Consider the following 72,089-nt stretch of genomic DNA (forward strand, 5'->3'; position numbering starts at 1 on the left):
AAAACGTTGGGGCATGGTGTCCATATTAGGACAGCCTAAGACTGAGGCTGTCCTAATATGGACACTGTATTGATCAATAAAATATTGGTGTAAAGCTATTGAAGCCCACTTTTGAGAAAATTGCCCTTGAATTTTGTGGTACACCTACTGGAGAGCTCTTCTTTGTCTACACCCATGCAGCATCGTTCACACCCTCTTAAGCCTTAGCTCCACCCATGTCTTTAAGGATTCACGTAAGGTCATGTGCTAAACAATGAGTACAGTAATGTACAACCAAAGATTTCAAGACTAAAGGCTGGTTTATACTACGTCTATCGACATGTCTGTATGCAGTTGTCGCAGTGACATCATGAACATTCTGTTGTCATCCGACATCAAACTTGTTGTTGTCGTTATGAAAAAGTATAAACACAAAAACGACAGGCTGCATGACATTAGCAACCTGGTGGTTAAAAATAGCATGACTGGTCTATTTTAACACCAATAAAACAATCTGTTTAAAAATGTATTTAGTATATGTCAATCTAGCAAACTAGGCAACCAAAAGCCACTTTCTAAGCAATGTTTTTGTTTGTTTATAGCTTGTTAGCAAGCTAGCTAACATTAAGTTAGCTGGTTAGCCAGTTCAAATAATGACCATATCATATAGCTGACAAAGTCTTAACTTTAGCTAATTTGTATTCGTTTTTACAGGAAAATAAACTCACAACAAAATCATTATTTACAAGTTAATGGCGAGCTAATTACAGAAAATAGCTTATGGTTGTGAGTGTGGCAAAATAATTGTAGAACTTGGACACTCTCGTTGGCCTAACGTTACATCCTAATCTGACTTTGGTGCAGGTCATGTTGTTCTTCACATTACCGTCTCTGGTAAACACACACCACATCAAATCAAATCAACGTTTTTTGTCACATGCACAGGATACAGAAGGTGTAAACAGTACAGTGAAATGGTTACTTGCATTGTGGAGTCTTTTGTTTAGACATGTAGCTAGCTAGCTAAACAATGAACCATAATCCCAACTCATAATGTAGCTATCCTGCATGAATCTACAGGTAGCTAAAGCTAACAAACTAGCTAGGTTCTAGATAGCTAACATTAGGCTATAACTAGCAATGCAAATGGCTCTGAGATACGAATAATATTACTACACAGATCATACACGTAACATGTAGCTAACCGTACGCTTTAACTTGCAACGAAAATTACTTTCTGATAAATTTAGAAAGGTATAACATCTGAAAACGTAGCTAGCTAGACTCGATTACCAGTATACATGGATGGACGCTTCTCCCTCTCTGTCACGGATGCCATGGTTGCCCTTAGTTTGAAACTGTAATGCGGAGACAGGTGTTTTATACAACAGCCTTCTGTGTTCTCTTTTTGACTGAATTTTCTCCTCCTCCTTAGTTCCACCGGGCATTCCACTGATTTCAAAACGTGGTCCTCCAGAAAGTGGAGAGCCTTAGCAACAGTTTTACGGTTCTTTGTGATATCTTTGAAAATGGCTGCTTTAGAAGGGATTACCTACACATACTAAGCAGCTCATGTTAAAGACAGAAGCTGACCAAACTGAACTCATCTCTCGACATGTCCAGCCCATCCATTATCTCAGCCAACCATGGCTAGCGGGAAGGTTCCTGACTTTTTCTGTGGCTAAACCAACTAGGTTTGTAATTTAACAATTTTATTCGTATTTACAGATGGCACACAAGTTTGTTATTAAGGCACATGAGAGTTCACATATTCCAGAAGGAATTTCTGCCAGAAAGCGCATTTTGATACACATTTAAAAGGTCCTGTTATGTAGTGACACGCGACATATGTCCTAATTTCCTGAAACGAGTCACACATGACCTAATGTGACATACTGTATATGACAGGTGTGACAGGTATGACAAATGCCTCATTAACCATGCAATTTACCCTCCAGCAAACCTGTCAATGTCAATAACACTGTGATAGAGCTGCAATACAACAATACACTATGACAATAGGTCAAAACCAAAACAACCAAAATGTAATAATGAGAGAAAGCTATGAAAGCAGATTTCAGGCTGACTCGGATGAGTGCTGACAGTTGAAGTAGGAAGCTTTAGATTAATTGTATGTTCTGTGGTCTCATGGGGTTTGTTTGCGATGTAGTGATGTTCTGATGTTGGGCTCCCTAGGGAGACATGGTGAGTCAGGTTGCCTGTCTAAACTCATTCTCTATCACAGGGACACACTCTAGGGACAGCATGACTGATCCTGTGTGTGTGTGAGTGTGAGTGTGAGTGTGAGTGTGTGAGAGAGAGAGAGAGAGAGAGAGAGAGAGAGAGAGAGAGAGAGAGAGAGAGAGAGAGAGAGAGAGAGAGTGATGAATCAGCTCTGTATATATCATATAGAGTATGTATAGTACATTACATGTTCACAAAACACTGGTACGTTGCTTATGCTTACATTTTACAGACTGCATGGCCAGGCACGACTCCAACACCATCATTAAGTTTGCAGACGACACAAGAGTGGTAGGCCTGATCAAAGACAACAACGAGACAGCCTATAGGGAGGAGGTCAGAGACCTGGCCGGGTGGTGCCAGAATAACAACCTATCCCTCAACATAACTAAGACTAAGGAGATGATTATGGACTACAGGAAAAGGAGGACTAAGCACGCATCCATTCTCATCGATGGGGCTGTAGTGGAGCAGGTTGAGAGCTTCAAGTTCCTTGGTGTCCACATCAACAACAAACTAGAATGGTCCAAACACACCAAGACAGTCGTGAAGAGGGCACGACAAAGCCTATTCCCCCTCAGGAAACTAAAAAGATTTGGCATGGGTCATAAAATCCTCAAAAGGTTATACAGCTGCAACATTGAGAGCATCCTGACTGGTTGCATCACTGCCTGGTACAGCAATTGCTCGGCCTCTGACCGCAAGCCACTACAAAGGGTAGTGCGTACGGCCCAGTACATTACTGGGCTAAGCTGCCTGCCATTCAGGACCTCTACACCAGGCGGTGTCAGAGAAAGGCCCTATAAATTGTCAAAGACCCCAGCCACCCCAGTCATAGACTGTTCTCTCTACTACCGCATGGCAAGCGGAAACCGGAGTGCCAAGTCTAGGACAAAAAGGCTTTTCAACAGTTTTTACCCCCAAGCCATAAGACTCCTGAACAGGTAATCAAATGGTTACCCAGACTATTTGCATTGTGTGCCCCCCCAACCCCTCTTTTTACGCTGCTACTACTCTCTGTTTATCATATATGCATAGTCACTTTAACTATACATTCATGTACATACTACCTCAATTGGGCCGACCAACCAGTGCTCCTGCACATTGGCTAACCGGGCTATCTGCATTGTGTCCCACCACCCGCCACCCGCCAACCTCTCTTTTACGCTACTGCTTCTCTCTGTTCATCATATATGCATAGTCACTGTAACCATATCTACATACTACCTCAATCAGCCTGACTAATCGGTGTCTGTATGTAGCCTAGCTACTTTTATAGCCTCACTACTGTATATAGCCTGTATTTTTACTGTTGTTTTATTTCTTTACCTACCTATTGTTCACCTAACACCTTTTTTGCACTATTGCTTAGAGCCTGCAAGTAAGCATTTCACTGTAAGGTCTACACCTGTTGTATTCGGCGCACGTGACAAATAAACTTTGATTTGATTTGTCTGGTTAGACTGTAAACTCTCCTTCCAGACTGACATTAAGCATCTCCAATCCAAAATGAAATCTAGAATCTGTTGTATTCGGCGCACGTGACAAATAAACTTTGATTTGATTTGTCTGGTTAGACTGTAAACTCTCCTTCCAGACTGACATTAAGCATCTCCAATCCAAAATGAAATCTAGAATCTGTTGTATTCGGCGCACGTGACAAATAAACTTTGATTTGATTTGTCTGGTTAGACTGTAAACTCTCCTTCCAGACTGACATTAAGCATCTCCAATCCAAAATGAAATCTAGAATCTGTTGTATTCGGCACACGTGTTAAATAAGCTTTGATTTGATTATATTTGATTTTCTGAAGTATGCTTTCATACAAGAACATACTTTTAAGGGCCTATAAGGGCCTATAGCTTTTAAAGTGTTTTGCAAGCGTTTGCACTTTGTTGTGCTGTGTGTCTGTGTATGAATGAATGTGAGTGAAGTACTATACACTCCCTGTCAATCTGTATCTATCTCTCAGTACATCTCTCTGTTCTCCACATAACCACAGAGGTTAAACTGCAACTAATAATCTCCACATACAGCTCCTCCTCTCCCTCCTGTCCTCCTCCCTCTCATTTTACTGCTTTGCTCTCAGTTCATTCCATCTTCATTCTCCATTCCTTCCTGATGAGTCTGTGGTGGAATCCATTTTGTATGTTACAAGAGAACACGCAATCGACCAAGAACGCAAACGGGTGTACAGTAATACAGACTAAAACAGGCTAACAGAGGCCATATGAGTAATCAGTAGTATTTCAGAATGCCCTTTGTACGCAGCAGAGATCAGAGTGAAGATAGGCCCTGTGACTATGTTGACAGCAGAGGAGAGAAAGCCTAGAATGTTCTCATGTGCTGCTCTCCTTAATTTTCGCTCTTTCTCACGCTTTTAGAGAAAGCACTCAGCCAGCAAATTGTCTCTCAAGAAATGCTTATCTTAGAGAGAGAAGAGGGGTACAGAGAGAGAAAGAGATAGAGTGGGGGAGAAGGATTTAGAAAAGAGGAGGAGGGAAGAAGGCTATAGCAGTGGAGAGTGAGATTAGGGGAGACTGATAAAAAAGGAGAGGGAGAGAAAGGGTACAGCAAGATAGAGGGAAAGAGAACCATGAAAGAGAGGGTGAAAGAAACGGAGCTTGTTAGATAGAGAGAAAGATGTGGAGAGACAGATGATTGGCAGAAACACTAAGGGGTCGCTGGAGGATAGAGGTAGCGAAGAGACAAACACAAAAAGAGAAGTGAGAGACTCGTATCACTGATGTGTCAGAAGTAGAAACGTCAGTCAACGTGATGTGACACTAGTGACACAAAAGAGCTCAGAACAACACCACCTCTCAGAAAAGTCTCTCTGTGTGTGTGTGTGTGTGTGTGTGTGTGTGTGTGTGTGTGTGTGTGTGTGTGTGTGTGTGTGTGTGTGTGTGTGTGTGTGTGTGTGTGTGTGTGTGTGTGTGTGTGTGTGTGTGTGTGTGTGTGTGTGTGTGTGTGTGTGTGTGTGTGTGTGTGTGCATGTGTGACTGGTCTGTCAGGTTTCCATATGATCTCCACGTCCTTTGCCATCATGCTCAGGGATGTCTGCTCGCTCAGAAAGAGGTGTGTGTGTTTGTACATGTGTCTGTGTGTGAATATGCGTTGGAGTGTGTGCGTTAGTATTCATGAGGCTATACGCAGATGTTTTAGACTGTGTATATTAGTGTTTCCCACACTTGGTCCTCTGGACCTCTATGGGTGCACGTTTTGGTTTTTGCTAGCACTACACAGCTGATTCAAATCATCAACTCATCATCAAGCTTTGCTTATTTGAATCAGCTGTGTAGTGCTAGGGCAAAAACCAAAACGTGCACCCATAGAGGTCCAGAGGACCAAGTGTGGGAAACGCTGGTGTATATGATTGCGCATATTGTGTGTGTGTGTGTGTGTGTGTGTGCCCAGGGCAGAAGGCAGTCACAGACGGGTAAGAGTCTGCCCCCAGACACTATAGCCTTACATAAACACCAGGTCTGACGCACACACACCCCTGACTCATTTCTGACCTTCTCTCTAATCCTCTACCATCTCTCTCTGTCTCTCTCTATCTGTCTCTCTGTCTCTCTCTCTGTCTCACTCTCTGTCTCTCTGTCTGTCTCTCTGTCTGTCTCTCTGTCTGTCTCTGTGTACCTCTTGTGTTTTCTATCCTCAGTGTTCGTCTTCCTCCTCCCATTCCTTGTCTCCTTCCCTCTTGTATTTTCTCCATGTGTGTGTGTGTGTGTGTGTGTGTGTGTGTGTGTGTGTGTGTGTGTGTGTGTGTGTGTGTGTGTGTGTGTGTGTGTGTGTGTGATGTATAATGATGTCCGTTGGGTACAATTTGTTAAAGCCTGCACGTTCTAATACTAAGTCTATACTGTGTGTTTAGAAGTGTGTGTGGATAATAGGGTTTCATATTGTCATCAGAAGAAATATAAAGATTGTTCTACTCTGCATCATTTCATCATTTTCATGACAGAGAGAAAATAGGTGTAAGAGTGTGTAATGTCTCTCTCTCTTTCTGTGTATTTGTGTGGGTGTGCTGTCTCTCTCTCTCTTTCTGTGTATTTGTGTGGGTGTGCTGTCTCTCTCTCTTTCTGTGTGTGTGTTTTACGAGTGATACAGTAAACATGTATCAAGGCCACCGTTTGTGTTTACCCTTCTCTCCATCTCGTGCGTGTGCTTGCATATGTGGGTGGGTATGTGTGTGTGTGTGTGGGGGCATGTGTGTGTGGGTGGGTATGTGTGTGTATCTGGGTGGGTGGGTGGGTATGTGTGTGTGTGTATGTGCGTGGGTGGGTATGTATGTGTGTGTGTGGGTGGGTATGTGTGTGGATAGGTAGGTATGTGTGTAAATGTGGGTGGGTATATGTGTGGATGGGTGGGTATGTGTGTGTGTGTGGGTGGGTATGTGTGTGTGTGTGGGTGGGTATGTGTGTGTATCTGGGTGGGTGGGTGGGTATGTGTGTGTGTGTATGTGCGTGGGTGGGTATGTATGTGTGTGTGTGGGTGGGTATGTGCGTGGGTGGGTATGTATGTGTGTGTGTGGGTGGGTATGTGTGTGGATAGGTAGGTATGTGTGTAAATGTGGGTGGGTATATGTGTGGATGGGTGGGTATGTGTGTGTGTGTGGGTGGGTGGGTATGTGTGTGTGTGTGGGTGGGTATGTGTGTGGATGGGTGGGTGTGGATGGGTGGGTGGGTATGTGTGTGTGTGTGGATGGGTGGGTATGTGTTTGTGGGTGGGTGGGTGTGTGTGTGTGTGTGTGTGTGTGTGTGTGTGTGTGTGTGTGTGTGTGTGTGTGTGTGTGTGTGTGTGTGTGTGTGTGTGTGTGTGTGTGTGTGTATGGATGGGTGGGTTTGTTTGTGGATGGATGGGTGGGTAGGTAGGTAGGTAGGTAGGTAGGTGTGTGGATGGGTAGGTAGGTAGGTATGTATGTGGATGGGTAGGTAGGAAGGTATGTAGGTAGGTATGTGTGTGGATGGTAGGTAGGTAGGTAGGTAGGTAGGTAGGTAGGTAGGTAGGTAGGTAGGTAGAGTGTGGATGGGTAGGTAGGTAGGTATGTGTGTGGATGGGTAGGTAGGAAGGTATGTAGGTAGGTATGTGTGTGGATGGTAGGTAGGTAGGTAGGTAGGTAGGTAGGTAGGTAGAGTGTGGATGGGTAGGTAGGTAGGTATGTGTGTGGATGGGTAGGTAGGTGGGTAGGTGTGTGGATGGGTAGGTAGGTAGGTATGTGTGTGGATGGGTAGGTAGGTAGGTAGGTAGGTAGGCAGGTAGGTATGTGTGTGGATGGGTAGGTAGGTAGGTATGTGTGTGGATGGATGGGTAGGTAGGTAGGTAGGTAGGTAGGTATATGTGTGGATGGGTAGGTAGGTAGGTAGGTAGGTGTGTGGATGGGTAGGTAGGTAGGTATGTGTGTGGATGGGTAGGTAGGTATGTATGTGTGTGGATGGGTAGGTAGGTAGGTATGTGTGTGGATGGGTGGGTATGTGTGTGTGTGTGTGGGTGGGTATGTGTGTGGATGGGTGGGTGTGGATGGGTGGGTGGGTATGTGTGTGTGTGTGTGGGGGCATGTGTGTGTGGGTGGGTATGTGTGTGTATCTGGGTGGGTGGGTGGGTATGTGTGTGTGTGTATGTGCGTGGGTGGGTATGTATGTGTGTGTGTGGGTGGGTATGTGTGTGGATAGGTAGGTATGTGTGTAAATGTGGGTGGGTATATGTGTGGATGGGTGGGTATGTGTGTGTGTGTGGGTGGGTATGTGTGTGTGGGTGGGTATGGGTGTGGATGGGTGGGTGGGTATGTGTGTGTGTGTGGATGGGTGGGTATGTGTTTGTGGGTGGGTGGGTGGGTATGTGTGTGTGTGTGTGTGTGTGTGTGTGTGTGTGTGTGTGTGTGTGTGTGTGTGTGTGTGTGTGTGTGTGTGTGTATGGATGGGTGGGTTTGTTTGTGGATGGATGGGTGGGTGGGTAGGTAGGTAGGTAGGTAGGTAGGTAGGTGTGTATGTGGATGGGTAGGTAGGAAGGTATGTAGGTAGGTATGTGTGTGGATGGTAGGTAGGTAGGTAGAGTGTGGATGGGTAGGTAGGTGGGTAGGTGTGTGGATGGGTAGGTAGGTGGGTAGGTGTGTGGATGGGTAGGTAGGTAGGTAGGTAGGCAGGTAGGTAGGTATGTGTGTGGATGGGTAGGTAGGTAGGTATATGTGTGGATGGGTAGGTAGGTAGGTAGGTGTGTGGATGGGTAGGTAGGTAGGTATGTGTGTGGATGGGTGGGTATGTGTGTGTGTGTGTGGGTGGGTGGGTATGTGTTTGTGGGTGGGTGGGTGGGTATGTGTGTGGATGGGTGGGTATGTGTTTGTGGGTGGGTGGGTGGGTATGTGTGTGGATGGGTGGGTATGTGTTTGTGGGTGGGTATGTGTGTGCATGGGTGGGTATGTGTGTGGATGGGTAGGTAGGTAGGTATGTGTATGGATGGGTAGTTATGTGTGTGGATGGATGGGTGGGTATGTGGGTGGGTGGGTAGGTAGGTAGGTATGTGTGTGGATGGGTAGTTATGTGTGTGGATGGATGGGTGGGTATGTGGGTGGGTGTGTAGGTAGGTAGATAGATAGATAGATAGATAGATAGATAGATAGATAGATAGATAGATAGGTGTTTGGATGGGTAGGTAGGTATGTATGTGGATGGGTAGGTAGGTAGGTATGTGTGTGTATGGGTAGGTATGTGTGTGGATGGATAGGTAGGTTGGTATGTGTGTGGATGGGTAGGTATGTGTGTGGATGGGTAGGTATGTGTGTGGATGGGTAGGTATGTGTGTGGATGAGTAGGTATGTGTGTGGATGGGTAGGTATGTGTGTGGATGGGTAGGTATGTGTGTGGATGGGTAGGTATGTGTGTGGATGGGTAGGTATGTGTGTGGATGGGTAGGTTTGTATGTGGATGGGTAGGTTTGTATGTGGATGGGTAGGTATGTGTGTGGATGGATAGGTAGGTTGGTATGTGTGTGGATGGGTAGGTATGTGTGTGGATGGGTAGGTATGTGTGTGGATGGGTAGGTATGTGTGTGGATGGGTAGGTATGTGTGTGGATGGGTAGGTATGTGTGTGGATGGGTAGGTATGTGTGTGGATGAGTAGGTATGTGTGTGGATGGGTAGGTATGTGTGTGGATGGGTAGGTATGTGTGTGGATGGGTAGGTTTGTGTGTGGATGGGTAGGTATGTGTGTGGATGAGTAGGTATGTGTGTGGATGGGTAGGTATGTGTGTGGATGAGTAGGTATGTGTGTGGATGGGTAGGCATGTGTGTGGATGGGTAGGTATGTGTGTGGATGGGTAGGTAGGTAGGTAGGTAGGTAGGTATGTGTGTGGATGGGTAGGTAGGTAGGTATGTGTGTGGATGGGTAGGTAGGTAGGTATGTGTGTGTATGGGTAGGTAGGTAGATATGTGTGTAGATGGGTAGGTATGTGTGTGGATGGATAGGTAGGTTGGTATGTGTGTGGATGGGTAGGTATGTGTGTGGATGGGTAGGTAGGTGTGTGGATGGATAGGTAGGTAGGTATGTGTGTGGATGGGTAGGTATGTGTGTGGATGGGTAGGTAGGTATGTATGTGGATGGGTAGGTAGGTAGGTATGTGTGTGTATGGGTAGGTATGTGTGTGGATGGGTAGGTATGTGTGTGGATGGGTAGGTATGTGTGTGGATGGGTAGGTTTGTGTGTGGATGGGTAGGTATGTGTGTGGATGAGTAGGTATGTGTGTGGATGGGTAGGTATGTGTGTGGATGAGTAGGTATGTGTGTGGATGGGTAGGCATGTGTGTGGATGGGTAGGTATGTGTGTGGATGGGTAGGTAGGTAGGTAGGTAGGTAGGTATGTGTGTGGATGGGTAGGTAGGTAGGTATGTGTGTGGATGGGTAGGTAGGTAGGTATGTGTGTGTATGGGTAGGTAGGTAGATATGTGTGTAGATGGGTAGGTATGTGTGTGGATGGATAGGTAGCTTGGTATGTGTGTGGATGGGTAGGTATGTGTGTGGATGGGTAGGTAGGTGTGTGGATGGATAGGTAGGTAGGTATGTGTGTGGATGGGTAGGTATGTGTGTGGATGGGTAGGTATGTGTGTGGATGGGTAGGTATGTGTGTGGATGGGTAGGTATGTGTGTGGATGGGTAGGTATGTGTGTGGATGGGTAGGTATGTGTGTGGATGGGTAGGTATGTGTGTGGATGGGTAGGTTTGTGTGTGGATGGGTAGGTATGTGTGTGGATGAGTAGGTATGTGTGTGGATGGGTAGATATGTGTGTGGATGAGTAGGTATGTGTGTGGATGGGTAGGTATGTGTGTGGATGGGTAGGTATGTGTGTGGATGGGTAGGTAGGTAGGTATGTGTGTGGATGGGTAGGTAGGTAGGTATATGTGTGGATGGGTAGGTAGGTAGGTAGGTAGATATGTGTGTGGATAGGTAGGTAGGTAGGTAGGTAGGTAGGTAGGTAGGTATGTGTGTGGATGGGTAGGTAGGTAGGTGTGTGGATCGGTAGGTAGATATGTGTGTGGATGGTGGGTATGTGTGTGGATGGATGGGTAGATAGATAGATAGGTATGTGTGTGGATAGGTAGGTAGGTATGTGTGTGGATGGGTAGGTAGGTAGGTAGGTAGGTATGTGTGTGGATCGGTAGGTAGGTAGGTAGGTATGTGTGTGGATGGGTAGTTTGGTAGGTATGTGTGTGGATGGGTAGGTAGGTAGGTAGGTAGGTATGTGTGTGGATGGGTAGGTAGGTAGGTAGGTAGGTAGGTAGGTAGGTAGGTGTGTGGATCGGTAGGTAGATATGTGTGTGGATGGTGGGTATGTGTGTGGATGGGTAGGTAAGTAGGTAGGTAGGTAGGTAGGTAGGTATGTGTGTGTGTGGATATGTAGGTAGGTAGGTAGGTAGTTATGTGTGTGGATGGGTAGGTAGGTAGGTAGGTAGGTAGGTAGGTGTGTGTGTGTGTGGATAGGTAGGTAGGTATGTAGGTAAGTGTGTGGATGGGTAGGTAGGTAGGTGGATTGGTGGGCAGGTAGGTAGGTAGGTAGGTACGTAGGTAGGCAGGTAGGTATGTGTGTGGATAGGTAGGTAGGTATGTAGGTAGGTATGTGGATGGATAGGTAGGTTTGTGTGGATGGATGGGTAGGTAGGTAGGTAGATAGGTAGGTAGGTAGATATGTGGATAGTTAGGTAGGAATGTATGTAGGTAGGTAGGTAGGTATGTGGATGGGTAGGTGGGTTTGTGTGGATGGATGGGTAGGTAGGTAGGTAGGTATGTATGTGTATGTGTGGATAGGTAGGTAGGAAGGTATGTGTGTGGATGGGTAGGTAGGTAGGTAGGTATGTGTGTGGATGGGTAGGTAGGTAGGTAGGTATGTGTGTGGATGGGTAGGTAGGTAGGTATGTGTGTGTGTGGATAGGTAGGTAGGTAGGTAGGTAGGTGTGTGGATGGGTAGGTAGGTATGTAGGTATGTAGGTAGGTGTGTGGATAGGTAGGTAGGTGTGTGGATGGGTAGGTAGGTATGTAGGTATGTAGGTAGGTGTGTGGATAGGTAGGTAGGTGTGTGGATGGGTAGGTAGGTATGTAGGTATGTAGGTAGGTGTGTGGATAGGTAGGTAGGTATGTAGGTATGTAGGTATGTAGGTATGTAGGTAGGTGTGTGGATAGGTAGGTAGGTGTGTAGGTATGTAGGTAGGTGTGTGGATGGGTAGGTAGGTATGTAGGTATGTAGGTAGGTGTGTGGATGGGTAGGTAGGTATGTAGGTATGTAGGTAGGTGTGTGGATAGGTAGGTAGGTGTGTAGGTATGTAGGTAGGTGTGTGGATGGGTAGGTAGGTATGTAGGTATGTAGGTAGGTGTGTGGTGGGTAGGTAGGTGTGTAGGTATGTAGGTAGGTGTGTGGATGGGTAGGTAGGTATGTAGGTATGTAGGTAGGTGTGTGGATGGGTAGGTAGGTATGTAGGTATGTAGGTAGGTGTGTGGATAGGTAGGTAGGTGTGTGGATGGGTAGGTAGGTATGTAGGTATGTAGGTAGGTGTGTGGATAGGTATGTAGGTATGTAGGTATGTGTGTGGATAGGTAGGTAGGTATGTAGGTATGTAGGTAGGTGTGTGGATAGGTAGGTAGGTGTGTGGATGGGTAGGTAGGTATGTAGGTATGTAGGTAGGTGTGTGTGTTGCAGCGTATACTTCTCTGCTCTCAAAGTGCACCTTGAACGGTGTTAAATAAACATGTTGATGTTCTGCGTGCTGATCATTTCCATCTCCACTTTTCTTCCCCATTACGCATTCATCTCTTCTCCTCCTATCTCTCTCCCTCCCATTCATCTCTTCTCCTCCTATCTCTCGCTCACCCCCATTCATCTCTTCTCCTCCTATCTCTCTCTCCATCCCATTCATCTATTATCTTCATATCTCTCTCTCCCCCCATTCATCTCTTCTCCTCCTATCTCTCTCTCCCTCCCATGCATCTCTTCTCCTCCTATCTCTCTCCCTCCCATCCATCTCTTCTCCTCCTATCTCTCTCTCCCCCCCATTCATCTCTTCTCCTCCTATCTCTCTCTCCCTCCCATTCATCTCTTCTCCTCCTATCTCTCTCTATCTATCTCTCTCTCTCCTCCTCCTATCTCTCTCTCCCATTCATCTCTTCTCTCTTCCTCCTACCTTCTCACTGTCTCTCTCCTAACTTCTCTCTCTATCTCTCTCTTCTACTCCCTCTCTCTCTCCCTCCCATTCATCTCTTCTCTCTTCCTCCCACCTTCTCTCTGTATCTCTCCCTCACTATCTCCTCTTTCCATTCCCTCCTTCCCTCTTTGTGAATGGTTGTTAATTAAGGAGTTGACGGTACAGCAGCTCCTCTTCTCCTGGCCTTGCAGCACTGAGACGTATGAAATATTCAGCCAGCCACTCTGAGAGGTTATTCAACACTGAAACATTTATAGCTCCTCCGGGTACACCCTCAGGATCAGAGGTGGGATGTATATACGCTGAGTATACTAAACATTAGGAACATCTTCCTAATATTGAGTTGCAGCCCCCCCTTCTGCCCTCAGAACAGCCTCAATTCGTCGAGGCATGGACTCTACAAGGTTTTGATGGCCCTTGTTAACTCCAATGCTTCCCACAGTTGTGTCAAGTTGGCTGGATGTCCGTTGGGTGGTGGACCATTCTTGATATACACAGGAAACTGTTGAGAGTGAAAAATCCAGCAGCGTTGCAGTTCTTGACACAAACCGGTGCGCCTGGCCTGTTCAAAAGCCCTGTTCAAAAGCACTTAAATCTTTTGTCTTGCCCATTCACCCTCTGAAAGCTACCTGTCTCCTCCCCTTCATCAACACTGATTAAAGTGGATTTAAATAGTGACATCAATTACAGATCATAGCTTTCACCTGGATTCACCTGGTCAGTCTGTCATGTTCTTAATGTTCTGTATACTCAGTGTGTGTGTGTGTGTGTGTGTGTGTGTGTGTGTGTGTGTGTGTGTGTGTGTGTGTGTGTGTGTGTGTGTGTGTTGTGTGTGTGTGTCAGAAGGGGTTAACATGTAGGTAGGAGGGTGTGATCGGGGGTTACAGATGTGATTGTATAGTCCTCCTGGGTCAGCTGTAGATTAAAGAGGGGGCTGGTGGGCTGTAGATTAAAGAGGGGGCTGGTGGGTAGTAGATTAAAGAGGGGGCTGGTGGGCTGTAGATTAAAGAGGGGGCTGGTGGGCTGTAGATTAAAGAGGGGGCTGGTGGGCTGTAGATTAAAGAGAGGGCTGGTGGGCTGTAGATTAAAGAGGGGGCTGGTGGGCTGTAGATTAAAGAGGGGGCTGGTGGGCTGTAGATTAAAGAGGGGGCTGGTGGGTAGTAGATTAAAGAGGGGGCTGGTGGGTAGTAGATTAAAGAGGGGGCTGGTGGGCTATAGATTAAAGAGGGGGCTGGTGGGTAGTAGATTAAAGAGGGGGCTGGTGGGCTGTAGATTAAAGAGGGGGCTGGTGGGCTGTAGATTAAAGAGGGGGCTGGTGGGCTGTAGATTAAAGAGGGGGCTGGTGGGCTGTAGATTAAAGAGGGGGCTGGTGGGCTGTAGATTAAAGAGGGGGCTGGTGGGCTCTAGATTAAAGAGGGGGCTGGTGGGCTGTAGATTAAAGAGGGGGCTGGTGGGTAGTAGGTTGAAGGAGGGGGCTGGTGGCCAGTTGGTTAAAGAGGGGGCTGGTGGGTAGTAGGTGAGGGAGGTGATGGGTTGCTTTATTGTGCTAAATAAATGGAAACTGAAGTGTCATTTTGTCGACCCACTGCCTATCAGTGTGGAAAGAAGTTCTCTCTTCTTCCCAAAAAATGTAATAACGTGACCAACGGAACTGTTGCCGGTTGCTGATGACCTTTACAATATCATTCTTTTTTTTTATTTTATTTTTTTTTATTCTTTTTTTTTTGGGAGGGGGCTGGATCAGCTTAATATTGCGGAAAGAATGTTGCTTCCAATGTAATTGTCTGCATCATTTCCAATTCCCCATATTTTTTGGGGTAAATATATATATCCATTCACGTATGCATACATATACACATATATACATACATACACATACCTACATAGACATACATACTTTTTTTAAAGAGTATACCTTTATTATTATTCCCCGCAAACCCTACCACCGATCCCCCAATTGGAGTAAACTGATAAACATTTCTGTTTTTACCTTCAATTTATACATCTTATACACATTTTACAGACGCAGTCTACTTTATAATAGTTCTCTCTTGTTTGTTCTTAGTCCTTCCTCTATTTCTGTTGTCCATCCAGTTTGATTTCCACTTGTAACTGTGCTATTTCACAATAGCTCCGCACCTATACACATTTCACAGATCCCGTATGCCCTACATTGTTTATCTTGTTATTAGTCCCACCCTTCAGCTCCACTCAACCTTTCCCATCTATCTTCCAACATCATCCATTTCGGATTTTTATTTGCCATATATTTTTCAACTGTGCTGTGATGCTTCACAAAAGATTTGAATCTTCCTATTCTCATAGCTTCCACGGATTGTAAATTAAAAATAAACATTTTTGCTAAAATAATTATTATATTATTGATTGATTGACTATGGCTTTTCAAATCCCCCAGTATTGCTATCTGTAGCGTTAGTTCTACGCAAATGTTGCAATTCTTCAACCATTCCTGGACCTGTGACCAAAAACGAGCTACATGCGGACAATACCAAAATAAATGGTCTAATGACTCTGCCTCCTCACAGCAGAATCTACAGAGCTGGGAAGATTGTATCCCCCATATATATAACATTCTATTAGTTGCAAGAATTTTGTACAATAATTTAAATAGNGGGGGGGTGGATCAGCTTAATATTGCGGAAAGAATGTTGCTTCCAATGTAATTGTCTGCATCATTTCCAATCCCCCATATTTTTTGGGGTAAATATATATATCCATTCACGTATGCATACATATACACATATATACATACACATACCTACATAGACATACATACTTTTTTTAAAGAGTATACCTTTATTATTATTCCCCGCAAACCCTACCACCGATCCCCCAATTGGAGTAAACTGATAAACATTTCTGTTTTTACCTTCAATTTATACATCTTATACACATTTTACAGACACAGTCTACTTTATAATAGTTCTCTCTTGTTTGTTCTTAGTCCTTCCTCTATTTCTGTTGTCCATCCAGTTTGATTTCCACTTGTAACTGTGCTATTTCACAATAGCTCCGCACCTATACACATTTCACAGATCCCGTATGCCCTACATTGTTTATCTTGTTATTAGTCCCACCCTTCAGCTCCACTCAACCTTTCCCATCTATCTTCCAACATCATCCATTTCGGATTTTTATTTGCCATATATTTTTCAACTGTGCTGTGATGCTTCACAAAAGATTTGAATCTTCCTATTCTCATAGCTTCCACGGATTGTAAATTAAAAATAAACATTTTTGCTAAAATAATTATTATATTATTGATTGATTGACTATGGCTTTTCAAATCCCCCAGTATTGCTATCTGTAGCGTTAGTTCTACGCAAATGTTGCAATTCTTCAACCATTCCTGGACCTGTGACCAAAAACGAGCTACATGCGGACAATACCAAAATAAATGGTCTAATGACTCTGCCTCCTCACAGCAGAATCTACAGAGCTGGGAAGATTGTATCCCCCATATATATAACATTCTATTAGTTGCAAGAATTTTGTACAATAATTTAAATTGAAAAATTCGAAGTTTTGAATCCGGCGTTGTTTTGCGTATCAATTCATAAACCATGTGCCATGGAATGGGTACATCGAAAATCTCTTCCCAACTATTTTGCAATTTATATGGCACAGCTGTAAGTTTTTTGGTCCTTAAATGAAATTGGTATATGTTTTTATTTATCACACTTTTCTTTAACCATTTATGTTCTTTAATATAAGGCCGACATACAAGTTCCTTACTTTTATCCCCTTCCACCTGCCTCTTCCATTTTTGTGGTAATGCTGCAATTAATTGGTTGTAATTTTGGGTAGAGCAGACATTTCCATATGTCTGTGTTAGCTGCATGTGTGACATTACTCCACCAGTCCTATTTATGATATCATTCACAAAAATTATACCTTTTTTAAACATTTCTTCGATAAATACAGTTTTTTTTATCAATTACTATATTTGAATTTAACCACAAGATTTGTTGTACTATTTGTTCCGTCCTTTCAGGTGGATTAAACTGAAATTGCAACCAACTTTCTAAGGCTTGTTTAAAAAATAAAGATATTTTGGAGATTATTTCCTTTTCAAGCAACCGAAAGTGAGCAGGTGTAATCTGAATAAAGGGAAAAAGGCCCTTCTTGAACATAGGATGAGACATTCGTACCAATCTACTAGAGAACCAGTTTGGATTTAAGTATAACTTTTGTATGACTGATGCCTTTAGTGAGAGGTCTAATGCTTTAATATTTAATAATTTCTGCCCTCCGAATTCATATTCGTTATATAAATAGGCCCTTTTAATTTTATCTGGCTTGCCGTTCCAAATAAAATTGAATATTTTTTGTTCATATAATTTAAAAAGCAGGTCACTAGGTGTAGGCAAAACCATAAGCAAATAGGTAAACTGTGATATGATTAAAGAGTTAATCAGGGTGATTTTCCCACAAATAGACAGGTATTTTCCTTTCCATGGTAGCAAGATCTTATCTATTTTTGCTAACTTTCTATAAAAATTTATTGGAGTGAGATCATTTCTTTCTTTTGGGATTTGTATACCGAGTATGTCCACATCACCGTCAGACCATTTAATTGGTAAACTACATGGCAATGTAAAATGTGTATTTTTTAGTGATCCAATACGTAATATGGTACATTTATCATAATTTGGTTTTAATCCAGAGAGGATAGCAAATGTATCTAGATCCTCTAAGAGGCCGTGGAGAGATTCTAGTTGTGGTTTTAAAAGAAAACATGAATCATCAGCGTACAATGACACCTTAGTTTTTAGGCCCTGGATTTCTAATCCCTTAATATTAATGTTTGATCTAATTTTAACAGCTAACATTTCGATGGCAATAATAAATAGATATGCCGATAGTGGACAACCTTGTTTTACTCCTCTAGATAGTTTAAAACTTTCTGAGATGTAGCCATTATTTACTATTTTACACCTAGGGTTACTATACATAATTTTTACCCATTTTATAAGAGATTCCCCAAAATTGAAATATTCTAGGCATTTATATATAAACTCCAGTCGTACTTTATCAAAAGCCTTTTCAAAATCAGCTATGAAAACCAGGCCTGGTGTCCCCGATATTTCATAGTGTTCCATTGTTTCCAGTACTTGCCTTATATTATCTCCAATGTATCGTCCATGTAAAAAACCTGTCTGATTAGGATGAATAATATCTGACAAAACTTTTTTTATTCTATGCGCCAAGCATTTTGCTAGGATTTTTGCATCACAACACTGAAGTGTAAGAGGTCTCCAATTTTTTAAATGGACTGGATCTTTATATATACCACTTGGGTCCTGTTTCAGTAATAATGATATCACACCTTCTTGTTGCGTGTCTGATAATCTATCATTTATATAGGAGTGGTTAAAACAAGCTAATAATGGTCCTTTGAGTATATCAAAAAAATGTTTGTATACTTCCACTGGTATGCCATCCAGTCCTGGAGTTTTCCCATCCTTAAAGGCCCCAATTGCATCAAGTAGTTCCTCCTCTGTAATTAGGCCTTCACATGAGTCTTTCTGTACAGATGTTAATTTTACATTATTATTAGGGAAAAAATCCATACAATTAGTTTCAGTTAGTGGAGATGGAGGAGCCTGAAACGAAAATATATTCTTAAAGTACTTTACTTCCTCTTTCAAAATATCATTTGGTGAATCATGCGTGACTCCATCATTTGTAACAAGTTTTAATACGTTTTTTTTGGTAGCATTTCTATATTGAAGATTGAAAAAGAATTTGGTGCATTTTTCCCCATATTCCATCCAGTTCGCTTTATTTTTGTAATATATTACACTGGATCTTTCTTGAATAAGTTCCTCCATTTCTTTTTGTTTTTCCTCTAACTTATTCTGTGCCTCTATGGTACCGTTTTTATTGTTATCTAACTGTACTGTTAGTCCTTCAATTTCCTTTGTTAATATGGACTCTTTTGATCGAAATTGCTTTTGTTTTATAGATGAGTACTGAATTGCATGGCCTCTAAAGGCACACTTAAAAGTGTCCCATACAATATGGGGATCTGCTGTACCTATGTTATGTCTAAAAAAGTCAGTTATAAATTCTTCTGTCCTAGTTCTAAACAATTTATCATCTAGTAGGCTTTGATTAAATTTCCAATATCCTCGCCCACGTGGAAATTCTGTAAGAGTAATATATATGCCAATTATGTGATGGTCCGACCGCATTCTGTCCCCTATCAAACACTTTTTAACTTTTGGTGCCAGAGAGAATGATATAAGAAAGTAGTCAAGGCGACTAGCTTGATTAAGCCTCCGCCATGTATATCTCACTAGGTCAGGGTATTTAAGTCTCCATATATCCACTAATTCCAATATATCCATGACATTCCTGATTTCCTTAAGTGCCTGAGGGTGATAGTTTGTAGTGTGATTTCCTTTCCGGTCCATAGAGGTATTTAAGACCGTATTAAAATCTCCCACTATAATAATAGAGTCTAGTGTTGCTTGTAGAGTTGATACATTCTTATATATATTGTCAAAGAAGCTTGGATCATCATTATTCGGACCGTATAGGTTAATAAGCCATATATGTTTATTGTCCAATAACATATTTAAAATAATCCATCTACCTTGAGGATCTGTTTGGACAAGTTGCACATTTGGATCAAAGTTATTATTAATTAAAACCATCACCCCTTTTGAATTTCTTTGCCCATGGGAGAAATATATTTCGCCCCCCCAGTTCTTTTTCCACAAAACTTCATCTAAAACTGTCGAATGGGTTTCCTGTAAACAGTAGATATTATAATCCTTCTCTTTTAGCCAGGTAAATACTGATCGTCTTTTCTTATTATCTGCTAAGCCATTACAATTGTAACTGGCTATACTTATTTCACCACTTACCATAATGAGACACACCTTTCAATTATTTTTATCAAAATATATGTTTGTAAACGTCCTATTAAAAAGTAACATAATGATTGAGTGTCTATATAGTTGTACCATGACATTTGCATCTCCACTAAGCAAACCTCCAATTGGTCCCCACTATTCCACCCGCCAAAAGCCCCCATCTCGAGTTGGGTTGTCATCCCAATGCCCGGCAGACCACCCCCGACCCCCCGCATCGCACAGCCCCGGACCGACTGGGATCCATCCTTCGAAAAGTGCACACAGCACCATCCACCGAACCGAAGCAGATCCATTGCCAAATGCATTTCCATCGCCCTCACCTCGATTTTTATTACATATTGCTGTGAATCATCCTCTATAGTCCCTAACATCTTTTACTTCTTCCTTCGCAACAGTTGTGGGATACACACATACACCCACACACATTCAGCCCTTACCCCCACACAACCATAAGCTCACCCTCTCAACAATTGCACCATCCCAGAGCCCAACTCAAGATGGGTCATGATTTACAAATGTACTTGCAGTTGCAGCTGCATGAGAAGGCCTGCAAGACCGCGCAAAAAATGAGCATAAATGTAGAGATTTATTTACCATTGTCACATCCTAGATGATGGAGGTCAAATGTACACCTTCTTCCTGAAACACCCACAATACGGTCATCCATTTTGACCATGTTCCCAAGCATCTCCATGCAGTCCGATTGGTTTCGTGCCACCAGGGCCACAATAATATACCCCCTCTCTGAATGTCCGAGTGTGACCCCCTCCCCATGGGTTACTGCAGCTAGTGTTGCCAGCACTGCCACTGCCTGGGTGGGGGCACCCCACCGGAATCCCCACCGGCTAGGTACAAGGTCGTCAAGGTTCTCATTAGCAGCTTTGAGAATTTCCTTGTTTATTATGCTCTCCCTTTAGGGGGCTTTGGCTTTGCAGGACCAACCCTGCCAAGCAGGCTCAGAATCTTGAGGGGGCAGTGCTGCTCATGGTCCCTGACCTCATTTTGGCTGCATACAGACCGCTTACAGCATGCACATAAAACAGTTAGGGACTTCTCCTTAGTATCTGGGCCATTCATGTGGGTGTCTAGGGTATAGGGCCATGGACCGTACCATTAAAATAGGATAATAAATAATTAGATATAATTTATTTTAAAAATGTAGTTCCCCATGATAGGACAATAAATAAATAAGACGTATAATTCATTATAAAAGTATATCCATCATTTGAACAACATTGAAAGCCCTCTCATACCCGGCCCACAGCAATACACTGGCTCTGGGATATGCAACTATTTCATTACTCACTCACTCAACTTTCCAAACATAACAAATAAAAATAAACACACACCACACCATCCACACATACTGTGCCTTCTGTTTACTTAGTTTTTATCTTCACTATGTAGAAATAGTGCTTGTGTTCAATTAGTTATATGTGAAGATTTATAGAAAAGCTATATTTTGTATTGTATTGTTACAATCAGTAACCGGGCTTGAATTGTGTTTATTTTCCTCATCTATGAGAACTTTGTAATTTTTAAAATAACCATGGAGTAATCTTTGTGTCTCTGAACAACTGGTTATCAATATATAGTTTATCAACGACGAGAGCTACTCGTTTCGCTTTTAATCTATTTTCTTTGAAAATTGGATACAGAACTTTGCGCCGTTCTGCAATTTCTTTCGGAAACTGATCATTCATGCCAATTTTGGTCCCAGCAAGTCTTTTACCCAGGCTTTTAACCATTATTTTATCTTTAAATGAAGCAAATTTGGCAACGATTGGGCGTTCATACCTCTGCCCTCTCTGTCCGAGGCGGTGTACACGTTCAAGTTGGATCTTATTGATAACTTCGCGTGGAATCTGAAGCGCTGCAAAAAGGAACTCTCTAACTACAGATTCAGGAACCTCTCCTTCTTTCTCTTGGATACCTGTAAGTACCAAATTCTCTCTCATGGATCTAGTTTGTATGTCCAGTAAGCATTCCTTCAGAACGTTGTTCTCCTTTTTAAATTCATTCATTTCGGTTTCAATCTTATTGACTGTCCCTTTTAGCGCGTGTGTTTCCTTCTCCAATGTCGCAGCTTTTTCATCACTCATCTCTAGGCTTGCCTTCAACTCTTTTATATCTTTACTAACTAATTCAAGTATACCCAGTTTGTCATTTATTGATTTTAACAGATCGGTTTCGACCTTTACCATTGCTGGTGGTGAGAATATTAGATCATCAGTGTCGGTTGAGGAGTCACGTTTTCGTTTTTGAATCGGTTCCCCTGTCTTACTCTCCATCATGTTTGGGTGTTGCTTGTTTTCGTAATATTTGTCTATAAATGTCTCTAGTCTTAGGATTTGTTTTGTGTTATTATCCAGATTGAAGGTTATCACCCACCAGATTATTTAGTGCTAATATTTTAGTCTAATTTAGCAGATATTTCGAATATTATGTTTTATCTTGAGGTGCTCTACATAACTTCGTTCAGTCCGCCATTACCTTTACGTTACCTTTACGTCCGCCGCCTACGTCCTACCTGCGCCTACGTCCTAAGGTTACAGCCGTACAATATCATTCTTAACAGTGTCCTTTCTTGTCATGAGCGTCACAACATACCTCATCATGACACGCAGAACATTCACTGACATGACAACGAAATGATGGCTTTATTCGCTGCCACGGCAATCTGTCAGAGCGTGAGTTTGGGACTCTCCCCAATGAACTGCGAGCATGGCGAAGGGGGAGGACGAGTGGTTGCAAAGCCTTCTGGGAGGGTCAGTCAGAGAGAGGGGGTGTGAAAGAGAGTGGGGAGGGAGAGGAGGATAGAGAGAGAAAGAGCGAGAGAGAGAGGTGAAAGGTTGAAGTGTGTGTGTGTATGTGTGTGTGTGAGAGAGAGAGAGGGAAAGAGCGGGAGTGAGCGAGAGAGAGTAGGAGATAGACAGAGAAGTAGTCATACTATAGTAGGGGGAGAGGTTAGTCACGGAACAGAGGCCTCCAGAGACCAGTATGTTCACTACGCAGACAGATGTCATAACAGGACCAGTATGACAGTGTTACCCTAATAGTGAGCTGGGACTCACTGGCCCTGCAAAGTCATTTTGGGTCACAGATAAACAAACAAACAAACAAACAAACAAACAAACAAACAAACACACACACACACACACACACACACACACACACACACACACACACACACACACACACACACACACACACACACACACACACACACACACACACACACACACACACACACACACACAACCCTCTGTCTAAGCCTATGTACTGTCTTTGTATGTTTTGTAATAGGCAAGCTGTGATGATGATGATCAGCCATGTCCTCTTCTCTCATCATCACAGCAGATTCAGCTGCACTCTGAGCCCTCCACTAGGGTTTAACAGATATACACCAGTGGAGGATAAGGATAAAATAAATAGTGAAACATTAAAAAAACTATCATTTTTAGATCAAACTATACTAAATATATTCACGTCACCAAATAATTGTGTTTTGTTTTGCAATGAAGGTCTACAGTAGCCTCAATAGCTCTCTCTGGGGTAGCACCATGGTGTAGTTTCCGTCCTCCTCTGGGAACACTGACTTCAATACAAAACCTAGGAGGCTCGTGGTTCTCACCACCTTCCATCGACTTACACAGTAATTATGACAACTTCCAGAGGACACCAAGCACTGCAGTGCATAAAATATGGTGAGCAGTTGACTCAAAGAGAGAGAAATACAATAGTTGAACATTTTATCAACAAATTAATTTCTTCAAAAAGGAGAAGTGCGTGAGAGAGAGAGAGAGAAAGAGAGAGCTATATTTTGTTGTATTGTTTTTCTTCACTTTTGGTTTTATTAATTTATTGCCACCAGGGCCCACCGGTGTAACTGCTAAACTGCTTGCTGTACACTGTACTGCATGATTGTAGCGGGTTTACTAACGCATTAGTTCTAATAGCTATGTTGACTCTGACGTTAATATGGTTACCAGGGTGAGGGTTGGTACAAGGGTGTTTTAAATGGGATGTCCTGTTATTTTTCCTGCCAGTACCCCTGGCATCCATGTTATTTTTTCCAGTCAGTACCCCTGGCATCCATGTTATTTTTCCAGTCAGTACCCCTGGCATCCATGTTATTTTTTCCAGTCAGTACCCCTGGCATCCATGTTCTTTTTTCCAGTCAGTACCCCTGGCATCCATGTTCTTTTTCCAGTCAGTACCCCTGGCATCCATGTTCTTTTTTCCAGTCAGTACCCCTGGCATCCATGTTCTTTTTTCCAGTCAGTACCCCTGGCATCCATGTTCTTTTTTCCAGTCAGTACCCCTGGCATCCATGTTCTTTTTTCCAGTCAGTACCCCTGGCATCCATGTTCTTTTTTCCAGTCAGTACCCCTGGCATCCATGTTCTTTTTTTCCAGTCAGTACCCCTGGCATCCATGTTATTTTTTCCAGTCAGTACCCCTGGCATCCATGTTATTTTTTCCAGTCAGTACCCCTGGCATCCATGTTATTTTTTCCAGTCAGTACCCCTGGTATCCATGTTCTTTTTTCCAGTCAGTACCCCTGGTATCCATGTTCTTTTTTCCAGTCAGTACCCCTGGTATCCATGTTCTTTTTTCCAGTCAGTACCCCTGGCATCCATGTTATTTTTTCCAGTCAGTACCCCTGGTATCCATGTTCTTTTTTCCAGTCAGTACCCCTGGCATCCATGTTATTTTTTCCAGTCAGTACCCTGGTATCCATGTTCTTTTTTCCAGTCAGTACCCCTGGCATCCATGTTCTTTTTTCCAGTCAGTACCCCTGGTATCCATGTTCTTTTTTCCAGTCAGTACCCCTGGCATCCATGTTATTTTTTCCAGTCAGTACCCCTGGCATCCATGTTATTTTTTCCAGTCAGTACCCCTGGCATCCATGTTCTTTTTCCAGTCAGTACCCCTGGCATCCATGTTCTTTTTTCCAGTCAGTACCCCTGGCATCCATGTTCTTTTTTCCAGTCAGTACCCCTGGCATCCATGTTATTTTTTCCAGTCAGTACCCCTGGCATCCATGTTATTTTTTCCAGTCAGTACCCCTGGCATCCATTTGAATTATGCAATTATTACAACTGAAATAACACAGTGATTGGAATTGACTTCACTGAAATAATGAAATCATGAAATCATGTGCAGCTACTGCCTTTGTGGCTAGTCTTCAGTAATACTAATGTAAATGCAGCAATAAGCCAAATGATCCCCATCGGCCCAATGCCTTTTCCTTGTCAAATGACCCGTTGTATTACTATCTGGTCTAACTGACTCTGGGAAGGATCTGAGGTCTAATTCTCTGTGACCTGGAGCCCTGGGAGTCCACAGAAAACGGGCCACATCATAATTGGCTAATTGTAACTGTGGCTTGGAGGGTCTTCCTGTGAAAACAGAATCCAAATTCACGGAATCAAAAAGACAACAGAGCAGCAAATGAGCTGCAGGGCTATCAGTACCAAAGCATGGGGGAATTTAATAAAACCAAAACGGTACACCCAATTCTCTGTTTTTGCCTGCAGTAAGGCCTTACCATTGGTGTGTTGCTATCGTAAACCCCTAAACTTATTTTGTGGAAGTTTGTGGACGGTATCACAAAAATAATCTAACTCAGCTGCAAGTGGCACGTTTTCTGTCATAAAACTGTATAGGAATAAGTGCTTTCCAACAGGATTCACACAGTTACGAGTCATGACTCAGAGTCAAGGTAACCCAACCCCAGGTTACCCTGAGTAATCAAACATGGATGTGAGTGATGATCAGCGCTAGTCCCCTGGAGAGAAAGAGAATATTAACCTTGTGATTATATTACTGCTAGCTCATAGCCAAGGGGGTGTGTTAGCATAGCTTAACAATGTATTTGCTAACCTACAGTAGCTCTAAACACACAGGCACGCGTGCACAATCACATGTGCACAACTAGTGGTCCAGCACTGTATGGGCATATACATTACATCAGCTAAAAGCTAAACTGCTTTCTGGGGTTTCTTTGGTTGAACCATCTGCTAAGAGACCTCCCAATTGAACACTACATTGACTGTGCTGAAAGCTAGCAACCCAATGGACCTAATAATGTAAATGTGCATAACATGGGCTAAGCTTGTGGGCTATACTGCATTACATTTGCTTGAGCTATCTGCCGGTAGCAAAACTATCTGCATGTGGTCCACTGTGTGCATTGGTTTGCTCCAGCTCTCAGCTCAGGGTTTGATATGTGCAGCACTGTGGCTGACACCTCTGGGTTCTGTCTGTCTGGGTCTCTATGGCTGAACTGTCAGCTCTAGGCCTTGTCTCTGTTTAACACTGTGGCTGGCCCCGTTTCTCAGGCCCCAGATAGATGCCAGTGTGTGTGGTTGCAGTTCTGTCCAACCCTTGGCCTTGGTGACATTATTGTAGTGATCTATGAGGTTAACTGCTGTCTTCCTCCTTATATCACTGGGCGATACACACACACGTTGAAAACATATCCAGCATTTATTAAATGCCATTCATATTTAAGCAAAATGAATAAAACATGGGGCAGAAAAGCAAATGCTCATTTGACATAAAAATATATAGATACTGCCATCAGGTCTTTAATGAGCCTGATTGGTTGACTCAGCAAGCAGCTTCTGCCGCTCCAGAATTATACAGTAAAATCTTATTAGAGACCGTCTCCAGTCTGTAATGAAATAGAGAGATAGGTGTGTGTGTGTGTGTGTGTGTGTGTGTGTGTGTGTGTGTGTGTGTGTGTGTGTGTGTGTGTGTGTGTGTGTGTGTGTGTGTGTCACGACTTCTACCGAAGATAGCCCCTCTCCCGATTCGGGCGGCGCTCGGCGTCGCCGGTTTACTAGCCGCCACCGATCCCTTTTTCCTTTTCTGTTTTTTTTGTCTGTGTTCATTTTCACACCTGGTTTCAATTGCGGTTATTTCTGTGTCTATATAGGGTACTTGTTTCCTGCCTTATTTCCTGCGGGATTAAGCTTGTGGGGGTTTTGCGCTCATTGATCGTTGATATTTCTTGTTCTCGTATTTACGAACGTGTAGTTTATTTTTTGGAACTGAGTTTGTTCCTCCGTGCGTTTGGCACGAGTTTCGGTTTTGTTTTCACTGATCTGCTCTATGAACTGTGAGACCTTATATAGAGGGATCTGTGCCATTTTTGTATTGGTGGACTATATATTAAACACGCTTCTCAGTATCCCTGCTCTCCTGCGCCTGACTCCTACACCTCTCACCGAGACGCACCTTATCACAGTGTGTGTGTGTGTGTGTGTGTATGTCTGTGTGTGTATGTGTATCTGTATGTCTGTGTGTGTGTATGTGTCTATATGTATGTGTGTATGTCTGTGTGTGTGCGTATTCATTTATATTCAAAAACCAACTCCACCGCACAGTTATTATTCCATCTAATAGTGATAGCAGTGCTAGCTGTAGGATGATTAACTACAGGAATGACAATAAAAACATAGCAATTATCATACAAGCATGAGGAAAACGCTGGCATGTGTTGAGCTATCATTACCTCCAGAATGAACCACAGTCGTCTGTCTGGAATCATCAGGATGCCTGGGTGTGTCACAGGTGTAAACTAATGGCAGGTGACTGGGCGTGGCCTGGGAATTGAGCTGAATTTGACCGGGGGCCGGTTCAGGAGGATGTAAATGTTACTGTGCGTTCAGATAGATATATATTGTAGAACAGATAGGATTGTCTGTCAAGTGGAATAGGGAACCGTGTTAGCTCTATTCATTGTATTTCCATGTTCTGACTGTTGATTTTGTCCTAGAGGTCCACAGTGTATTACTGCAGGGATGAATAAAGGGCATAGAGGGCTGTGTGATGTCACTGCGTGGCCAGAAAACCCCTGATATGTTGAATCAGGTGTGTTGTTGCTGGGCTGTCTGTGGTTCCCCATTACCAGCATTACCAGTATGTTACCAGATGAGTCAGAAACTGGCCTTCCATTCCTAGAGGATTCAGCATTTCAGCTATTCTAAGAGAGCAAGTTCACTCATGTTCATGTCATGGTCAAATATTAAGCAGAATGGGAATGCATGAAGTGGCAATGTAGAAACACTGACTGCCAATAGGTACCGAGATGAGATCCTCAGACCCCTTGTGAGACCATATGCTGACACATGCACATTTGTGGCCTGCTGAAGGTCATTTTGCAGGGCGCTGGCAGTGCACCTCCTTGCACAAAGGCGGAGGTAGCGGTCCTGCTGCTGGGTTGTTGCCCTCCTACGGCCTCCTCCACGTCTCCTGATGTACTGGCCTGTCTCCTGGTAGCGCCTCCATGCTCTGGACACTACGCTGACAGACACAGCAAACCTTTTTGCCACAGCTCGCATTGATGTGCCATCCTGGATGAACTGCACTACCTGAGCCACTTGTGTTGGTTGTAGACTCCGTCTCATGCTACCACTAGAGTGAGAGCACCGCCAGCATTCAAAAGTGACCAAAACATAAGCCAGGAAGCATAGGAACTGAGAAGTGGTCTGTGGTCACCACCTGCAGAATCACTCCTTTTTGGCGGGTGTCTTGCTAATTGCCTATAATTTCCACCTTTTGTCTATTCCATTTGGACAACAGCATGTGAAATGTATTGTCAATCAGTGGACAGTTTGATTTCACAGAAGTGTGATTGACTTGGAGTTACATTGTGTTGTTTAAGTGTTCCCTTTTTTTTTTTTTTTTTTGAGCAGTGTATTTCATACCGTCCCACCTATTCTGCTCCAGCAAATCCTCCCAAATGAAGGTGCCACCAACCTCCTGTGATCTACAGTAACAATGGCTCAATGGATAATATGGGATACATTGGCTGTTGATAACCTACATTAGCAGTCTACCACCCACAATACTGGGACACCGCAGTAAGAAGAGCTCATAGACTTCCACTCATTCTATTGTTGCTAAGGAATTTACTGTAACCTTGGTGTTCCGGAACTGTGAGTATTATTATTTCATAGCATATGTCATAGAACAACATTTGTACAGTATTTACACTATGTGTACGATTACCAAAGGGTACCAAACCAGTTCTTATCATAATATACTGTAAATGACATAATGATATTACTGTACAGTATTACCAAAGTTAATTTAACAGATGATATTGAATTAGTTACCATCATAAGCAGCTAGGCTGACAGGCACCACCTGGTCTGTTAATGCTTGGCACTCTAATGTTTGGGTAGGGACATGAACCTTCAAAACTGCTCTTTAGAAACCGGGCCAATCGGGCTTCAACTGTCAGTCACAGGAAACACAGGAGGGAGGGAAGCGGGGGGATAGGGAGAGAGAGAGAGAGAGAGAGAGAGAGAGAGAGAGAGAGAGAGAAGGAGGGTGCAGATGAGGGATAAAGACATAAGACAGAAAGGGGAATAAATAGAGAGGAAAAAAAGAGAGCATAGATTGTCCATTAGCAGCGGTCTTCTCAACAACCAAACTAACATGGAGAAAGCCAAAGGAGGCGGTGCAGAGGGAGAAAGAGAGAGGAGGAACAGCGGAGGAATTAGAGAACGGAGGAGAGAGGAAGGAATGAGAGGATGAGAGGGTTTAAACGAGTGCTAATAGTTTTATAACTGTGGCCGTGAATCTTGACATGCTTTCAAAGGGTTGGGCTGAGATGACACATAATACGCAGCATAATTACATGGTGTCATTTAGGCTCTTCAAGCAGAGCAGCGGGAACTCTGTGCTGCTCTACTCTGATCTGTCAGAGAGAGGAGAGGAGAGGAGAGGAGAGGAGAGGAGAGGAGCGGAGCGGAGCGGAGCGGAGAGGAGCGGAGAGGAGAGGAAAAAAGAAAAGAAAAGGAAAGAGGGTTAATAAATAGTGGTGGCTGCCTATCCTCACACCAACACTGTTAACATCTAATTGAACCAGTGAGACTGCAGGATTGCTCTGATGTATCCATACCTCCATAGCTGTACACAACATTTGTTGTGTCCAGATTGGAAATTTGGAATGAGCCTGGAGCCTGTTACAGTATGTTTTCATAAGCCTATTTAGTATCCGTCACTGCACTCCTCTCTTTTGTTAATGCTAAAACATCTCAGTGATGATATACGAGACCATGCACTGAACATGTCAGAATGTGAAACAGATTTAAAGTGCAACCTCAACCTATTTCTCCAGCCTGAAACAGAAAATATAATTGATATTGCGTGTTACTCATTCCATATGCTGTCTACTACATTTAACTAAATAAAGGTGCCGGATGCAACCTGATTGCATTCAAATTCTTTCTGAAAATCAAGTGGATATTTGAATGCAGTAAAGTTGCACTCTTCTCTTCTATTCCCTCCCTGAAAGTAAGTCATTCCTATTTCCGACCCAAAACACAAAAAGGTCCCTTGGAGAGAGACATAAAGATCATACATATTTAACACAGATTTTCCAAACTTCTCCTTTCCTCACCTATCCCTCCTTGTTTACACCCAGACTGTATAAAATATTAAAAGCTTACGAGTAGTACCATTTCAAAATGGCTGACAGTTTTTGGATGGGGAACACTTTTTTACGGATACATTTTCTGTTTCCACATCCCAACACCTGAAGTACTACAGGATGGTGGAGCTGTTCATTTAGTGTGGCAGGAAGAAATACACCCTGGACGGTGATCTAAGGACAATGTTGTGCTTATGTTCTCCATGGAGTGGAAATCAGTACCATGGTCACCACCTACAAGCTCTGGTTCTAGTACTAAAAGATCAGCACAATGGACACCACCTACAAGCTCTGGTTCAGTGCTAGAAGATCAGTGCCATGGACAGCACCTACAAGCTCTGGTTCTACTGCTAGAAAATCAGCACCATGTACAGCACCTACAAGCTCTGGTTCTACTGCTAGAAGATCAGCACCATGGACAGCACCTACATGCTCTGGTTCTACTGCTAGAAAATCAGTACCATGGACAGCACCTACAAGCTCTGGTTCTACTGCTAGAAGTTCAGCACCATGGACAGCACCTACAAGCTCTAGTTCTACTGCTAGAAGATCAGCACCATGGACAGCACCTACAAGCTCTGGTTCTAGTACTAGACGATCAGCACCATGGACAGTACCTACAAGCTCTGGTTCTACTGCTAGAAGATCCGCTCCATGGACAGCACCTACAAGCTCTGGTTCTACTGCTAGAAGTTCAGCACCATGGACAGCACCTACAAGCTCTGGTTCTACTGCTAGAAGATCAGCACCATGGACAGCACCTACAAGCTCTGGTTCTACTGCTAGAAGATCAGCACCATGGACAGCACCTACAAGGTCTGGTTCTAGTACTAGACGATCATCACCATGGACAGCACCTACAAGCTCTGGTTCTACTGCTAGAAGATCCGCTCCATGGACAGCACCTACAAGCTCTGGTTCAGTGCTAGAAGATCCGCTCCATGGACAGCACCTACAAGCTCTAGTTCTACTGCTAGAAGTTCAGCACCATGGACAGCACCTACAAGCTCTGGTTCTACTGCTAGAAGATCAGCACCATGTACAGCACCTACAAGCTCTGGTTCTACTGCTAGAAAATCAGCACCATGGACAGCACCTACAAGCTCTGGTTCTACTGCTAGAAAATCAGCCCCGTGGACAGCACCTACACGCTTGGTTGTAGGGCTACAAGCAGTGGTGTAGTGAAGGTAAACACCGTTTGAGCACCTTTTCTTTTTTGCACAATAATTGACCCACTTTTTGCAGGAAAATGCATAAGGAGCGTTACTTTATTCACTGCGAACGGCGATCAGCGTTTAACTACCTGTTTTTTATACCAATACATCACTGGCATCTCCATAGGGAGCATCTACAAGATCAATCCCATGGTCAGAATCTACAAGATCTGTTTCAGTGCTACTAATCAAACCAGATTAGCTGAATCTGTCTAGGGGGGGGGGGGGGGGGGTCCGATCCCATCCCATATGGTCCTATCTGTCTAGGACCATATGGTGACCTCTGCCCCACGTGTTGAGTTGACTGACTCACCCTGCGATGCTGTCTCCGCTCAGCTACACACTGGGCTGATTCACACATGCACACACCTTTAATAGAGACGGTTAATTGGTTCATGATGTAACAAGCCCTACTGATGATGAATCATCGAGTCCACAACCCCACAAGGTCTAGAGAGAAAGAGAGTGTTACACGGCAGTTCAAACATGCATGTTTACAAAGAAGCAAGCATCCAACACACAATCATTACAGACACGCAGGGCCCAATACGCAGGGCCCAATACACGTGACATGCAAAATTCATCCATATATGCACACAAGCACGCACACACACACACTCTCTCTCACACACATAATCTTTTCTTACATGCCTCTCAATTCATTATAGTCACTCTGTTCCTTACACAGTGAACACTGCTGCTGACGATGTGTTTGCAGAGCTTGTTATCCAAGTTTTCCCCACAAAAGTTTGGGTGTGTGTCAGGTCACAGGGTGCTCGTGTTCTTCATCTCTGTTCAATAAAAGCTGACAGAGCATCAGTTCCCACAGCAGTTGGAGGTCAATTCTGCTCTCGACCTCCATCTACCCCTCTCTCTCCCTTCACATCATTCTCACATCCCTTTCTCTCTGCTCATCTCTCTTTCTCTCTACTCATCTCTCTTTCTCTCTGCTCATCTCTCTTTCTCTCTGCTCATCTCTTTCTCTCTGCTCATCTCTCTTTCTCTCTGCTCATCTCTCTTTCTCTCTGCTCCTCTCCCTTTCTCTCTGCTCCTCTCTCTTTCTCTCTGCTCATCTCTCTTTCTCTCTGCTCATCTCCCTTTCTCTCTGCTCCTCTCCCTTTCTCTCTGCTCATCTCTCTTTCTCTCTGCTGATCTTTCTTTCACACAAACCCATCCTCTGTTTCTCTTGTTCCATTGGAGTTCCATTGTCATTTTCTCCTGGGATTATAAGAGGGTGGAGCTAGAGAGTGAGAATGGAGTACAGTAAAGACTGTACAGGTAATGTTCTGTTTATGATAAGAGAGAGAGAGACAGAGACAGAGACAGACAGACAGACAGGCAGACAAAGTGTGTGTGGCAGTGAAACAACTGTGCCAGATCTTGCCAGCTGTGGGCAGCTGAGCTTCTCTGAATGCTGGCCCTGTCACACTGAACACAGACAAACAGACAGACAGACATTTCCCCAAGGAGGGCAGGACAGAAAGGCTGTGTACATGTGGTTCTCTTCTCTCTCTGTCTCTCCTCTCTCTCCTCTCTCTCCCCTCCATTCCTGACCCTCGCCCCTCTATCGCCCCCTTTGTTCTCTCTCCCTCATCCCTCTCTGACCTCTATCCACCCCTAAAACTAAAGTGGTGTTTTGTTATTCACAGGACAAACTGAGTTGACGTCACTTTGATGGAGGACAAAAGCAGGTGAGAAAGCAACATATCTCTTCAGTGATTGGCTGAGCTGTGCAAGGGGTGGGTGGGGGGGGGGGGGGGCAGTGAAGTCAGAGAAACAAAAGTACCTGTGAGTCAGAGGTTGAGTTTGTGTTGCTGATCACATTGTATTCTAACTCTGTACTAGGTGAGGTGAATCAGTATTATGAATGACAGTGGTCTGAGTGTTATGTGTGTAAGCCTGTACATTGAGTGAGTTAGTCCTGTTTGTTATTGTGGTGAGTCAGGGAGGTTGAGTTTTTTTCTCATTCTGAGTGCCCACCTGTTTTCCTCTCTCTGAACCAGCCCATCAAAATGGAAGGTTTTAGTCAGGAGGACAAGTGGCCCATCTCTGTGTGTGTGTGTGTGTGTGTGGGGGGGGGGGGGGGGGGGGGGGGGGTCCCTGGCCACTCAAAGCAGTCAATCAGGGTGCTCACAGCTGCTCTCAGCAAGTGAATGATTCAATAAGGGCTGACCCCCCCCCCCCCCCCCCCCCCCCCCCACACACACACTGTAGTGTAACCCTTTTCTAATACTACTAGGCCCTAATTTAAATGCAAATCAAATGCAATGAATTTTGCCTAATCATGTCAAATCAAAACATCATAACTCAATCTACAGTATCTGTAGCTTCAATCGATCAAATAAAGTTTTTTGAATTAAATTTGAGCCTGACACAAAAACAATCAACTAACTCAGTGAAGAGGAAAAACAAAGAAGCCAACACATTGTCATAATTTTTAATTACAAATGTATTGCAAATATAGAAATAGATCTTTTGTACAGAAATTGTGGGGATAAAACATGAATGTTGTCATCAACAACATAAGAAGAAGAAGAGAGTGAGTAATACAAATATTTCTCTTCAAACCACAGTATCTATCACCCTTAGGTCCTCACTGGCAAAGTGAAGGAAGGAGAAGAACACTAGAGATATTACAGAGCACTGTATACTGGCAGATCACACTGTTTACAACCATTGATACTGTGGTTAGAACAGTTTAGTCTGACCGGTTAAACACAGTTGAGGGCAGTTCCATCTGAAGTCCAGTCAGGTAAGGGATTGTATTGTTTTCCTATGGAGAAAATCCATGTTCAATTTCTCTCTGTTGGCTTGAATTTAGAATTTCTCCATTGGAATACAATGGCCCAAATGACCCTAAACCATGATCACTTCAACCATGATGACCTGTTAGACCATAATGACCTGTTAGACCATAATGACCTGCTAGACCATAATGACCTGTTAGACCATAATGACCTGTTAGACCATAATGACCTGCTAGACCATAATGACCTGTTAGACCATAATGACCTGTTAGACCATAATGACCTGTTAGACCATAATGACCTGTTAGACCATAATGACCTGTTAGATCATAATGACCTGTTAGACCATAATGACCTGTTAGATCATAATGACCTGTTAGATCATAATGACCTGTTAGACCATAATGACCTGTTAGACCATAATGACCTGTTAGACCATAATGACCTGTTAGACCATAATGACCTGTTAGACCATAATGACCTGTTAGACCATAATGACCTGTTAGACCATAATGACCTGTTAGACCATAATGACCTGTTAGATCATAATGACCTGTTAGATCATAATGACCTGTTAGATCATAATGACCTGTTAGATCATAATGACCTGTTAGATCATAATGACCTGTTAGACCATAATGACCTGTTAGACCATAATGACCTGTTAGACCATAATGACCTGTTAGACCATAATGACCTGTTAGATCATAATGACCTGTTAGATCATAATGACCTGTTAGACCATAATGACCTGTTAGACCATAATGACCTGTTAGACCATAATGACCTGTTAGACCATAATGACCTGTTAGACCATAATGACCTGTTAGACCATAATGACCTGTTAGACCATAATGACCTGTTAGACCATAATGACCTGCTAGACCATAATGACCTGTTAGACCATAATGACCTGTTAGACCATAATGACCTGTTAGATCATAATGACCTGTTAGATCATAATGACCTGTTAGATCATAATGACCTGTTAGACCATAATGACCTGTTAGACCATAATGACCTGTTAGACCATAATGACCTGTTAGATCATAATGACCTGTTAGATCATAATGACCTGTTAGATCATAATGACCTGTTAGACCATAATGACCTGTTAGACCATAATGACCTGCTAGACCATAATGACCTGTTAGATCATAATGACCTGTTAGACCATAATGACCTGTTAGACCATAATGACCTGTTAGACCACGAGACGTTAAACCATGTCACTGTTAAGTAATAGAACAAGAAGACAATTTAAGACCCAGCACACATTGTCAGTACTCAGAGTACATCATGTCTTGTTGATAATGTTTGGGTTGCTATGGAAAAAACCTTCAAAAAGAACGAGAATTAGTAAAGAGATAGAAAGAGCGACCAATCATAACTGGATAACACATCAGGCATGGGCTTAGTGAACGGGGAGAAACATTCAGAGTGTTGTTAATAGAAACCTAACACCATAGAATGGGACACCAGAGAAAGCTGTGTTCCAATCTTTTTCAATACATTTCCACCTGCAGTGTTTCTATCAGAAGCTGGTCTCCACTGTAGGAGCGCTCAGAGAGAGCTAGGCTGTGATTGGCTCATCTGTCTAATCACCCCATTCTGCCCGTTAAAGACCTGGAGCATCTCCATCCAGTGCTCTGATCGATTCCGGACATTTCATTTCCTGAATGAGGTGAGAATGGTGCTCCTGCCTGGCCCTATATCCGAGGAGCGCTGCCTGTATTCCGAAGCCTCTGAGCTTATCCCTCTGCCAAGAACTATCCTATCATATCCTGCTGGCATCAGGCATACTGCTGTATCAGATTATGTGTTTGGAATGCCAACCAGTCACCCTGGTGTTAATGAGCACAGAGAGCATTAGCATCGATCGGAATGCTGCCAGCGCTGCTGCTACTGTTTAATGTGCCCAGCCAGCAAACAAAACAGGGTTTCTCCACCGGAGCTGCAGGAGCGGTTACTGTGGACATCAGAGATTAGCCATCGGCGCTAATGGACTACTTACTGATCTGATTAGATTAGCGTAGTGATTCATTTCAACTTATAAAACAAAATGAGAAAAAAGAAGAAACCTGCACACTAATAAAACAACAAAACAGTCAAACAAAATGGCCACCGGGCCTGAAATAGCTCTTCTGCTGAGCTAGCAAACACCCAGTCAAGAGGTTAATTCATTTCATTTGTTTGTGTAATTGACGCGGGACAGCCTCTTATGTTTTTGGCACGGGTTCACCCTTATAGATAAATGCGCTGTGTAGAAATGTAAACTTGTGTGAGTTATGGCTTGCTGTCGCAGAGAGGAGATAATGGGGAGCTGGACCAGCGAGCGAACACGTCATTGACTCACGGCCAAGAAATGAAATGCACTCAACTCCCTCTGCTCCGGCTACTCACACCACTAACGACAGACTCAGGATCAGCTGGAAGACTACTCCCTGTGGTTCCATTTACCTCTCGTCATGACCATGAGATCAACTTAGCGTATTGAGCCTGCATGTAGAACATGCCTATAGATCTAATAGCGGAGCTAGCAGGGCGCGGGGTGAGTGGCAGGGGAGAGGACGCTGTATTGATCCCCCATGACTCATAATGGATGAATGAGGATTGACAGACTAATACCCTAATAGGACCCTAATAGGTTCAATGGTCTGCTTAACCCTTCTCATGTGCAGAGGGTATTGTGTGTGTGTATGTGTGTGTGTGTTGTGTATGTGTGGTATGTGTATGTGCATACGCTTGCGTCTCCTTAGTAAACACACCCTCACTCAAGCACACGCCTTGCTACTGTGTTCATAGATAATCACAACAGAATCGTGTTTGTGCGTGAAGTCAAGGGGATGGAGTTACCGTTGTCCATTGGAGAGAATAATCAGTGTCATAGAGAGAAAGAGAGATCCCTGCAGCTTTCCAAACAAATGGATGGAAACAACCCACAGGCCTGAAGGTTTTTTCCACAGCACACAACTCAACCCGCCTCTGGCCAGAAACAATAGGAGATATATAGCACTGCTAACTGCAGACAGTAGAAATACATTAGGCTGAAACTGAATACCAAAAAAACAGATAAAGATGAATGCAACTATTCAACATCGAGAGAGATTTAAAAAGAACGTCACCCTTAACCTAAATCTTAGAAATGAGTTTGACAAATACTGTATTTCAGTCCCTACGGTTCTGTTTGTTTTCACCATACACCCACTCGTTAAACACAACAATATATTTCTTCTCTTGAAAAATACAGGAAATCATGCAAATATAACTTTGTTTCTTTTTTAAATTCACCTGTTAAACTTCTCTATTCTTTAACCTCTTTAGGACATAGATAATCAAGTACTTCAAACTGTCGTCCCTTGATCCCGAAACCCCAACCCACCCAGAAGAAACACACAGACAGATCAAGCTCAGTAGACAAAAAGCCATACAATCAACTTTTTTTTCTTTTCTTTTTTTACAGTCAGTACAAAATTCACAGATATTTCACAGATTCTTTTAAATCCATACCTTCTCTTTGGGAACTAAACCTTAGAAAAATTGTATATACACTGCTCAAAAAAATAAAGGGAACACTTAAACAACACAATGTAACTCCAAGTCAATCACACGTCTGTGAAATCAAACTGTCCACTTAGGAAGCAGCACTGATTGACAATAAATTTCACATGCTGTTGTGCAAATGGAATAGACAAAAGGTGGAAATTATAGGCAATTAGCAAGACACCCCCAAAAAAGGAGTGATTCTGCAGGTGGTGACCACAGACCACTTCTCAGTTCCTATGCTTCCTGGCTGATGTTTTGGTCACTTTTGAATGCTGGCGGTGCTCTCACTCTAGTGGTAGCATGAGACGGAGTCTACAACCAACACAAGTGGCTCAGGTAGTGCAGTTCATCCAGGATGGCACACCAATGCGAGCTGTGGCAAAAAGGTTTGCTGTGTCTGTCAGCGTAGTGTCCAGAGCATGGAGGCGCTACCAGGAGACAGGCCAGTACATCAGGAGACGTGGAGGAGGCCGTAGGAGGGCAACAACCCAGCAGCAGGACCGCTACCTCCGCCTTTGTGCAAGGAGGTGCACTGCCAGAGCCCTGCAAAATGACCTCCAGCAGGCCACAAATGTGCATGTGTCAGCATATGGTCTCACAAGGGGTCTGAGGATCTCATCTCGGTACCTATTGGCAGTCAGGCTACCTCTGGCGAGCACATGGAGGGCTGTGCGGCCCCACAAAGAAATGCCACCCCACACCATGACTGACCCATCGCCAAACCGGTCATGCTGGAGGATGTTGCAGGCAGCAGAACGGCGTCTCCAGACTCTGTCACGTCTGTCACATGTGCTCATGTGCTCAGTGTGAACCTGCTTTCATCTGTGAAGAGCACAGGACGCCAGTGGCGAATTTGCCAATCTTGGTGTTTTCTGGCAAATGCCAAACGTCCTGCACGGTGTTGGGCTGTAAGCACAACCCCCACCTGTGGACGTCGGGCCCTCATACCACCCTCATGGAGTCTGTTTCTGACCGTTTGAGCAGACACATGCACATTTGTGGCCTGCTGGAGGTCATTTTGCGGTCCTGCTGCTGGGTTGTTGCCCTCCTACGGCCTCCTCCACTTCTCCTGATGTACTGGCCTGTCTCCTGGTAGCGCCTCCATGCTCTGGACACTACGCTGACAGACACAGCAAACCTTTTTGCCACAGCTCGCATTGATGTGCTATCCTGGATGAACTGCACTACCTGAGCCACTTGTGTGGGTTGTAGACTCCGTCTCATGCTACCACTAGAGTGAGAGCACCGCCAGCATTCAAAAGTGACCAAAACATCAGCCAGGAAGCATAGGAACTGAGAAGTGGTCTGTGGTCACCACCTGCAGAATCACTCCTTTTTTGGGGGTGTCTTGCTAATTGCCTATAATTTCCACCTTTTGTCTATTCCATTTGCACAGCATGTGAAATTTATTGTCAATCAGTGTTACTTCCTAAGTGGACAGTTTGATTTCACAGAAGTGTGATTGACTTGGAGTTACATTGTGTTGTTTAAGTGTTACTTTTATTTTTTTGAGCAGTGTATATGTGCACATGGAGAAAACTAAATGTTTTATGTTATCGTCATAATAAACTATACAAGATAACGGTCTTGGACATTCCTGAGCCTTGATTTGGGACAGGTATAAAAGCTCTGTGTAGTGTTCTCCTGCTCATGGATCTGAACCAGCAACCCTGCAGTGTAGGGCAAGTACACTAACTTCTGTGCCATAGATATTCAGACCTCTTGGCAGAGGTCTAGCATGCTTCCTTTCAGGGGCTACAAAGTATAAACAGTGTAATTGGGTGGCCAACCAGACAGATAGTAAAGAAGAACAATCATAAACAAATTTGACATTGAATCAAATCTGTGATAATTGTTGCTCAGACAGTTGGTGTGAACTCCGGACCCTGACTTGCCAAGACTTGGGTCTTTTATTTGACACAAGGCGGGATAGACAAACTAATCAGGCATCCGCAAAACTTTGGCAAGAAAGATCTTTCTGAACATTTAACAGAGTTATGGTCTTATCGATCTTGCGTCATTAATATCCCCTTTCAAACAAGGAACAAAACCAAACCCATATTCATTCTCTCCTCCCCCTATCCCACAAGCAATGCTACTTCCAAAAGGATAACATAAGTATCCAACTGAACAAAGCCCAACTCTCAGTATGAAGACGCCCAGCCTACAAAGACTCCCACACAGCCATGTGAGATATACTGTAGCTCAGAATAGCACCGTGGAGGCAGAAACAGTGTGTGGTTGTTGCTCCTATACAAGTTGTCCAACTACAGACGTCTTAGCAACCACACGTGTCAGACACAAACAGCTGAAGCTCAGTGATGATACAGACCTCTATGTGTTCAGTTTGTACTGAACACATTCAGCCTGAAAGGCAGAGTGAGAGGGATGGTTTTCGTTTAAAGGACACATGTAAGAAAAGAGAGTGTCGTTTGTTGCCTTGCAAAATGGACATGTCATGAAGTAGTAGTACTTTACTCCATGGCACATCCTTGAACAAATTAAATGGATTATTCCCCATCATGGACTAATGTTGGAATTAACCCTATCCTGCTAACAAAACCATTTAACTCTTAAGGCTGGCTAGAATAACAGTGACTTCAGCCATTATGCTGATGGTCTAAAGATCCTCAGTTGGACCTCGGGGGAGACAGTGTCATGGTTAACAATGGAGCCCAGGCTGAGATAAGGCTGAAATGAGGCCTGCTATTGTTTGAGGATAATTATGATGGAGTAGATAGAAGAAAGCTAGTGGGAACGTGAGCAGGATTTCACTATCTGTTCTCAGACCTGTTCTATACCAGAGAGGCGTGCCAATGATTCTGAGTAGCCTCTGTTCTGTAGCACTGTCCTCTTCCCACGCTCTCTCTCTCTCTCTCTCTCTGTGTGTGTTCAGTATCCTGTTGGTCCATGTAAGCAGTCTGTTGACAGATTCCTGATAAAAGGTGTTAGAAGCTTCATGCTGAGGCTCTGGGATCATCTCCCCTCTAGAGAGTACTTGTTTCTGGAAATCCTTCTTTCCGTCTCTCCCTCTCTGAAGATCCCGTCATTACCTGCTGTTCAGGATATGGCTCACTCCTGTTTAATCATACTGCTTCGGCTCTCTCTCTCCCCACCTCTCTCTTTACCTCTCCTCTCTTCATCTCTTTCTCTCCTACCTGTCACTTCACTCTACGGTCTGAACACTGTGTCTCCCAGGCAGATTAACAGATGAGTATAGCCTGAGAAAAGGAGTGAGTGGACTAGCAACAGGCGTGAAGGGCTGCAAGCTGGCTGCCAACCAGGCTTCCTCTTATCCCCTCAGTACACTCTCAGCCCCCAGCCATAGGACTGTTCTCACATTGAGAGAGGTACACACTAAACGTATATTCAACTCAGAGTAAAATACTTTGAAGCCCAAACAAGCACAATCATCCATACTTCATATTTAAGTGCAGTAACAACTGTACGTGAAAACATTGCCTCTTAAACTACAAGTGGAAACAGAGTGACTGAAATATTCATGTAGCAGGTCAAAAAAGGCTTTTCAACTGCATGTGAACTGAGTTGTATGACTATAAACTAGCAAAATGGTGCTGCATTTCAAATGCTTTATGTTTTCTGCTTTCAAATTTCACTTTTCGATATCAGTCAATTATCATTTATAAAATACAATTTATTTGAATCCATTGAAGGTCCATTAGACAGTAATTCATTCAAAGTAATAAACTATGGATGAACATTAATACTGTTTCAATAGTCGTAGCTTCTAAATGAGTTGGACCAAGATATACAGGATCTTAATTTGACCTATATTGTCACAGCAAAAATATAATATAATGTAATGAACATTTAGTCCATAACGTTCCTAGATCGGTGGTTAGGCTATTAGTTGGCCAAAAGTAGGCTATATGAAAAGTACAATACTGTTAATATAACCATGTGTTAGTGTGGGTTTTCAGTGAATTTATGTACATCGCAAAGCTGATCTGAAATTCTCAGTAACAAAAGAGTGATCAAATTAAGATCCTATATCTGTAACCCCTGATTTTTCCATAATATGTGAAATGTAAAATGTGAAATTAAAGCCCATTTCCAGCCATAAATCTGCTGTCCTCTTGCCTCTCTGGTCCATTGTTATAGCAGTTAGAGGTCCTAATGCTTGGAGAGAGATAAAGAGCTTAGAAAGAGGTGGAGAAAAATTCCATGGAAAAGTAATCCACTTTCTGCTTTTTGTAATGTGGCTGAAAACTGACAACGATTAATGTCACACCATGTTCTCGCTACAGCTTCTTTTCTGCCACTTAAAAGGCGATGCCTGGTCAATCCGCAGTCTATATTGGCCGTGCAGCATTTAGGGTGATATGGCCTCTGCAGAAGTCAGGGTATTCATACTTCTTGCACTTTGCCGAGCAGCACAGATCTGTTGTGAAGGAAGTTGTCAAAGAAGTGAGTTTGTGTTTATACAGGACCTCCTTCCCTCATCTACCGTCAACCACTCATGTCAATGCGGCGCTATACTGAGCCCTCTGCATTCTTACAACATTTGAGAGGCACACAGCGATGTGGTACAGAGCTCAATTTGGCCTCTGCATTCCTCCGGAGACTCTGTCATTGCATCACACCCTCCATATGGAGCCTCCGACCACATTTTCAGATCAAGAATAAATTGTCTCTTAGCTTCCTATAGCTTCTTTTCCATCGATACATTCAGGCTCTGCTGTTAGTCTTTATTTTTGTCATCCTTCTCACTTCTCTCCTCTGTCTCTTTCTCTTCAGATAGCTTCCTTTCCTTCCATACAGCCAGCCTGTCACTAGCCTCTGCCCTCTCTCTTTCTGTGTCCATCCCTCTTGCTCTTTTCTTCTATGCAGCATCTATATAGCCAGTGTCTGCTACAACCTGTCTCTCTCTCTTTCCCCCTTCCTTTCTGCTACACTACAGTCACAGCTCAGTAGCCTTCTGTTCCATACAGCGTTGGGGTAGATGATCACTGATCAAAGTCAACAGCACGATTAGAGAGCCATTGACTTATTTTCATTATCTGTTGTCTGTAGTCTGCACACACAGTCCATCTGTAGTCTGCACACACAGTCCATCTGTAGTCTGCACACACAGTCCATCTGTAGTCTGCACACACAGTCCATCTGTAGTCTGCACACACAGTCCATCTGTAGTCTGCACACACAGTCCATCTGTAGTCTGCACACACAGTCCATCTGTACTCTGCACACACAGTCCATCTGTAGTCTGCACACACAGTCCATCTGTGTGAAGAGAGAGGGCCGCTGGGGCACAACTAGAGACATCACTGGGCCTTTCAACCCATTCTCTGAGAGATGGGAAACTCTTCAAATACTCACACTGTTCCACCATGTCATGAAGCATAGCATCCAACATAAAGCATTGATGTCATGGCCGCCTGAATAGCTGTTGATATATGTCTGTCTGTCTGTATCTGCATCGCAAATGGCACCCTCTTCCCTACATAGTGCACTACTTTTGACCAGAGCCCTATGAAACCTGGTCAAAAGTAGTGCACTATATAGGGAATAGGGTACCATTTGGGACACAGCCTCTGTCTCCAGGGGGGCTTTAGATGTCAGAAACAAGGCCTCATGGAGAGTATAAAGGGGGATAAGTAGGTATTACGAACTCTATGTAAATAGTGTGATCTTTCACACAGAGAGCTAAAATAAATAGACCCAATCCTAACAGGATTAGATTACAACACGGTTAAAAGCCAGGGCTCTGCTGAGGCAAGGAGGACACAACAACAAAGATGGAGGAGTACAGTAGCTAACTGAGACTAGGCTCCAGACTCTCATTGTTTTTAGGCAGTGACTCTTGTGAGTACTAAAGAAATTGTGGATCCAATCAATGTTTATATGTTTAATGCTTATTGGGGCGCCCAAGAGGGGATGCCATGCTTTTTTGAATTGTTGTCGAGTACCGAGTCCCCCTAAGTACAGTGCACTGGGTACAAGGTATACACTCCAACCTGCTCTGGAAAACTAACCAAGCCCAAAGGCTCCATGTAGGCCACCAATGTACTCTTAACTACTTTAGGTCAGTGCTATAGAATACAGTCTTCCATGTTCTATATCCAGCATCCAGCCGCTCCTCTGGTGTTCCCAACCTCTACGCCCCAATACGCCCCCAAACACAGCTCTGTTCTGATAAATATCTCAGAAGCCTAAACAAAGGCCACTTAACACAACAGCTCGTCTAAACCGCAACCATTACACCGCTTGCTGGGAGTTAGCAGGGAAACCATGTATTATTTAAACACAGACAACAGAAGTTATTTTAGAACGGAAAACTTTGACCATTCCTGACAACCTAGTGGAGGGAGATTAGTATATCTGGGTTATTTCTCAAATGGCGACCTATTCACTATATTGTGCATCTTGATCACAATGTAGTGCACTAGTTTTGACCCAAGACCCTCCTTGGTATGTCCAGTGCAGAGTTGAAAGAATTTGATCAAAATAGCTTTGAAATGACGGATTGGGAGGCATAGGCTACATGAGAGTAAAACCATTACAAGAGCTCTGGTAAAAAAGCGTTGTGCAAGCAAGCCGAGAGAAGTCCCACTGGGTTCTCTTTTATTATTACAAAATACAAATAGAATTGCCACTGTATTTGGCTAAAGGACTCTGGGAATGTTGTGGAAACGATGTGTGATGATCGAGGCAGGTCCTTGAGCAGGAGAGCACTTGAATGAGCTCCAGTCTTACTCCTCCTAGTGATTTATACATCCTATTTAGATAGAATAGCTAATCAATGGCAAATTGAGTCAAACAGTTGACAATTTAGAATAGAAAACAAACCAATGGCAAATTGAGACGTAAAAACTTCTGAAACGTATGAAACTGTAGTATGAAACAACCAAACATCTTTTTTTGTCACATTGTACTTCGAACACACTAAAAATGGTGGCAGTTGTAATGGTTGTATGTATGGGCACTGGTTTGTACAGATGAAAATCCTTTCACAGCTTTGTCAACCATCTGAGTCCTTTTGAAGGGGCAGGACACTCTCACACGTGTCAATGTCTGTAAACTTACATTAGGAGTTCAGGGATTTGGAGCCAAAATGACAAAAAAGTCACCTTTCCGAGCGTGTGTTTTTAAACGTTCTCGCCAGGTTCCTTGAGAATCCCTCTGTGTGTGAATGGTGAAGAGCAGAGTCTGTCACAGTTAGCCTCCGGTAGCATAGCAGTTCCTCTGTAGAGTTTTCAGGTGTAGTGTCTCAGAGAGGAGATCAGTGGGTATCGTACTTTTAAATTGTTTGTTTGTTGTAGCTGTTTCCTTCAGGAAGACTGAAGAGTCTGGAAAGAGTTCTGTAAATCCAGTGAGATTTCCTCTCTCCTCTTTCACTGAGAGAGCTGGCATTGTGACTCTTTCCTTCCATGACCTTGTCGGTTCCAATGGAAAACCAAAATGGGGGCACTATGGATCTGTATGGAATATGACCTTTGACCTCGGATCAGTCTCACAGGATAAACCAATCATAACCCAACACTACTTCAACCAGAGAGAGCTGAGGGAACCGAAAAAAACACCCCTTGTAACATCCAGGTAACATTTATATAACATTTACTAATTTGAACCACTCTCACCCACAGACTGGTTTGTATTCAACATGCATCATTTCATCACAAACAAGCGCAGGTGAAACAAGATGACATATTTTGAAAAAAGAAAAAGGAAAGTGGAAAAGGAGGGAGTGAAAAAACTCTTGTGCAGGAGGAGAGCTAATACAATCCAACTCTCAGAGGAAGGTAATTTCCAGCTTTTCTCCTTGAATAAAGGGGGACAGGTGTTATTCTGCTGAAGCCCATGCAGAGATGTCGTGTTCAATCGCTACACACCGCTGAAGCCACATTCCACTTAGGCCCAGGCGCTTAGGGGTATGTGTGTGTGTGTGTGTGTGTAGCGTGGAGCAGTGAACACTCATACAAGAGGACACATAGAGTGAATAAGCGAGAGAAAGAGAAAGAGAGAGAGGCTGAAATTCACTTTCGGAACATTTTCTACTTAAGAAAAGTATCTCCTTGGCTACCACCTTACATCACACTACAACACTGTTGCTATTGATAGAAACGTACCCTATCGACCCCTATTTTAAATAAAATCCATCACCTTTGGAGAGTTAATTCAATGCACTAAAATGCTGTATGTAAATCATATCGGTCCATCTAACCTGGGAGACTTCAGCACAGGATATCCCGTTTCCCATTTCTCTAGAGGGGTGACTCTACAACCTGTCAGTGTGTCCTTGACAGTGTTGGGGAAGCTACTCTGAAAATATAGTTTACCAAGCTACCAATGACTTCACACTGGAAGAAGTTAAACTACACTAAAGCTACCCTTCACACTGGAAGAAGTTAAACTACACTAAAGCTACCCTTCACACTGGAAGAAGTTAAACTACACTAAAGCTACCCTTCACACTGGAAGAAGTTAAACTACACTAAAGCTACCCTTCACACTGGAAGAAGTTAAACTACACTAAAGCTACCCTTCACACTGGAAGAAGTTAAACTACACTAAAGCTACCCTTCACACTGGAAGAAGTAAACTACACTAAAGCTACCCTTCACACTGGAAGAAGTTAAACTACACTAAAGCTACCCTTCACACTGGAAGAAGTTAAACTACACTAAAGCTACCCTTCACACTGGAAGAAGTAAACTACACTAAAGCTACCCTTCACACTGGAAGAAGTTAAACTACACTAAAGCTACCCTTCAGAAAGAGTTTATAGTTTACTGAACTAAAGTTACTTTTAAAAAGCACTTCACTGCATCCAAACTACTTCATGAAAAATAATATGTACATTTGAAATGTCATAGAATACAAATAGCAAGAACAGATCGCTCTGTAGTTAGATGTTAACATAATGTGTAATTTATCCTATTAAACACAAAAACTATGTCTCAAGTGAGAATTAGGCAGGTCTGATGCCAGATAGTTTTTTTTCCTACTTCACCCATATTTTATTTTATTTTTGCAAAAGGAGTAGTGTGTAGTTCCAGTGGCTAGCCGGACCTCTACATGGCAGAAAAGTAATGAACTACTGAAAACACTACTAAGATTGTAATATAACTCAGCTACCATCAAATCACTGCAAAATGTAGTTACATTACTAGTTGGACTACATGTAGTTCACTACTCCCCAACACTGGTCCTTGATACGCAGCCACAATGACAGACTGCCTCCTATAGTATTAATACATACAGGTCACTCTACTGGTTAACAGCTGGATCATGCATTAAAGTGGATTAGGTGAATGTACCCTCTCTATATCTCTCTCTCTGTGTGTGTGTGTGTGTGTGTGTGGAGGTGGATATGAGCTGTTCTCTCCTTGTTTATGCATTTCTCCACAGTTGCCTGTCAATATTCCAATCCCACAGACTCCTAATCAACTCTCGAGCCAGGCAGGCAGATCTAATTCAATTAGCTTAAACACTACACACAACCCACTGCTGCATATTGACCGACCCTGTACACACACACACACACACGCACGCACGCACGCACGCACACACACACACACACACACACACACACACACACACACGCACACACGCACACACGCACATACGCACACACACACACACACACACACACACACACACACACACACACACACACACACACACACACACACACACACACACACACACACACACACACATACACAACCTCCCCATGACACAGTCTTGTTTAATTGCTAATTAGTGTGTCTAATTAAAGTGGACGTTCATGGTGTTAATATCCAGAAAGAGGTGTTGGTGTTAATTAAAGGTGTACCTCCTTACTCCGCCCCTCCTTCAGTTGTTATGAAATAAGAGGGGTATTATTCTCTTGAGCTAGAACTGCTGTACAGTGGAACTGTGTGGGTAAACCTGTGTGAAGTGGGTCGCCAGTTAAAGACCACGATCCATTTTAGATCACATTATTAAACGTGGAATGGACGTTTTAAGCCACATTCATCTAGACAAAAGGATTGCCAGCAGCACACAAAGAGCTCACATCAAACGATGCACATTGTCACTATTTTAGCTCTGTTGACCCACATTCATCTGCTGACATGAATATGCACAATACGCAGAATGTATCTCTCTCCCCTCTCTTTGTTTACTCTCTTTTTTATCTCTGTGTTTTACGGTCTCTTCATCTCTCTCCATCTCTCTCTTGATCCGTCTACAGAACCTAGTAAGTCACAGCGACCCCTACCCAAGACACCAATAACAACAACACAGCTGTTCACAATCTGATTCCCATTCACAGGGTCCAGGTTAAATGTCTGATCAGAGATCAACATGTAGGGCCAGATACCTGATACTCCTCCCTGTAGCTCCTAGCGGCAGGGGCGGGGCTACTGTTTTACACTGCTGTGTCAATTCCTTATCTTCACAGGAGGTTACGTCTGGCCTGTATCACAGTACATTACCCTGCCCGCCTGGTTGGCTAGTCCTGTGCTGTGGCTGACTGAAGACCCAACGTCTGCGTCACAAAGGGCTCTGGTCAAAAGTAGTGTACTGTTTAGGGAATAGGATGGCATTTGAGACACAAGAAAAGCCTGCATCCTCACACCGTAAAGCCTCCTTGAGTGTTTTCAGTTCTTCCTTTATATTCCTCTCCGCTTGCTGTGACTGTGACAGCCACTATTGAAATGCAAATGTTTGTGCACCATCCAATAGCATGGATGATCTCAGGGATAGGAGGGAGAGACTGCTTGACAGCTCTGTTCACAATCACCATGTTTTTCCCCTTTGTATTGCTCTCTCTCTCTCTCTCTCTCTCTCTCTCTCTCTCTCACTCTCTCACTCTCTCACTCTCTCACTCTCTCACTCTCTCTCTCACACTCTCTCTCTCTCTCTGGGTATATTATCTCACTGTGTTTCTGTCTCACCAACACAGACACACACATTATCTGCCTGCCCTACATGCGCCCAAAAACATGTGTAGGAGTTTAGACTGACTCATACACACACACAAACACTGACACACACACATACAGTACACTCGATGACACACGCATACACTCAATGCAGACACAAACAGGCGTTACGTCATCTGATTTCCCGTCTCTACACACAGATGAAAGCGTGGCACAGAGAATGACACTCCAACAGGTGAATTCCACATGAAGTGTTCACTGAACACTGGTTGGCCTGGGCTCCCTGTCTCTATTTATAACTGTAAAGACGATGAGCAGGTTCCAGAAGTAGTCCTAGTCCACATTGACCCTACTGTACTATCATCTCTCTCAGCTCTGGTCCTGCTGATGATAACATGTTTTGACACGGTTCAATGAAACCTACTGTAAATGAGTCAGACTCAACTTAACTCTTTCACTACCCTCATTAATTTCATTTTCTCTCTTTCCTTTTGTCTGGCATCTCAAATTGGCAGTTCACCGGGATCAACAAGAGACCCATCACTCTCACTTCCTGTCTTCCTTTCACAGCTTCTGCTGGGCTGACACGCCCTTCCAGTAGTCGAGGATGTCGTGGAGGTCCTCCCCTTTGGCAAACTGCACCTTCTTCCTTAAGGCGTTCCCAGCCGTGACGTAGCATGACTCATCCCTCTGGCCCTTCCTGTAGGGCCGGAACCTCTCCCAGATCCTCAGAGAGCTCTCCGAGGAATACTCAGGGCTGGAGGAGTACCCGGAGTAGTTTTGGTGGCGGGAGGGCGAGAGCTGCGAGTAGGAGGCGGCGTCACGGCGGGAGCGGGTCAGGGGCTTGAGGAAGGAGGCCCTCTGGTGCGGCGAGCCCTGGTGGGAGCCCTCGTAGTACAGAGCCGGGACTGAGTGGCGGTGCTCTGAGCAGTGGTAGTCCTCCTGCTGTTCCTGTCCCTGCCCCTGCTGCTGCTGCTGCTGCTGGTGCTGGTGATGCTGGTTGGTAATAACATCAACACCACCACCACCTCCACTACCACCCCCACCTCCTCCCCCGCCGCTCCCCACCAGAGGCAGCCGCTCCAGGGGCTCTCCACACCCTGCGGGGCTGCCTCTCTCTCCTGGGTACTGCTGGCAGGGGTCCGGGCTGCGGGGCTCGTGGACGTCCAGGCTGTAGACCCGGCCTCCTCCTCCGGTCCCTCGTTCCCGGTCACGTCCCATGGAGTTGCAGGACGAGGTGCTGCACTGCTTCTTCACGGCACTGATCACCACCGCAGCGTCAGCGCTCATCTGCCTCACGACAGGGCGCACAGCGGACGCAGGGGGAGGCGGGCGGTAGGGCGGCGACACAAACCCCCCGCCGCTGATCCCCGGACGTTCCGAGAGAGGGAGGGAGAAGGGGAGCGGCGGTGGACTGGGGATCTTGGTGGTAGGGGAGGGCAGGCCCGGGCAGGTCTCAGTGATGCCGGGGGAAAGGGGGATGAGGCCACGGGTCAAGGAGGAGGTGCAGGTGGGTGGAGGGGAGGTGGGGTAGGAGGTGGTGGTAGTGGCGGAAGAGGCAGTGGAGGAGGCGGCCATGACAGAGTCCAGCTTCAGGGCGTCAATGCAGTTATTGATAATCTGGTTGACCTTATCCACCTCCATGGCGATGGTGGAGATCTCCGAGGCCGAGCCTCGCCCGTCGTCGTCCGAATCCTCCCCCACGTCCGTCCCGTCCTCTTCTCTTAGATCCTCATCCCTCATCCCTCCCTGTCCTCCTCCCATCCCTCCGTCTCTCATCACCCCCTCCGTCCTCACATCCATGTAGTTGCCTTTGCTGGTCAGCATGGCCTCAGAGAAGGCGGTGGGCATCTTATCCTGAGGGATGGAGGAGAGTCTGGAGGAAGAGGTGTTGGCGGAGTGAAGCATGCCCGAGGAGGAGGCAGACATTGGTAGCTTGCCCCCGTGCGTATGGTGCTGGTATTGGTGATGGCCCTGACCCTGGGCCTGCTCCTGGAGCTTCTGCACCGCAGACGGGTCGTTCCCCACGGCCGCCGCCACCTCCGGGCCATACCTCATTTCTAGAATCGTCTTCTTCACACAGATGGACTTCTGCTTCTCCTCACGCCTCCTCTTCTTCCTCAGACAATAGTAGACGAGGCCCAGGATGCAGAGCATCCCGAAGATGCAGCCCACGATGGTCACTATGTAGTGGGTGGTGGTGGAAGGTGTTGGCGGCATGTCGTCGGGGTTCTGGGCTCGGGTGGAGAACTGGAGACAGGTGTGGTTGTAGCGTTGGGAGGTCCGGATGGAGGCCACGCAGAAGGTATAGTTGGTGTGTGGCTTGAGCTTGTTCAGCGTGATCATCTCCTTCTTGAGCTTCAGGTTCATGACATCAGAGACAAATGTGTTATTGTACTGCACCAGGATGTACATCTTGCTGTAAGGTCTGGGGATCTGTACCATGATAGAGGCCGTGAAGAGGGACACGTGGTGGAGCTTGATGCTGGGGCTGAAGCTGTGCTCCGTGGAGGAAGACGAGGTGGTGGGTTGGTGGTACGGACCCACGCGGTCAAACATGTCCGGGCCCATTCCGGAGGAATCTGAGTCTGGCGGGAGAGACGTCATCCCGGGGATGAAGACCCCATCCCGGCAGACAGAGGACAGAATCGTCCGAGCGTTGTGCCCAGCGTGGCCGGACGCGATGGGACTCAGGAGTGGGTAGCCAAACATCTCCCTGGGGGTCTCGCACTGGAGCCGGTCGTAGGTGTGTGTGACGTTATTGAAGGCCTCCAGCCAGGTGAGGAAGTTGTACAAGTCACAGCCACAATGGAAGGGGTTCCCAGCCAGCTCACACACCATGAGGCGATTCAAAATGGTAAAGGTGGAGGGGTCGATGCGGGCCAGCTTATTGGATGACAGGTCAATGCTGTTGAGACTGAGGCACTCATCCAATGCATTGTTGCCAATGACCTTGATGAGAACATACAGAGACAGAAAGCAATATATTTATAAAAATCTGAATCATATTGTACATACAGAATAATATAAATTTAGATTTAGCAAATAGTAGCATTGAAATATTTAAAAACTACAGAACTAAACAAAAATCGACCAATGTCACACCTCAATGAGGTTGTGCTGGAGAAAGAGGCACTGCAGCCGGCCCAGGCCCCTCATCATGGCTTCTGTCAGGTTGGTCAGTTTGTTGTAGCCCAGCTGGAGGACCTAGGAGAGAACCATAAAGGATTACGTCAAGATTAAATCAATCAATCAACCAATCAAACAATCCACCCACCCACCAACCCACCACCCAGTGTACCTGTAGGTTGGCCTGTTGAGCGAAGGCTCCGTCCTCGATGTAGGAGATCTCGTTCTTGGTGAGGTTGAGGTCCGTGAGGTTGGTGAAGCGGTACATGGAGGTGTAGGGGATCATTTTGAGCTTGTTCTCGTTGAGCCTCAGGTCGTGGACCGTGTTATTGATGTGCTGGGGGATGGTCTCATATGGAGGCTGGTTCTGGCTGCAGATGGCTAGCCACACGTAGCCCTTGTCCCCCTCGATCAGCCAGCAGTCCCCCCAGACCAGTCCCGGAAGGTGGAGGAAGAGGAGGAGAGCGGGAAGGATGAGGAGGGTGTGGGTAGATGGAGAGGAAGAGGAGGAGTGAGTGTGAAGCCTGCTGAGCATGATGATGGAGGGAAGAGAAGGAGGAGGAGGAGGACAAATGAAGAGGGCGGTTTTGTTAAGATGGAGGAAACGTGGGATTGAAATAAGGGAAAGCGAGGTTGAGTTTAAAGGAGAAAGAGCGTGGGGGATGGACTGGGGTAGCTAGGTTGTCCTCAGAAAGGGGAGAATGGGTTTAGCTTGGGTGTAGAAAAAGAGGGAGGGGCCTCACACAGTCAGTCACAGCTGTATGGTTGTCATGGTGATTAGCAGAGTCCCCGTGTCTTTTCACTTCCTGTTGGACTGCCGTGGGGAGTGAAACTGCTATTCCTCATAATCTCTCCGACAGGGAGTCTTGTTGATTGATCTGATAGGAAGTAGCAGGATCCGCTGGAGAGACGTGAGTCTGTGGAAGAGAAGAGAGGAATACCGTAAGGCAACAATAGAGTGGTATATGACAATAATAACATGGAATGTACCAAACAACATAGAACACCAAACACCAGTGTTGCATACAGATGGAGTGTCTTAATTTGATCACCCTGTTTCAGGATAACTTTCCTTGAAATGTTAAACGTGTAATGTATTTGAGGTTTAAAAAGGCTTCTGAAGTTTGTAATTTTCACTTTGAAATTTTAGACTTGATCTTCCCCAAAATGTTTCAACCCCTACAAAAATGTCCCTTAATTTAATCCACATAATAATTCACATTTCCAGTTGATGCAGGATTAGCAAACTGGCTCAAATTAAGATCCTACATCTGTATAAAAAACCTAATCACATGCGACAGCTATAAAATCAGGGGCAATTTTAGAAAACTCTGATTTAAAGTGGCACTGTGATGAAGGAGAAGATTCTAGAAAAGCACACGTCCTCATTCCTCAAAAAGCAATACAACATCCAGTTTATAGATGAAAACACATCCTGAATGGGAGTCGAAAAAAGCACTGTTTAACACACACCAGCATGACCCCTTTCTCTCTGACAGCCACTCTCTGCAAACAGAACAGATGCTTATTCATGACCATCATGTGCGACCAGAAAACAGCCCTTGGAAATAAAGTGCCCTGCATAAAACCTCAACACAGAAACCTAGCCCATGAATACATGATGTTCACTTACAACATGCCTCGTTCTGGCCTCGGCGCTGATATCTGTGCATCTTAAAGCTTGTGCATGTGACACTCAAGGTTTATTGCTCCGTCGTGGATTCATTCTGGATTATATCCTGGCAAGTCACACTTCATACAGTCTCTCCACCATAAGCCCCAGGAATCTTCTCTAGGAAGATCACTTATGGAATCTATTCCAGGTAACACGTTCTCTTGTATAGCTAATGTATGTCATGGTGACCCATGATTTGATGGGGAAAATATATACATGTATGTATTACAGTGGAGGCTGCTGAGGGAGGACGGCCCATAGTAAAGGCTGGAATGGAGCCAATGGACTGGTATCAACCATATGTAAACCACGTGTTTGATGTGGTTGATACCATTCCATTGAATGCATTCCAGCCATTATTATGAGCCGTCCTCCCCTCAGCAACCTCCAATGATGGATGTATTAGGGTTGGGAATAGCCAGGAACCTCACGATACAATATTTTCACGATACTTAGGTGACGATACAATATTATCACGATACTTAAGTGACAATACAATATTATCACGATACTTAGGTGACGATACCATATATATTGCGTGTCTCACGTTTCTCACGATGCATTGCGATTCAATACTGTGATTTTATTACGATTCCATGGTCTAAACATATTGCTCACCATATATCTGCTGCAGAGGGACAAGAAAGAGGCATGTGGAAAACCAGTTTTGATTAGTCATGGAAATAAAAGTGCTGAAAACAAATAGACTATTTAAAAGAAGATGGAGAACATATTTTTGGTGCAGGTACAGTCAACCAGAGCAAAAATAACATTGTGATATTGTCAAAACGATACGATATATCGTCAAAATAATAATTCCGATATGTAACTGTATCGATTTTTTCCTCCATCGCTAGTATGTAGTGTATGTGATTAAAAGGATCATTAAAATATGTATTGAGTGTCTAAATGACATGCAAATGGTACACCAAGTTAAAATTCCCTTCTCCCTTCATTTAAAATAAGACAAAGGGAAGAAGTGATGGAAAGAATAAAGGATGGTAGGATAGAAAGAAAATAGGAAGTAAGGGAGGAAGGAAGGAAGAAATGAAGGAAGGAAGGCGGAAAGAAAGGAGAGAATGTAGGGAGAAAGGGCGAGAGCAATGATAGAAAGAAACTGAGCTCAGGATGAAGGGACAACCTTCCCCTCCACAGGGTGCCATCCACTCAGACAACGTTTCTGTCCCTGACTTTCATTTGTCCTCATCATGTTAAACTATTCACAGTGTGAGAAAGCTCCTAGTCCCACCACTCCTGTGTCTGCACTTCCTGGATCCCTAGGTAGGAGAGCCCCCTGCAGGAGGCCATCCATCTCACCCTGACACCCATCTATCTTGTCCCTGTCAGTCTCTGTAGAGGAGGTAGGAGTGTCATACACGCCACGCTACATTAATCACCTCAACCTCCGAGACTTCTCGATCTCTCCCTGTTGACTCACCTGTCACATTATTAGACACATATACGTAAATGTACTTATACACACACACTGGTTTGCATGCATGCAGGTACACACACAGACAGGTACACATACACACACAGACAGACAGACACACACACACACACACACACCACCGTACTGACTGTACCTATGACAGTCAGTTCCTCTTTCTATAGACTCTCCAGTCACATCATACGATCCTTAACCATCGGCTCTCTATTCAATCTGCATGTCATTTGAAAGCTAGATACATAGTTATACAAGCCAGGATGAACAGTATTTTGTGTGTTGTGACAGACGATGTCTTCCTCTCGCTACAGCTGACAGTCAGAAAGCTCTCTCTCTCTCCATGGAACCAGAGAATTACGGAACAGTCCTAGTTCCACTGTTCTCATTTCTCTATTCCGATGATTCTGATGGAGAATTGGAACTCAATCCAGTTTATTCTAGTCAGTATTCCCCAATGGTGAGAGCCAAGTATCTGGTCCAATTTCCCACTGATTACTGCTGAAAATGGGAATACCCAAAGCACTTAGGATACAATTCATCATCAGCACCTCCTACTGATTAGAGTTGTGGGCTGTTTCCACTGGAACATTCCCTTTAGGGGATGTCTCTGTGAAAACATAAGAGTGTAGTCAAAGGTTGTAGCCTATTTAGCATGTGCTATGTGTATCAAGATAGTTAGTCTAGATAGCCCTCCTCTGACGTCCTTTTCCTTTCTCATTCTACTGCTCACTCACTCCTTCTCTTCATCTATTCTCTCTCTCTCTCTCTCTCTGTCTCTCACACACACACACACACACACACACACACACACACACACACACACACACACACACACACACACACACACACACACACACACACACACACACACACACACACACACACACACACACACATATATATATATGCCTGGGTTCCACACGAGACCTGATCCCATTTAGTGCTCCATATAGGGAACACAAGAGGAGGGGTGAGAGGAAAAGTAGTGAATGGGGGGGTGGGGTATATAATTAGGACTAGGTAGGTAATGGAGATGGGGAGACCTGTATAAATTAAAGGGGGAGAAAGTGCATGTTCCTGGTTGCAAAACAGATGTACAATGCATTTGCCACAATGGCTGTGATACAACAGATATGTTTGGTAAGTTTGTCTGTACAAAATGCTTTACATAACCATTGTGTGGTGTACCAGCTACATGTAACTGACAAAATAAAGGAAACGCTTGAGTAAATGAGAGATACAAATTGCATTGAAAGCAGGTGCTTCCACACAGTTAATTAAGCTATTAACATCCCATCATGCTTAGGGTCATGTATCCTGGGCAGGCCATTATTTTGGCTACCATGGGTATGCCCTCACAGGATGACAATGTCCCCATCAACAAGGCATGAGTGGTTACTGAATGGTTTGATGAGCATGAAAACGATGTAAACCATATGCCATGACTGTCTCAGTCACCAGATCTCAACCCAATTGAAAACTTATTTGAGATTATGAAGTGGAGCCTGAGACAGCATTTTCCAGCACCATCAACAAAACAACAAATTTGGAATTTCTTGTGGTAGAATGGTGTCACATCCTTCCAATAGAGTTCCAGACACTTGTAGACTCAATGTCAAGGTGCAGTGAAGCTGTTCTGGCTCATGGGGGCCCAACACCCTATTATGACACTTTATGTTGGAGTTTCCTTTATTATGACAGTTACCTGTACATGTGGGTCACATCGCAAATAAGTTTGAGGTAACAGGTAGGTCACAGGTGTGTGGCTGGCTGTCTTGGCTGGCCCATTTCTACTTCTGAACATCACTAAAATAGACGCTGCAAGAATAGCCAAGAAACCTCCTTTTTATCTAATGTGTTTATCTAGGTTTGCTACTTGGACAGGAGTCACAAAGTCATGAAGTGACTCATGTTTGAGATCATGAGTACATTCCACATTCTGCAAAGTTGGCATCTTTCCTTACCATTGTATTCTCTGCGTTCTACTCACATCTCTCATAGACACACATCAAATATCCAGCCACGTCAAGAAAACACACTCAACTGATTATCAGTCTAAGTCCCCCTGTATAATTCATGATTTATATCTGGGTTATTCAACAACACCCATCCCATTGGTTCTCCCTCGGTTGTCATGGAGACCCAGATGTGATTGACAGCTCCAATTAGTGGTTATGAAAACAGAGGGGGACAGAGAGGGAATAAGTGTCAGATCCCTGTCTCACTGGGTTCATTAGCTGCCATCATGATGAAGTGTTGTTCCCTGAATGGGAATCAGAAGTGAGACTATCACTGTCAGGCCCCATGTACTGTACGACTAATGGGGACAGAAGGTTATTCTGACCATGTCATGTGGATTAGACAAACTCTGGGTCATAGTTATTGACAAGGAACCAGAGTATTTGTCATGCAGTTCAGTTTTGTCATGCAGTGCAGTACCCTTGAATGAGTAGGTACACACCTACTCATTCAAGGGTTTTTCTTTATTTTTTCTATTTCTACATTGTAGAATAATAGTGACATCAACACTATGAAATAACACACATGGAATCATGTAGTAACAAAAAAGTGTTAAACAAATCAAAATATACTTTATATTAGAGATTCTTCAAAGTAGCCACCGTTTGCATTGATGACAGCTTTGCACACTATTGGCATTCTCTCAACCAGATTCACCTGGAATGCTTTTCCAACAGTCTTAACGGAGTTCCCGCATGTGCTGATCACTTGTTGGCTGCTTTTCCTTCACTCTGTGGTCCAACTCATCCCAAACCATTTCAATTGGGTTGAGGTCAGGTGATTGTGGAGACCAGGTCATCTGATGCCGCCCTCTATCACTCTCCTTCTTGGTCAAATAGTCCTTACACAGCCTGGAAGTGTGTTGGGTCATTGCTCTGTTGAAAAACAAATGATAGTCCCACTAAGAACAAGCCAGATGGGATGGCGTATCACTGCAGAATGCTGTGGTAGCCATGCTGGTTAAGTGTGCCTTGAATTGTAAATAAAGCATTGACAGTGTCACCAGCAAAGCACCCCCACACCATCACACCTCCTCCTCCATGCTTCACCGTGGGAACCACACATGCAGAGATCCTCCGTTCACCTACTCTGCGTCTCACAAAGACACGTGGTTCTAACCAAAAATCTCACATTTGGACTAATCAGACCGAAGGACAGATTTCCAGTGTTTTAATGTCAGGAGGTAGGTAGCCTAGTGGTTAGAGCATTGGGCCAGTAACTGAAAGGTTGCTGGATCGAATCCCTGCACTGACAAGGTAAAAATCTGTTATTCTGAACAAGGCAGTTAACCTACTGTTCCCCTGGTAGGCCATCATTGTAAATAAGAATATGTTTGTAACTGACTTGCATAGTTAAAATACATATTAACAAATGATGTCCATTGCTGATGTTCCTTGGCCCAAGCAAGTCTCTTCTTCATATTGATGTCCTTTAGTTGTGGTTTCCTTGCAGCAATTCTACTATGAACATCTGATTCACGGAGTCTCCTCTGAACAGTTGACGTTTGTTACTTGAACTTGTGAAGCATCTTTGGACTGCAATTTTTGAGGCTGGTAACTCTAATGAACTTACTGCAGCAGAGGTAACTCTGGGTCTTCCTTTCCTGTGGCGGTCCTCATGAGAGCCAGTTTCATCATAGTGCTTGATGGTTTTTGCAACTCTTGAAATTTTCCAGATTGACTGACCTTCATGTCTTAAAGTACTGATGGACTGTCGTTTCTCTTTGCTTATTTGAGCTGTGCTTGCCATTATATGGACTTATAGGGCTATCCTCTGTATACCAGCCCTAACTTGTCACAACACAGCCCAGTAAAAGCCCAGTAAAAGTTGACACAATTCAAAATAATTCAATCTTTTCACTTAGATGAAGATATGTTGATTAAAAGGTTGGTTAAGTGATTCATTAAGAAAACGTTGTGGAGCAAACAGGACGGGCTGTAAAAAAACAGCGAGAAAAAGTCAACAAGACTGCCAGTACACTGTTCTTCCTACCTCCCTCCTCCCTATACCTCCTCTGTTAGGTGAGCAGCCCAAGGACATCTCTGAGAATGGCAGTATGAAGTCTGTAAACACGTTCAACAGTACAGCAGATAGGTCATGCATTGCACTCGGCTGTTCAGAGATGCTTCTCATTCACAATAGCTGTATATAGAGCACAGTCACTTGAACATTGTACAATCTCTCCGTAGCACTGTTTGAGGCTCATGTCCTTCTCCTTCAGTTAGAGCGCTGACAGACATACAGAGTGTCTCTATGTGGTGTTTACTTCTGTACACGCACGCACACGCACTTTAACACAGACACACACACACACACACACACACACACACACACACACACACACACACACACACACACACACACACACACACAGACATCACACAGCACATTTCCCCAGGCTGCTACGCTGCAGCGATTTAACGCCTGGATGACGTTCTTTTCAATAGAATGATAACAGAAAAGTGATAAAGAGAAACACATAGATAGAATGTGAGAAGAAGCAGAGACAAGGAGGGAAAAAGTGAGGGAAAACAGAGAGATGGAAGGAAAACTAATGAGAAATAAAACACAGAAAAGGGAGAGGAAAAACTAAAAGAGGAGAGAGAGAAAGAGAGAAAGGTGTATGTGGGGATATAGTTCTGTTCTAAACTAAATGTTAGCGAGGAGACATGTCTGGAGGCCACAGCAGCGTTGTGGACTAATGATCTCAGTGCTACAGCCTCAGAGGACAGCAGCCAACAGCAGCTGGAAAGGTTAACACACAGCGGTCAGAGGATGATGTGAACCATGAACCACAAAACAAACCCCGCCGGTCAAGTTGACGGGCAACGAACAGAGAAAGCCGCTCTGAGCGCTGAGCCCAACGTGACCTCATCAGGTCCTCTGACAGGTTGGGATGAACTGGGTCGCTGTGGTAATAGCTATGATGATGCAGACGGACGGGGTTAGAGTGTGCGACCTCGGAGACCGGTTGTGAGTATGAGTCTGGAAGGATGTGGCCAATAGCTGACTCTAGTATACACACAACAGCAGTGCAATGCTTGTAAAATATGCAAACACAACTGTACACACACAAATATAAACATCTGTTAGGTCAAAAGCTACGCTATCGCACAGGTACACCCCAACAGCTGTTCCAGAAGTCCAGCGACGCCTGTAAGAACCCTACAGGGGCTGAGACTCCTGATGCCTGCAGTATACAACTCTCCTAGAAAGGAGGGTGTGTGTGTGTTAGAGGACCTTAGAGAAATGTTCTGGACGAAGTGAGAGTATTTGTTTCACAGTTATCTGACTGTTTTCATCACAAACCAGAGAAGCTGCTCTCTCTGGAGACATGAGTTGAACACTGAGCTTTTGTTGAGCTCTACTACCACTCAGCTCTCTGAGTCTACACACTCCTTCTCTCCCTCCCTTCCACCCCATCACTCTCATCTTCTTTCTCACTTTCTCACTATGTATCCCTCCTGCCCTCCCTCTCCTGTCTCCCTCCCTCCATCTCTTCTCCTGCCTCCCTTCCTCTCCTGTCTCCCTCCCTCCATCTCCTCTCCCTCCCTCCCTCCCTCCCTCCAACTCCTGTCTCCTCTCCTCTCCTCTCCCTCCCTCCCTCCCTCCCTCCCTCCCTCCCTCCCTCCCTCCTCTCCCTCCCTCCCTCCCTCCCCTCTCCTCTCCTCTCCCTCCCTCCCTCCCTCCCTCCCTCCCTCCCTCCCTCCCTCACTCCATCTCCTGTCTCCCTCTCTCCTCTCCCTCCTCTCCATCCTTCTCTCCTCTCCTCTCCTCTCCTCTCCTCTCCTCTCCTCTCCTCTCCTCTCCTCTCCTCTCTCCCTCCCTCCATCTCCTGTCCCCATCCATCTCCTGTCTCCCTCCTTCCATCTCCTCTCCCTCCCTCTCCTGTCTCCCTCCCTCCATCTCTTCTCCTGCCTCCCTTCCTCTCCTGTCTCCCTCCCTCCATCTCCTCTCCCTCCAACTCCTGTCTCCTTCTCTTCTCTCCTCTCCTCTCCTCTCCTCTCCTCTCCTCTCCTCTCCCTCCCTCCCCCTCCCTCCCTCCCTCCCTCCCTCCCTCCCTCCCTCCCTCTCCTCTCCCTCCCTCACTCCATCTCCTGTCTCCCTCTCTCCTCTCCCTCCTCTCCATCCATCTCTCCTCTCCTCTCATCTCCTCTCCTCTCCTCTCTCCCTCCCTCCATATCCTGTCTCCCTCCATCTCCTGTCTCCCTCCCTCCATCTCCTCTCCTCTCCCTCCCTCTCCTGTCTCCCTCCCTCCCTCCATCTCCTCTCCCTCCCTCCATCTCCTGTCTCCCACCCACCCTCCCTCCATCTCCTCTCCCTCCCTCTCTTCTCCTGTCTCCCTCCCTCCCTCTCCCCTTTTAGTCCTTTCTCCACCTTTCCTGAGTGGGTGTGTACATGCACGCCTGTACATGTCTATGCGTGCCATGTGTATGCACGTGCTCGTACTTGTGCTTGTGTGTGTTGCATATTTGACACAGACATGAGAGGAAGATGTTTTCACGTCGTCCCGATGGGGACAGCAACATGCTGAAAGCACTGGTAAAAGAAAACACTGGTCAACAACCTATGGATTATAGATCTGTCTTTCTAGCACTGTAGCTTTTCATCAAACAGGAAATGATGCATCCTGCATAAACGTATGTACATGCAGAGATGGTTATGTCATGTCCTGTTAGACAGACCAACTAAGACATATCAGTGTGTTGGGGAATACGAGTGTCAGACGAATAGTCTGTTCTGTGTGTGGGCACACACACATGCATACAGTAACACCCATGCACACACACACATACATGTGTACTCGCAAGCAACCGCAAGCACACACACAGTTAAGGAAAGATAAACGATTGAGTTCTATTAAAGGCCGATTCAGCGATTTGACACTGTCTTCATTACATAGCCTTGAGCTTTTATCTAGCTGTACATTTGTTTCAATGGTAGTCTCTATGTGAAAATGGAGAATGTGATGGAGAGAAAATGGCACAGAGAAAGACATCAGCAGATACTGTATAGGACACCATCACTGTTTGACCATGTCTACTTCCTTTTTATTCTCTCTCTCTATCTTTCCAGTCCTCCCTCCGCGGCTCGGCTGTTCATTCAGTATGGTGAGTCAGAGTACTTTAATAACTACCTCAGTCTGTTTAGATCTATGTCATCTGTTCATATAGGTGTACCTCCTAATGCTGGCTCACTGACTGACGCACACACACACACACACACACACACACACACACACACACACACACACACACACACACACACACACACACACACACACACACACACACACACACACACACACACACACACACACACACACACACACAGTCTTGTATAACTAACCTTGTGTGGAAACACAATTCAGTCCCATTCAAAATACTATTTTCCATAACACCTAAACCTAACCCTAACCCTTACCCTAACCTTAACCAAAAAATCTAACCTTAACCCTAACCCTATATCCTAACCCTAAAACTAACCCTAGCTTCTAACCCTAACCCTAATTCTAACCTTAACATGAATTCTAACCTTAACCCTAAACCCCCTAGAAAAAGCATTTGACCTTGTGGGGACTAAGAAAATGTCCCCAGTTGGTCGAATTTGTGTTTGTTTACCATTCTTGTGGGGACTTCTGATACCCACAAGTATAGTTAAACACATCCAAACACACACACACACTCTCTGTCTCTCTCCTCTGTCTGAACGCCTGACTTCCACGGCTGCCCATGCGTGACATCATATCCATATCCTGCAGGAAGAGGAAGTGATGCGATAAAGCATGACACTGCAGAGTCCTGGAGGTCCGGGGCCAAATGGAGCGACTGACCAACCCTCTTATCTCCCAGTCCAGATGGCTTGACCAAATACCTGCCAGGGGCAGGGGATGGAGGCTGGTGAGCAGGGGGATAGGGGCTGGGGAATAGAGAGCCAGGGACAAGAGGTGGAGGCTGGGGAGCAGGGGGATAGGGGCTGGGGAATAGAGAGCCAGGGACAGGAGGTGGAGGCTGGGGAGCAGGGGGATAGGGGCTGGGGAATAGAGAGCCAGGGACAGGAGGTGGAGGCTGGGGAGCAGGGGGATAGGGGCTGGGGAATAGAGAGCCAGGGGCAGGGGATGGAGGCTGGGGAGCAGGGGGATAGGGGCTGGGGAATAGAGAGCCAGGGACAGGAGGTGGAGGCTGGGGAGCAGGGGGATAGGGGCTGGGGAATAGAGAGCCAGGGACAGGAGGTGGAGGCTGGGGAGCAGGGGGATAGGGGCTGGGGAATAGAGAGCCAGGGACAGGAGGTGGAGGCTGGGGAGCAGGGGGATAGGGGCTGGGGAATAGAGAGCCAGGGACAGGAGGTGGAGGCTGGGGAGCAGGGGGATAGGGGCTGGGGAATAGAGAGCCAGGGACAGGAGGTGGAGGCTGGGGAGCAGGGGGATAGGGGCTGGGGAATAGAGAGCCAGGGACAGGAGGTGGAGGCTGGGGAGCAGGTGGATAGGGGCTGGGGAATAGAGAGCCAGGGACAGGAGGTGAAGGCTGGGGAGCAGGGGGATAGGGGCTGGGGAATAGAGAGCCAGGGGCAGGGTATGGAGGCTGGGGAGCAGGGGGATAGGGGCTGGGGAATAGAGAGCCAGGGGCAGGGGATGGAGGCTGGGGAGCAGGGGGATAGGGGCTGGGGAATAGAGAGCCAGGGGCAGGGGATGGAGGCTGGGGAGCAGGGGGATAGGGGCTGGGGAATAGAGAGCCAGGGACAGGAGGTGGAGGCTGGGGAGCAGGGGGATAGGGGCTGGGGAATAGAGAGCCAGGGACAGGAGGTGGAGGCTGGGGAGCAGGGGGATAGGGGCTGGGGAATAGAGAGCCAGGGACAGGAGGTGGAGGCTGGGGAGCAGGGGGGTAGGGGCTGGGGAATAGAGAGCCAGGGACAGGAGGTGGAGGCTGGGGAGCAGGAGGATAGGGGCTGGGGAATAGAGAACCAGGGGCAGGGGATGGAGGCTGGGGAGCAGGGGGATAGGGGCTGGGGAATAGAGAGCCAGGGACAGGAGGTGGAGGCTGGGGAGCAGGGGGATAGGGGCTGGGGAATAGAGAGCCAGGGACAGGAGGTGGAGGCTGGGGAGCAGGGGGATAGGGGCTGGGGAATAGAGAGCCAGGGACAGGAGGTGGAGGCTGGGGAGCAGGGGGATAGGGGCTGGGGAATAGAGAGCCAGGGACAGGAGGTGGAGGCTGGGGAGCAGGGGGATGGGGGCTGGGGAATAGAGAGCCAGGGACAGGAGGTGGCGGCTGGGGAACAGGGGGATAGAGGCTGGGGAATAGAGAGCCAGGGACAGGAGGTGGCGGCTGGGGAGCAGGAGGATAGGGGCTGGGGAATAGAGAGCCAGGGACAGGAGGTGGAGGCTGGGGAGCAGGGGGATAGGGGCTGGGGAATAGAGAGCCAGGGACAGGAGGTGGCGGCTGGGGAGCAGGGGGATAGGGGCTGGGGAATAGAGAGCCAGGGACAGGAGGTGGAGGCTGGGGAGCAGGGGGATAGGGGCTGGGGAATAGAGAGCCAGGGACAGGGGGTGGAGGCTGGGGAGCAGGGGGATAGGGGCTGGGGAATAGAGAGCCAGGGACAGGAGGTGGCGGCTGGGGAGCAGGGGGATAGGGGCTGGGGAATAGAGAGCCAGGGACAGGAGGTGGAGGCTGGGGAGCAGGGGGATAGGGGCTGGGGAATAGAGAGCCAGGGACAGGAGGTGGAGGCTGGGGAGCAGGGGGATAGGGGCTGGGGAATAGAGAACCAGGGACAGGAGGTGGAGGCTGGGGAACAGGGGGATAGAGGCTGGGGAATAGAGAACCAGGGACAGGAGGTGGAGGCTGGGGAACAGGGGGATAGAGGCTGGGGAATAGAGAACCAGGGACAGGAGGTGGAGGCTGGGGAACAGGGGGATAGAGGCTGGGGAATAGAGAGCCAGGGACAGGAGGTGGAGGCTGGGGAACAGGGGTATGGGGCTGGGGAATAGAGAGCCAGGGACAGGAGGTGGCGGCTGGGGAACAGGGGGATAGAGGCTGGGGAATAGAGAGCCAGGGACAGGAGGTGGCGGCTGGGGAACAGGGGGATAGGGGCTGGGGAATAGAGAGCCAGGGACAGAAGGTGGCGGCTGGGGAACAGGGGGATAGGGGCTGGGGAATAGAGAGCCAGGGACAGGAGGTGGCGGCTGGGGAACAGGGGGATAGGGGCTGGGGAATAGAGAACCAGGGACAGTTCTTATGCTGCAATAGTTTTTGTGTCGGGGGGCTAGGGTCAGTCTGTTAGATCTGGAGTATTTCTCCTGTCTTATCCGGTGTCCTGTGTGAATTTGAGTATGCTCCCTCTAATTCTCTCTGTCTCTCTTTCTCTCTTTCTCTTTTCTCTCGGAGGACATGAGCCCTAGGACCATGCCTCAGTGCCCCACTAACTGGCCTGATGACTCCTTGCTGTCCCCAGTCCACCTGGTCATGCTGCTGCTCCAGTTTCAACTGTTCTGCCTGCGGCTATGGAACCCTGACCTGTTCACCTGACGTGCTACCTTGTCCTAGACCTGCTGTTTTCGACTCTCTCTCTCTACCGCACCTGCTGTCTCTAACTCTGAATGATCGGCTATGAAAAGCCAATTGACATTTACTCCTGAGGTGCTGACCTGTTGCACCCTCTACAACCACTGTGATTATTATTATTTGACCCTGCTGATCATCTATGAACGTCTGAACATCTTGGCCATGTACTGATATAATCTCCACCCGGCACAGCCAGAAGAGGACTGGCCACCCCTCAGAGCCTGGTTCCTCTCCAGGTTTCTTCCTAGATTCCTGCCTTTCTATGGAGTTTTTCTTAGCCACCATGTTTCTACATCTGCATTTCTTGCTGTTTGGAGTTTTAGGCTGGGTTTCTGTATAGCACTTAGTGACATCTGCTGATGTAAAAAGGGCTTTATAAATACAATTGATTGATTGATTGAATAATTTGGATAGTGACTGGGGAATAGAGAGCCAGGGACAGGGGATGGAGGCTGGGGAACAGGGGGATGGGGAGAAACAGAGGAATGGTGTCTCTACACTAATGATGGGGGACAGAGAGGAGTGGTGTCTCTACACTAATGATGGGGGACAGGGAGGAATGGTGTCTCTACACTAATGATGGGGGACAGGGAGGAATGGTGTTACTACACTGATGATGGGGGACAGGGAGGAATGGTGTCTCTACACTAATGATGGAGGACAGGGAGGAGTGGTGTCTCTACACTAATGATGGGGGACAGAGAGGAGTGGTGTCTCTACACTAATGATGGGGGACAGGGAGGAATGGTGTCTCTACACTAATGATGGGGGACAGGGAGGAATGGTGTCTCTACACTAATGATGGGGGACAGGGAGGAATGGTGTCTCTACACTAATGATGGGGGACAGGGAGGAATGGTTTCTCTACACTAATGGGGGACAGGGAGGAATGGTGTCTCTACACTAATGATGGAGGACAGGGAGGGAATGGTGTCTCTACACTAATGATGGAGGACAGGGAGGAATGGTGTCTCTAAACTAATGATGGAGGACAGGGAGGAATGGTGTCTCTACACTAATGGGGGACAGGGAGGAATGGTGTCTCTACACTGATGGGGGACAGGGAGGAATGGTGTCTCTACACTAATGATGGGGGACAGAGAGGAATGGTGTCTCTACACTAATGATGGGGGACAGGGAGGAATGGTGTCTCTACACTAATGATGGGGGACAGGGAGGAATGGTGTCTCTACACTAATGATGGGGGACAGGGAGGAATGGTGTCTCTACACTAATGATGGGGGACAGGGAGGAATGGTGTCTCTACACTAATGATGGGGGACAGGGAGGAATGGTGTCTCTACACTAATTATGGGGGACAGGGAGGAATGGTGTCTCTACACTAATGATGGGGGACAGGGAGGAATGGTGTCTCTACACTAATGATGGGGGACAGGGAGGAATGGTGTCTCTACACTAATGATGGGGGACAGGGAGGAATGGTGTCTCTACACTAATGATGGAGGACAGGGAGGAATGGTGTCTCTACACTAATGATGGAGGACAGGGAGGAATGGTGTCTCTACACTGATGGGGGACAGAGAGGAATTGTGTCTCTACACTAATGATGGGGGACAGGGAGGAATGGTGTCTCTACACTAATGATGGAGGAAAGGGAGGAATGGTGTCTCTACACTAATGATGGAGGACAGGGAGGAATGGTGTCTCTACACTAATGATGGGGGACAGGGAGGAATGGTGTCTCTACACTAATGATGGGGGACAGGGAGGAATGGTGTCTCTACACTAATGATGGGGGACAGGGAGGAATGGTGTCTCTACACTAATGATGGGGGACAGGGAGGAATGGTGTCTCTACACTAATGATGGAGGACAGGGAGGAATGGTGTCTCTACACTGATGATGGGGGACAGGGAGGAGTGGTGTCTCTACACTAATGATGGAGGACAGGGAGGAATGGTGTCTCTACACTAATGATGGAGGACAGGGAGGAGTGGTGTCTCTACACTAATGATGGAGGACAGGGAGGAGTGGTGTCTCTACACTAATGATGGAGGACAGGGAGGAGTGGTGTCTCTACACTGATGGAGGACAGGGAGGAATGTTGTCTCTACACTAATGATGGAGGACAGGGAGGAATGGTGTCTCTACACTGATGGAGGACAGGGAGGAATGGTGTCTCTACACTAATGATGGGGGACAGGGAGGATTGGTGTCTCTACACTAATGATGGAGGACAGGGAGGAGTGGTGTCTCTACACTAATGATGGGGGACAGGGAGGAGTGGTGTCTCTACACTGATGGAGGACAGGGAGGAATGGTGTCTCTACACTAATGATGGGGGACACGGAGGATTGGTGTCTCTACACTAATGATGGGGGACAGGGAGGAGTGGAGTCTCTACACTGATGGAGGACAGGGAGGAATGGTGTCTCTACACTAATGATGGGGGACAGGGAGGATTGGTGTCTCTACACTAATGATGGGGGACAGGGAGGATTGGTGTCTCTACACTAATGATGGAGGACAGGGAGGAATGGTGTCTCTACACTAATGATGGGGGACAGGGAGGAATGGTGTCTCTACACTAATGATGGGGGACAGGGAGGAATGGTGTCTCTACACTGATGATGGAGGACAGGGAGGAATGGTGTCTACACTAATGATGGGGGACAGGGAGGAATGGTGTCTCTACACTGATGATGGAGGACAGGGAGGAATGGTGTCTCTACACTAATGATGGAGGACAGGGAGGAATGGTGTCTCTACACTGATGACGGGGGACAGGGAGGAATGGTGTCTCTACACTAATGATGGAGGACAGGGAGGAATGGTGTCTCTACACTAATGATGGAGGACAGGGAGGAATGGTGTCTCTACACTGATGATGGAGGACAGGGAGGAATGGTGTCTCTACACTAATGATGGAGGACAGGGAGGAATGGTGTCTCTACACTAATGATGGAGGACAGGGAGGAATGGTGTCTCTACATTAATGATGGAGGACAGGGAGGAATGGTGTCTCTACACTAATGATGGAGGACAGGGAGGAATGGTGTCTCTACACTGATGATGGAGGACAGGGAGGAATGGTGTCTCTACACTAATGATGGAGGACAGGGAGGAATGGTGTCTCTACACTAATGATGGAGGACAGGGAGGAATGGTGTCTCTACACTAATGATGGAGGACAGGGAGGAATGGTGTCTCTACACTGATGATGGAGGACAGGGAGGAATGGTGTCTCTACACTAATGATGGAGGACAGGGAGGAATGGTGTCTCTACACTAATGATGGAGGACAGGGAGGAATGGTGTCTCTACACTAATGATGGAGGACAGGGAGGAATGGTGTCTCTACACTAATGATGGAGGACAGGGAGGAATGGTGTCTCTACACTGATGATGGAGGACAGGGAGGAATGGTGTCTCTACACTAATGATGGAGGACAGGGAGGAATGGTGTCTCTACACTAATGATGGAGGACAGGGAGGAATGGTGTCTCTACACTAATGATGGAGGACAGGGAGGAATGGTGTCTCTACACTGATGATGGGGGACAGGGAGGAATGGTGTCTCTACACTGATGATGGAGGACAGGGAGGAATGGTGTCTCTACACTAATGATGGAGGACAGGGAGGAATGGTGTCTCTACACTAATGATGGGGGACAGGGAGGAATGGTGTCTCTACACTGATGATGGAGGACAGGGAGGAATGGTGTCTCTACACTGATGATGGAGGACAGGGAGGATTGGTGTCTCTACACTAATGATGGGGGACAGGGAGGATTGGTGTCTCTACACTAATGATGGAGGACAGGGAGGATTGGTGTCTCTACACTAATGATGGGGGACAGGGAGGATTGGTGTCTCTACACTAATGATGGGGGACAGGGAGGAATGGTGTCTCTACACTGATGGAGGACAGGGAGGAATGGTGTCTCTACACTAATGATGGGGGACAGGGAGGATTGGTGTCTCTACACTAATGATGGAGGACAGGGAGGAGTGGTGTCTCTACACTAATGATGGGGGACAGGGAGGAAGGGTGTCTCTACACTAATGATGGAGGACAGGGAGGAATGGTGTCTCTACACTAATGATGGGGGACAGGGAGGATTGGTGTCTCTACACTAATGATGGAGGACAGGGAGGAATGGTGTCACTACACTAATGATGGGGGACAGGGAGGAATGGTGTCTCTACACTGATGATGGAGGACAGGGAGGAATGGTGTCTCTACACTAATGATGGAGGACAGGGAGGAATGGTGTCTCTACACTGATGACGGGGGACAGGGAGGAATGGTGTCTCTACACTGATGACGGGGGACAGGGAGGAATGGTGTCTCTACACTAATGATGGAGGACAGGGAGGAATGGTGTCTCTACACTAATGATGGAGGACAGAGAGGAATGGTGCCTCTACACTAATGATGGAGGACAGAGAGGAATGGTGTCTCTACAGTAATGATGGAGGACAGGGAGGAGTGGTGTCTCTACACTAATGATGGGGGACAGGGAGGAATGGTGTCTCTACACTAATGATGGGGGACAGGGAGGAATGGTGTCTCTACACTAATGATGGAGGACAGGGAGGAGTGGTGTCTCTACACTAATGATGGGGGACAGGGAGGAATGGTGTCTCTACACTAATGATGGTGGACAGGGAGGAATGGTGTCTCTACACTAATGATGGAGGACAGGGAGGAGTGGTGTCTCTACACTAATGACGGAGGACAGGGAGGAGTGGTGTCTCTACACTAATGATGGAGGACAGGGAGGAATGGTGTCTCTACACTAATGATGGGGGACAGGGAGGAGTGGTGTCTCTACACTAATGATGGAGGACAGGGAGGAATGGTGTCTCTACACTAATGATGGAGGACAGGGAGGAATGGTGTCTCTACACTAATGATGGGGGACAAGGAGGAATGGTGTCTCTACACTAATGATGGAGGACAGGGAGGAGTGGTGTCTCTACACTAATGATGGAGGACAGGGAGGAATGGTGTCTCTACACTAATGATGGGGGACAGGGAGGAGTGGTGTCTCTACACTAATGATGGAGGACAGGGAGGAATGGTGTCTCTACACTGATGATGGAGGACAGGGAGGAATGGTGTCTCTACACTAATGATGGGGGACAGGGAGGAATGGTGTCTCTACACTAATGATGGGGGACAGGGAGGAATGGTGTCTCTACACTAATGATGGAGGACAGGGAGGAATGGTGTCTCTACACTAATGATGGGGGACAGGGAGGAATGGTGTCTCTACACTAATGATGGGGGACAGGGAGGAATGGTGTCTCTACACTAATGATGGGGGACAGGGAGGAATGGTGTCTCTACACTAATGATGGAGGACAGGGAGGAATGGTGTCTCTACACTAATGATGGAGGACAGGGAGGAATGGTGTCTCTACACTGATGATGGAGGACAGGGAGGAATGGTGTCTCTACACTGATGACGGGGGACAGGGAGGAATGGTGTCTCTACACTGATGATGGAGGACAGGGAGGAATGGTGTCTCTACACTAATGATGGAGGACAGGGAGGAATGGTGTCTCTAAACTAATGATGGGGGACAGGGAGGAATGGTGTCTCTACACTAATGATGGAGGACAGGGAGGAATGGTGTCTCTACACTGATGGGGGACAGGGAGGAGTGGTGTCTCTACACTAATGATGGGGGACAGGGAGGAATGGTGTCTCTACACTGATGATGGGGGACAGGGAGGAATGGTGTCTCTACACTGATGATGGAGGACAGGGAGGAATGGTGTCTCTACACTAATGATGGAGGACAGGGAGGAATGGTGTCTCTACACTAATGATGGGGGACAGGGAGGAATGGTGTCTCTACACTGATGATGGAGGACAGGGAGGAATGGTGTCTCTACACTGATGATGGAGGACAGGGAGGATTGGTGTCTCTACACTAATGATGGGGGACAGGGAGGATTGGTGTCTCTACACTAATGATGGAGGACAGGGAGGATTGGTGTCTCTACACTAATGATGGGGGACAGGGAGGATTGGTGTCTCTACACTAATGATGGGGGACAGGGAGGAATGGTGTCTCTACACTGATGGAGGACAGGGAGGAATGGTGTCTCTACACTAATGATGGGGGACAGGGAGGATTGGTGTCTCTACACTAATGATGGAGGACAGGGAGGAGTGGTGTCTCTACACTAATGATGGGGGACAGGGAGGAAGGGTGTCTCTACACTAATGATGGAGGACAGGGAGGAATGGTGTCTCTACACTAATGATGGGGGACAGGGAGGATTGGTGTCTCTACACTAATGATGGAGGACAGGGAGGAATGGTGTCACTACACTAATGATGGGGGACAGGGAGGAATGGTGTCTCTACACTGATGATGGAGGACAGGGAGGAATGGTGTCTCTACACTAATGATGGAGGACAGGGAGGAATGGTGTCTCTACACTGATGACGGGGGACAGGGAGGAATGATGTCTCTACACTGATGACGGGGGACAGGGAGGAATGGTGTCTCTACACTAATGATGGAGGACAGGGAGGAATGGTGTCTCTACACTGATGATGGAGGACAGGGAGGAATGGTGTCTCTACACTAATGATGGAGGACAGGGAGGAATGGTG

The 72,089-nt window shown here is 45.7% G+C and overlaps 2 protein-coding genes across 3 annotated transcripts; one reads left to right on the forward strand and one right to left on the reverse strand.

Moving 5' to 3' along the window:
- Positions 1–41,296: 41,296 nt before the first annotated feature.
- LOC129832815 (protein phosphatase 1 regulatory subunit 29) lies at positions 41,297–59,250 on the reverse strand. 2 transcript variants are annotated; one of them, XM_055896827.1, is made up of 4 exons: positions 57,593–59,250; positions 51,967–52,711; positions 51,771–51,872; positions 41,297–51,617 (listed from the first exon to the last, which is right to left on the reverse strand). In XM_055896827.1, the coding sequence occupies exons 2-4, from the start codon at positions 52,327–52,329 to the stop codon at positions 49,230–49,232; spliced, it is 2,853 nt and encodes a 950-aa protein (XP_055752802.1). In that variant the 5' UTR covers positions 52,330–52,711; positions 57,593–59,250; the 3' UTR covers positions 41,297–49,229. The 2 variants fall into 2 exon arrangements, with proteins under 2 accessions (XP_055752802.1, XP_055752800.1); XM_055896825.1 differs by lacking the exon at positions 57,593–59,250 and having other exon boundaries at positions 51,967–53,751.
- A 3,575-nt stretch (positions 59,251–62,825) lies between these two features.
- Positions 62,826–64,916, forward strand: LOC129833895 (collagen alpha-2(I) chain-like). The gene has a single exon (XM_055898734.1). The coding sequence runs from the start codon at positions 62,826–62,828 to the stop codon at positions 64,914–64,916; it is 2,091 nt and encodes a 696-aa protein (XP_055754709.1).
- Positions 64,917–72,089: the final 7,173 nt, after the last annotated feature.

Source organism: Salvelinus fontinalis, chromosome 34 (genome assembly GCF_029448725.1).
Source record: "Salvelinus fontinalis isolate EN_2023a chromosome 34, ASM2944872v1, whole genome shotgun sequence".
Taxonomy (NCBI): domain Eukaryota; kingdom Metazoa; phylum Chordata; class Actinopteri; order Salmoniformes; family Salmonidae; genus Salvelinus; species Salvelinus fontinalis.

Bases quoted from the DNA above. Each gene is read 5' to 3' on its own strand.
- LOC129832815 (XM_055896827.1), bottom strand. From the start codon at position 52,329: ATGCTCAGCAGGCTTCACACTCACTCCTCCTCTTCCTCTCCATCTACC. The intron at 51,873-51,966 runs GTACACTGGGTG...GTTCTCTCCTAG, and splicing joins CTCAACAGGCCAACCTACAG to GTCCTCCAGCTGGGCTACAA. The intron at 51,618-51,770 runs GTGTGACATTGG...GTTCTCATCAAG, and splicing joins TCCAGCACAACCTCATTGAG to GTCATTGGCAACAATGCATT.
- LOC129833895 (XM_055898734.1), top strand. From the start codon at position 62,826: ATGGAGGCTGGTGAGCAGGGGGATAGGGGCTGGGGAATAGAGAGCCAG.